This window comes from Leopardus geoffroyi, chromosome B4, assembly GCF_018350155.1.
Source record: "Leopardus geoffroyi isolate Oge1 chromosome B4, O.geoffroyi_Oge1_pat1.0, whole genome shotgun sequence".
Classification (NCBI taxonomy): domain Eukaryota; kingdom Metazoa; phylum Chordata; class Mammalia; order Carnivora; family Felidae; genus Leopardus; species Leopardus geoffroyi.
In genome coordinates this window covers 44,054,809-44,126,252 of record NC_059341.1, presented here as the reverse complement: position 1 = coordinate 44,126,252, position 71,444 = coordinate 44,054,809, and the positions used below count along the sequence as shown (strand labels likewise).

Here is a 71,444-nt window from a genome sequence, read left to right as displayed (position 1 = left end):
TCTGGGGCAACTTCTTGGGGAATAGAATTTTTTCTTCCCATCTTCCACCTGGTGGCGAGACTGAGACATGCACTTCTGACAGTCTTCTGTGCGGTATTTTAATTTTCATTGGCTTCTGCACCGAATGAGTCCTTTGTTTCCCAGTTTCTGCAGGGTTTTCTACTAAATTCCCATCTCGGATGGATTTATTTCACGGCATTAGGTCAATAAATGGCCTATCAACACTTGATGACCCTCTTGGACTCAGTAAAAAATATAGCCCTAACAAACAGTAGATTTATATAGTCATCTCCTCTAGATTTTTCCACATATTTATGGTTTGTAATGCTTTTTATTTTCTTCTGCCTCTCCTACCAACCATTTTTCTTACCCTGAAGAATACTCCCTGGTTCCTTTTAGAGTGGAAATTTGAGAGTTTAATTCTCTGTGTTTGTCTAAACCTGTTTCTATTTCAATTTTTCCAAAAAATATTTTCTTTGAGGGGCGCCTGGGTGGCGCAGTCGGTTAAGCGTCCGACTTCAGCCAGGTCATGATCTCGCGGTCCGTGAGTTCGAGCCCCGCGTCGGGCTCTGGGCTGATGGCTCAGGGCCTGGAGCCTGTTTCCGATTCTGTGTCTCCCTCTCTCTCTGCCCCTCCCCCATTCATGCTCTGTCTCTCTCTGTCCCAAAAATAAAAAAAAATAAAAAAAATAAAAAAAGTTGAGAAAAAAAAAATTTTAAAAAAAATTAAAAAAAAATTTTTTTTGAGTCATTTTTATGCGTTAATAATGAAGCCTATCATGTTACCATTTGAAAACTAATGCAATCTAAATTCAAATTTCCTTTTCCAATAACATGGACACTTCAGAAACTCTTTTCACAAGATCCTTGCCAATTTCTTTCAGCATTGTATAGACAGTAGACAGTATTTCTTATGTTCTTTCTGATCACCTCCTTGTATTTTAACAGGTTTCAGATCAGAAGCACAGAAATTCAAGAAAACTCATCTCACGATTGCGTGTGGATTCACCTATCAATAATTTATGACCAACTTTGTAGTTTGCCTTCATACAGTATTTGTGAGAAGAAGTTGTCAATAAAATGACGAGGCTGTTGATGTAAAGAACAGAGAGAAGTATGTAACAGCCAGAAGGGCAAAAAACAAAACGGGATAGAAAGATACTGGAGGTCAGAATAAATGCTAAAAATATCAAGAGAGCTTAGCCAACTTTAATCTTAGCTGAGAAACGGCTGGAGAGTCTGTGATGCCGTACTTATCAACTGTTTTGGCAGACCAGCCTTACGTTCTAGTTAACAGAGCCCTACATGTGGAGTAGGGACAGCTGAACTATCTCCATTCTACCATTGACTTAGCATTAACCTGGAGTTAGCCACATATCCGTGGTGTTTCAAAAGGCTCTTTATTTCTGGGCCGACCAGACTCATTTTTTTGTCCTTAAAAAGTGCCCCTGGAGTACATGTGGTGTGTTCCCATGATGCTTTCCTCCACTTCTAGCAGTTTACCAGACACAGGTGGAAGGCAAAATGTATTTCTGAACAGCTGAATGAAGAAATGAGAAAGAATGTCTTCACTACAATCGGAGCTATTCCATCATCTTGTTCAGCAATATGGTCACGGTTATGATCAAAAGCATCATGAGGGGCACCTGGGTGGATGAGTCAGTTGAGCGACCAACTGCAGCTCAGGTCATGATCTCACAGTTGGTGGGTTCAAGCCCCATGTCAGGCTCTGTGCTGACAGCTCAGAGCCTGAAGCCTGCTTTGGATCCTGTGTCTCCCTTTCTATCGGCGCCTCTCCTACTCGCGCTATGTCTCTCTCTCTCTCTCAAAAATAAATAAACATTTAAAAAAATCCTTTAAAAAATTTTTCTCTGTCCCTGGGGCACGTGGGTGGCTCAGTTGGTTAAGCATCCGACTTCGGCTCAGGTCATGATCTCACAGCTCATGAGTTCGAGCCCCACGTTGGGCTCTGTGCTGACAGCTCAGAGCCTGGAGCCTGCTTTGAATTCTGTGTCTCCTTCTCTTTCTGCTCCTCTCCCACTTGTGCTCTGTCTCCTCTCTCAAAAGTAAATAAAAATGCAACAAAAAAAAATTGTTTAAAAAAAGCATCATGAAAAAGCAGCAACTCCATCTTTTTATTTATTTATTTTTTCATATAAATAGCTCAGAGAGTACGTCTGCCACATTTCTGACTAATAAGATTTTGTATAATGTGAAGTTGTATGGGAATTGCTCTTACAAGAAAGGTTTCTCCTTTTTAAATACTATCAATCAAAAAGGATCTGGTAATGAATATAGAAAAAAACAATCCCATTGCTGAGGTATTAACATTCTGGAAGGCAAAACGTGTCGTACTATTTTTGACGATTAACATTTGGAAGTTTTTAGCACTTTCTCAATAATGCCTGTAAAAAGGTATTATTGGAACATGTTTCCTCATATGAGGATTTGTCTCTTTTTTTTTTTCTCTTACATTTTCCCACTGGTGCTATTTTTATTCCCAAAAGGGTCTTCCTTTTATTAGTGAAGAGGGAGTTACAACCTTCCCGTGGTCATTAACAAGCGAACAGAAATCATGCCAAGTTACTGGATTTTTCACTTTAAAATGTGTAATTGTATGTTATGTGAATCGCTGTAATCAAAAATGTTAAAGAAACTTCTGGCCTCCAAATGCTGTGTGTAATAAACACTATCGCAATATGCCCTCTCCCCATCGGAAAATGATAATGATTCTGGCACTGGGGAGAAGGTATTATAGTCATTTTAGATTGAAGAATAAATTTGGGTTCTCAAGTATTTAAAAATCTAAGAGAAGAGGCTAGAGATTTTTGGTGAAATTTCCCCATGCCTTTTATTTTATTTTATTTTTAATTTTTTTTCAATATTTATTTTTGAGACAGAGACAGAGTGTGAACAGGGGAGGGGCAGAGAGAGAGAGGGAGACACAGAATCCAAAGCAGGCTCCAGGCTCTGAGCCATCAGCACAGAGCCCGACGCGGGGTTGGAACCCACCAACCGCCAGATCATGACCTGAGCTGACGGTCGGACGCTTAAGGATTGAGCCACCCAGGTGCCCCCCCCCTCGTGCCTTTTAATATGCAAGCTTGTGTATTGTCACACATACCAAAAGAAATGTGACAAGGGCAAAGTTAATTCAGGTTGAGAGTTAAATTAAGGCAGAAGGTGAGATTTTGAAGACATACCATGTATTTTAGTTTTGCTTTTGGCTTGATCCGAGCCTCCTGAGTCCCAAGGACAGAGTGAATGATTTGAAGAAATCATAATCATCAAGAAAAATAATTCCGGATGCTGAATGTCCAGCTGTACTTAGAGCAGACAGGTTAGGCAATGATAAGCTGTGATTTAAAGATAAAAGTGTGACTGTGACACAATTATGGCATACAGTAAGATGGTTCTAGGTTTTCCAAAGCATACTATACCTGACTCGTTAATACATGGTTATACCACAGTTTACATGGACACGGACATTGGAATGAACAGAAAACATGCACCTGTTGCAAGAGACAGAAAAGGGAGGATGGCTGCTAACTGAACTTAGGTCCAAAGGGTAAATTCAAGGTGGGTAATGATCATACTAGAGGAGACACTTTCCTGTTCGACGACCACCATCTTCTCTGGCCTGAGCCACTGCAGTAATTTTCGGAGTAATCTCCCAGTGTCCACCCTTGCCCTTCTAAGGTCTTTTGCCAACATAGCAGAGTGATTCTTCTAAATTGAAAACAAATCATGCCAAGCCTCTGCTAAACTTCACCTCACTTCCCACGTATCTCAGAGTAAAAATAAATATAGGTAAATCAAAACAAAAAAGAAAAGACCTTTTCAATGGTCTGTGAGACAATTACCGTGGGCCACTTTACTTCTGTGACCTAATCTACTTTTCCCCCTCTTCATTTATTCCATCTAGGACACTGGTTTCTCTCTTGTTTCATAATAACTGGCGTGCTTCGAGCTTTCTGTTCCCTTAACCTGAAGGATTCTTACCCTAGATAATCTGCAGGATGCACTCTTTCACTTCTTTCAAGGCTCTGCACAAATATCACTTTCTTAATGAGGCTGACGTCACCTGCCTAATTTAAAATTACCAACCCTCCGGGAGCCTGGGTGACTCTGTCGGGTTAAGCATCTGACTCTTGATCTCAGCTCAGGTCATGATCTCGTGGTTTGGGAGATCGAGCCCCACATTGGGCTCTGCGCTGACAGGGCAGAGCCTGCTAGGGATTCTCTCTCCCTCTCTCTCTCAAATAAATAAGTATATAAATAAATAAATAAGTAAATAAATAAATAAATAAAATTATCAACCCTCCTTTTTGTATATTCTCAATCTCCCTTACCTTCCAACATATTTTCATAAGTCTTGTCCTAGTCTAATATGCTCTATTATTTGCTTACTGTCTTTCTTGTATATCCTCTGCCTTCCTCCTAGAACATAGGCTCCAAAGGGCAGAGCATTTTTTTTTCCAAGACTAGAATCTGAGACTAGCACCTGAATTAAAGTAGGTGTTCAAAAGATATTTTTGTCATTGTTGAAAAAAAAGTAAATGTTCAAGGACAGGTAGGAGAAATGGTAATGTAGGTTTTGTGGCGGAAAGTATCAAGAATCTACTGGAATCAGTGAATGGAGAAGAGTTTTAATTGATATTTCAGGAAAATCATAATTATTAACGCCTTCTAACTTTATTTTTTTCAGGCCCCAGCTGTTGGCAGTTTCTAATATTTGATCTTCCTGCTTCTTTCTACTGTGTGCTTCACGTACCTCTCCTTTCAAGTTTTATTTAAATTAAATTAAATTAAATTATTTAAAAAGTTTATCCATTTATTTATTTTGAGAGAGAGAGAACATGAGCAAGGAAGGGGCGGAGAGAGAGGGGGAGAGAGAGAGAGAGAGAGAGAGAGAGAGAGAGAATCCCAAATAGGATCTTCACTGTCAGCAGTGTCCAATGCAGGGCTCAAGCCCATGAACTGTGAGATCATGAGCTGAGCCAAAATCAAGAGTTGGATGTTTAACCTACTGAGCCACCCAGATGCCCCTCACTTCAAACTTTTTTACTGCCTTATCTCCTGTACCATTTTCTAATACATTAATCCAATGCAAATGACCAAATAATTTTGGCTTTACTACTTTTTACAAGGCATAATGCAAGAGAAAATGTCTTTACATTCGTTTTATCTAGAATAACTTGATGAACAATACACGGTTGGAGACACATGATAAATCTAGAATGTGTGTTTCCTAATCCTGCCCTCATAGGGCCTGCCCGACCCCAACCCAAGCATCTTCTCCACTTCTTTATATTTAGTATGCTTGATTTAGCCAAGATATCAACTAAAATATAGAAAAGTATTGGTAGAATAATATAATTATATTGTATTGGTTCAGAAAGGATTTTTGGACATTATCTAAAACAGTCTTCTCAGGTTAGGAAATTTAGGCAAAAATTATTACCCGGCTTCCTGGAGTCACATAAAAAATCACATGTGGTTAGCAATAATTGCAAAAGTCCTGACTTCCAGCTAAATGTGTGATTGTTCATGATCGTGGTGCACCAAATATGCTATAAAATGTTAAACTGAGTTCATATGCTGTAAGAAAAAAAGATGATTGAATTGACAACAGAAGAACACTTTTTTTTAATGTTTAATTATTTTGGGAGAGAAAGGAGAGAGAGAGCATGCACGTGTGCAAGGAAGGAGCAGAGAGGGAGAAAGAGAATCCCAAACAGGTTCTGCACTGACAGAGCCCACATGGAACCGATCCCACAAACCATGAGATCATGACCCGAGCCAAAATCAAGAGTTGAATGCTTGACTGACTGAGCCACCTAGTTACCCACCGAAAAACGCTTAAAACAATTCAGTGTGGTAACATACAGTGTTACATTAATTTCAGGTGTACAATACGGTGATTCGTCAATTCTATACATTACTCAGTGCTTATCAGATAAATTTACTGTTAATCCCCTTCACCTATCACCCATCCCCCTACCCACTTCCCGTCTGGTAACCATTTGTTCTCTGTAGTTAAGAGTCTTGTGGTTTGTCTCTTTCTTCCCCCTTTGTTCGTTTGTTGTGTTTCTTAAATTCCACATGTGAGTAAAATCATATGATATTTGCCTTTCTCTGACTGGCTTATCTCACTTAGCATTATACCTCTAGATCCATCCATGTTGTTGTAAATGGCAAGATTTCATTCTTTTTTTATGCTTGAATAATATTCCATTGTGTGTGTGTGTGTATGTATATATATATGTGTGTGTGTGTATATATTATATATACACACACACATATATATATACATATAATTCAATTCATTCAATACATATATATATACATATAATTCAATTCAATACATATAATTCAATATAATATTCCATTGTGTGTGTGTGTATGTATATATATATATATATGTGTGTGTATATATTATATATATACACACACACATATATATATACATATAATTCAATTCATTCAATACATATATATATACATATAATTCAATTCAATACATATAATTCAATATAATATTCCATTGTGTGTGTGTGTATGTGTATATATATGTGTGTGTGTGTATATTATATATATATATACACACACACACATATATATACACATATATATGTATGTACATATATACATACATATGTATGTACATATACGTATATACATATGTATATACATATATGTACATATATATGTATATGTACGTGTATATATATATATATTCTTTTCCATTTATCTACATTTATTCTAAATTTGACAGCTTCCATAATTTGGCTTTGTAAATAATGCTGCAGAAAACATAGGTGTGTATATGTCCCTTCAATTTAGTGTTTTCATATTCTTTGCGTAAATACCCAGTAGTGTGATTACTGGGTCCTAGATTAGTTCTGTTTTTAATATTTTGAGGAACCTCCAGACTCTCTCACAGTGGCTGCACCAATTCATTCCCCAACAGTGCACAAGGGTTCCTTTTTCTCCACATCCTCAACCACACTTGTTGTTTCTTGAGTTTTTGATTTTCGTTATTCTGACAGGTATGAAGTGTTATCTCAGTGTGGTTTTGATTTGCATTTCCCTAATGATGAATGATGTTGAGCATCTTTTCATGTGTCTCTTGGTCATCCGTATGTTTTCCTTGGAGGAATGTCTCTTCATGTCTTCTGCCAATTTTTTAATTGGTTTTTGGGTGTTGAGTTGTATAATTTCTTTCTATATTTTGGATACTAACCCTTTGTTGGATATGTCATTTGCAAATATCTTCTCCCATTCAGTAGGCTGTCTTTTAGTTTTGTTGGTTGTTTCCTTTGCTGGGCAGAAGCCTTTTAATTTGATGTAGTCCAAGTAGTTTAATTTTGCTTTTGTTTCCTTTGCCTCAAGAGACATATCTAGAAAAACATTGTTATGGCCAATGTCAGAGAAATTTCTGCCTATGATCTCTTCTAGGATTTTTACTGTTTCAAGTTTCACATTTAGGTCTTTAAACTATTCTGAGATTATTTATTTTTTTTGTAAAGTTTAAGAAAGTGGTCCAGTTTTGTTCTTTTTCATGTAGCTGTACAGTTTTTCCAAAACCATTTGTTGAAGAAACTGTCTTTTCCCCATTGCTTTTTCTTGCCTCCTTTGTCAAAGATTAATTGACCATATAATTATATGTTATTTTCTGGGCTTTCTATTCTGTTCCACTGATCTATGTGTCTATTTTTGTGTCAGTACCATATTGTTTTGATCTCTATAGCTTTGTAATATATCTTGAAGTCTAAAATTGTGATACCTCTAGTTTTTTCTTCTTTTTCAAGTTTGCATTGGCTAATTGAGTCTTTTGGGCTCCATAAAAATTTTAGGAACGTTTGTTCTAGTTCTATGAAAAAAACTGTTGGCATTTTGATAGGAATTGAATTAAATCTATACATTTCTTTGGGTAGTATAGACATGAGTATAGCTCATTCCATGAGCATGGAATGTCTTTCCATTTGTTATATTGTGTTTTATTTCTTTCATCAGGGTTTTATAATTTTCAGAGTACAGGTCTTTCACCTCTGGTTAAGTTTATTCCTAGGGATTTTATTATTTTTGGTGAAATTGTTAATGCAGTTGTTTTCTTAATTTCTCTTTCTGCTACTTCATTTAGTGTATAGAGATGCAACAGATATTTGAACATTGATTTTGTATCCTGCAATGACTGAATTCATTTATCATTTCTAGTAATTTTTGCTGGAGTCTTTAGGGTCATATATATATATATATATATATATACACACACACACACACACACACACATATATATATATATATATATATATGTTTTAGGCACCATATATATATATATATATATATATATATGTTTTAGGCACTATATATATATATATATATGTGTATATATAATGTGCAAATAGTAAACGTTTTATTTCTTCCTCACCAATTTGGATGCCTTTTATTTTTTTTTTGTTGTGTGATTGTTATGGCTAGGGCTTGCAGTAATATGTTGAATAAAAGTGGTGAGCATGAACATCCTTGTTTTGTTCCTGACCTTAGGGGAAAAATTCCCTTTTTCACCATTGAGTGTGATGTGTGTTGTGGCTTTTTCACATAAGGCCTTTATTAGGTTGAGGTATGTTCCCTCTCAACCTACTTTGTTGAGGGTTTTTATCATGAATGGATGTTGTACTTTATCAAATGTTTTTCTACATCTATCAAAATGCTTGAACTGTGAGATCATGACCTGAGCTGAAGATGGAGGCTTAACCAACTGAACCACCCACATGCCCCCATCTTCTTTGATTTCGGATTTTGTTTGAGTCCTCTCTCTAGAGGAGTATCAATTATATTGATCTTGTCAAAGAATCAGCTCCTGCTTTCATTGATCTGTTCTATTTTGTTTTGTTTTTAGTTACTATATCATTCATTTCTGCTCTAATCTTTATTGTTTCTTTCTGTCTGCTGGTTTTGGGTTTTGTGTAGTCTCCTTTCTCTAGTTCCTTTAGGTATAAGTTTGTGTTAGGTTGTTTATTTGAGATTTTTCTTGCTTCTTGATGTAGGCCTGTATTGCTCTAAACTTTCCTCTTAGGACCGATTTTGCTGCATCCCAAAGATTTTAGACTGTTTGTGTTTTCATTTTCATTTTGCTCCATGTAATTATTTTTTAATTTTTATTATATTTTTGAGAGAGAGAGAGAGAGAGAGACACAGAGCATGAGTGGGAGAGTAGCAGGGGGACAGAGAGGGAGACACAGAATCTAAAACAGGCTCTAGGCTCAAAGCTGTCAGCATGGAGCCCGACACAGAGCTTGAACTCACGAATCATGAGATCATGACCTGAGCCAAAGTAGGCACTTAACCAACTAAGCCACCTAGGCACCCCCTCTGCATGTAATTTTTAACTTCCTTTTTTGCTGTTGACCCCTTCATTGTTCAGTAGTATGTTATTTAATCTCCATGTATATGTGGTTTTTCCATATTTTTCTTTGATTGATTTCTAGTTTCATTACATTCTGGTCAGAAAAGATACATAGTATGATTTTGATCACTTGGAATTTGCTGAGACTTGTGTTATTGTCTAATATGTGATCTATTCTGGAGAAGGCTCTATGTGCATTTGTAAAGAATGTGTATTCTGTTGTTTTAGGATGGAATGTTCTCATATATCTGTTAAATCCATATGGCCCAGTGTGCCATTCAGAGCCACTGTTTCCTAGTTGACTTTCTGTTTAGATGATCTATTAATGTAAGTGGGGGGTCTTAAAGTCCCCTACAATTATTGTATTGCTATCGATTAGTTCTGCTTGTTAACTGTTTTATTTATTTATTTATTTATTTATTTATTTAGCATTATTAATATTTATTAACTTGTATTTTTTTTTTTTTTGAGAGAGAGAGAGAGAGAGAGAGAGAGCATGAGTGGGAGAGGAGCAGAAAAAGAGGGAGAGAGAATCTCAAGCAAGTTCCACGCCCAGTGTGGAGCCTGACACGGGGCTTCATCTCATGACCTGAGTGGAAATCAAGAGTCAGATTCTTAACTGACTGAGTCCCCCAGGAGCCCTGATTATTAACCATTTTATGTCTTTGGGTGCTCCCCTTTTGTATGCAAAACTATTTACAGTTGTTATATCTTCCTGTTGGATTGTCCCCTTAATAATCACATAGTGTCCTTCTTTGTTTCTTGTTAAAGCCTCTGTTTTAAAGTCTATTTTGTCTGATATAAATATTGCTACCTTGGCTTTCTTCCATGATACACTTCCATGATAAATATTTCTCCATCCTCTCACTTTCAATCTGTATGTTGTCTTTAGGTCTGAAATGAGTGTCTTGTAGGCAGCATATAGATGGGTCCTTTTTTTTTTTTTTTTTTTTTTTAATTCATTCTATCACCCTATGTCTCTTGATTGGAATGTTTGGTCCATTTACATTCAACGTAATTCTTTTTTTTTTTTTTAATTTTTAAATGCTTATTTATTTTTGATAGACAGAGTGCGAGCAGGGGAGTGGCACAGACAGAGGGAGACATAGAATCCAAAGCAGGCTCCAGGCTCTGAGCTGTCAGCACAGAGCCCGATGCGGGGTTCAAACTCATGAACCATGAGATGATGACCTAAGCTGAAGTCTGATGCTTAACAAACTGAGCCACCGAGGTGCCCCATTAATTCTTGATACGTATATATTTATTGCCATTTTGTTACTTGTTTTGTGGTTATTTTTGTAGCTCTCTGATTCTTTATCCTCTTGCTCTCTTCTCACACAGTTTGCTCATTTTCTTTGGTGGTATACTCAGATTCCTTTCTCTTTATTTTTTGCTTATCTATTACTGGGTTTTTATTTGTGCTTATCATTAGGCTTGTATATAACATCTTCTGTATATGGCAGTCTATGTTAAGTTGATGGTCACTTAAGTTTGAACCCATTCTTGGGGCGCCTGGGTGGCGCAGTCGGTTGGGCGTCCGACTTCAGCCAGGTCACGATCTCGCGGTCTGGGAGTTCGAGCCCCGCGTCAGGCTCTGGGCTGATGGCTCAGAGCCTGGAGCCTGTTTCCGATTCTGTGTCTCCCTCTCTCTCTGCCCCTCCCCCGTTCATGCTCTGTCTCTCTCTGTCCCAAAAATAAATAAACGTTGGAAAAAAAAAAAAATTTAAGTTTGAACCCATTCTTTACTCCTTTCCTCCCCACATTTAAGGTATATAGTGTCATACTTTATATCTTTACTTTGTGACTCCCTTGACTGCATTTTACAGATATACTTCTTTTTACTGTCTGTGCTTCCTATTTTCTAACTGTTACTTATGGCCTTTCCTTTCTATTCAAAGACTCTGCTTTAACATTTCCTGTAGGGTAGGTTTAGTGATCATGAACTCCTTTAGCCTTTGTTTGTGTGGGAAACTCGTTATCTCTCCTTATATTCTGAATAATATCCTTGCCGGATAGAGTATTCTTGGCTGCAGTTTTTTTTTCTTTCAGCACTTTGAATATATCATGCCACTCCTATCTGGTCTGCAAAGTTTCTGATGAAAAATCCTCTGATGGCCTCATAGGCTTCCCCTTTTTCTGCTCCTAAAATTCTTTTTCTCTACTCTTTGCCGTTTTAATTACTATGAATGTATATATGTATCTTGGTGTGGACCACCTTGGGTTGGTTTTGATGGGGTCTCTGCCTCCTGCATCTTGATATGTTTCCTTCCCCAGATTAGGGAAGTTTTCAGCTATCATTTTTACAAATAAATTTTCTGTAAAACCTTCTCTCTCTTCTTCTTCTGGGATCCCTACAATGGAAATGTTATTACACTTGATGGAGTTGCTGAGTTCCCTAAGTCTATTCTCATTTTGCGTGTTTTCCTTCCTCTCTCACCTGCTTAGCTCAACCGCTCTGCATTATTCTGTCCTCCAGATCTCTAGTTCTTCTGCTTCCTCTAGGCTGCTATTTATTCCGTCTAGTTTATTTTTAGTTTCATTGATTATGCTCTTCATCTCTGATATGTTATTTTTAAACTCTTTAAGGGTCTCACTGATACCCTCCACGTTTTTCTCAAGTCCTATGGGTGAAGTTATGATTATTACTTAAATTCTCTCTAAGGCATATTACTTATATCCATTTTGCTGAGATCTCTTGCTGTAGTTTTGTCCTGTTCTTTCGTTTTGGACATATTCCTGTCTCCTCACTTTGTCTAATTCTCTCTGTCTGTTTCTGCGTGTTAGGGAAGCCAGCTACATCTCCTGCTCTTGAACCTGGTGCTTCAGGGGTATCTCCTATGTGTGCTGTGTGGGCTTTGCTGTCGAGTCTTGACTGCTTTTCTTTCAGTCCAGTCATCTGCAGTGTTTTTCTTTCCATGTTTGGGGCAGTGTTTTGTCTCTGTGGTGTTAGTGGACCAGTCTGGGGCCACCTTGGGTTCGAGCTGAGTCTGACCAGGCATTTGCCAGAGATGCAGTAGTAGCAAATTGCAGGGCACTTTCCCTGTAGTGTCCCCTAAGAAGTGTTCTTTGGTGAATGGGGCCTACAATCTAACCCGCAGTGTGCCCCCAGCCCGCTGCTGGGGCACCCCTCTAACTGGCACGTGTGTTTATCTTCCTCTCATCCCAGGGCAGGAGTCACTTTGGAGGGATGCTGGCCCCTATTGGGGCTGCTTGCACACTGCCAGCCTTGGGACCCCGATTTGAATGGGCTATGCCCAAGAGTTTTTTGGAACAGGCATGCCACTGCCACAGACATGGGACTGGCCAGGGTAGGACCCACAGTTTTAGTAAGGCGCATGCTGGTCTGCTTGCAAAATGAGACCTGCCACCACCACCACCTTTACAAAGCCAGATCTGCAAAGCACGTATGGGCAGGGCACACAGTTTCACTAAGGTGCCTGCCAGTCCTCTGTGGGACCCACTGCCACCACTCTGCCAAAACTGGCCCGGGACCCTGCAAAACCTGTGGGGCGGAGGACTGGGCGTTGGCAAGGTTTGCACGGGTCTTCTGGGGGGAGGGGACCTGCAGTGCCAAGACTGAGGCAAGCATAATTGGAAAGGGCAGATCTTCTGAAGCAGCATGGGAAGATGGGGGTGGGGTGGGGGCTGGTGGTGTGTATTAGCAAGTTAGGTAGTGAATCAGCACGGCACTGGTTCCTGCAGGTGGTTGCTGTTTATGTTGAGGGGCGGGGGAGGGAAATGGCACCCGCCAGTTCCTTTGTTTCTGGAGAAGTCCAATAGCGGAACACTTGTAAAGCTAATACTGTCCCTAACTAGCTATGTGACTTTACAACAACCACTTCCTTCAGCTCACTGGACTTCAATCTCCTTTTTCTGTAAAATGGAAAAGCACGATCAATGAGATGTTCTCGAAATAGTTTCCGTGCTGACATTCCACGTATATGACATTTCATACTACACAATATGCCCTCGCGGAAGAGGGAGGCCCTGTGGTCTGTTCTCTTTTCGTAAAGGCACAGAAGTTAACCTTCATCTAAGTGACTCAGTGAGTGTATGGTAGATAAGAAACAGGTGATACGTATCTCTTCGGCCGATTATTACTCTGCAGAGCCTGAAGGAATCTGTGTGTGATTATAAGGTCTTGCCCCCCTCTCTTTTTTTTGCACTGTACTTACACAGGAATTATAAATAAATGAACAAAAGGGATGCAAGAAGTGCAACCCTTCGAAAATTGTTCAGACGGAGACCGCCCAGATGAAAAACACATGCTATTTCCCCTCTGCCTGAGCAATTTGGCATTCTGCGTACAAGTTCCCAGGAGAGGGGCTGGGCCTCTCCAGGCAGGAACTGGAGCCAGAGGCTTCCCCTGCTACTTGCTGGGATAGAAGAACATCAGGAATGACTTTCAGGGCAGTAGTTCCTGTGGTGCTCGCAGAAGCCACACGGCTTGGGTGCAATCAAACTGCGGCCCAGTCTCATCCCTGCGGGAATCCAGATGCAGGCCAAGTACAGTAGCACAAGGGACATGCTGGATGACGATGGGGACACCGTCGTGAGTGTGCCTTCTCGAGCCTCGTCTCCAAGCCAGCAGCCAGAGGCTGGACGCAAAGGTACTCTGCCTCCCGGAGTGCAAATTGGCAAGACCCTTGGGCGATGCATGGGATGAGCTCTCTCTCTGGGGAATGTGCCACATGAGGGAAAGAGAAAGCGTTTCCATGATTGATAATTACCTGTCACTGTGCACTTTCCACAACTTGTGTGCCTCGTATATGAACGTCTGAAAAACTAAGCTCAGTACGAACAAAGATGTTTATTTTTCTAAGATTCTATCGTGAGCACAGTGGTTTGCAGTTAAGGGTGTATTGTGTTTACCAAGTAGGTATAAGTATACAAAGGTGAGATTGTATGTAGAATTAAAGCAGCATTCCTTCTCTTTCCCGGCTTCCCATGAAGGCCAAATCCAATGCCGTTCTATTTACCATCTGCGATCCGATCTGGGAATTCGCTGGTTTGGGACTCGTGGCTTTAGAAGGAGTTTTCCCAGCAGACACAGCAACCTGGGTATTTTGTTATAATTCTGCATCTTGAAGTTGTGAGGCCTCGGGAGAGTCATGTCAACATCAGGTGTTGGTTTTTATCATCTGTGAGATGAGGTGGGGTTAAAGTAAATGCTTTCTAAGGTCCCCTTAGCTTAATTCGGTGATTCGATGATCTAAATAGCGGCCTCAGATACAATAACATCCCATTCTGTTCCCTTTTGTTCTACTTACTACCAGAATATTACTGAGATGGTTGAAGTGAATTATAAAAATATTTAATCTTAGTTACATTTCTACCTTAGTTAAGTTTCTACCTTATGCTTCTATTTCCAATAATTCGCTTTCTGACATAGCAATAAAAATATTTTTTTTCAGTCCATAGAATTCATACACAGAGAGAAGGATCTTATATCCTGGGCAACTCAGTCAATGTAAGGCGAAATGTGACTTGAGTTCTAGTGGAAAGACCTCACAGCGTAACACAGAAACAGGCTCTTTTTTTGTTTTTTGTTTTTTGTTTTAATATTTATTTATAGGAGACAGAGGGACAGAGTGCAAGCAGGGGAGGGGCAGAGAGAGAGAGAGAGGGAGAGAGGGAGAGAGATACAGAATCTGAAGCAGACTCCAGGCTCCGAGCTGTCAACACAGAGCCCGATGTGGGGCTCGAACCCACAAAGCGGCAGGATCATGACCTGGGCCGAAGTGGGACCCTTAACCGACGGAGTCACCCGGGCGCCCCAGAGCCAGGTTCCAATACCAGCTGTGCTGCTTACAGACTGGGGTATCGGACAAGTCGCTTAAGTATTCTGGGGCCTCAATTCCTTCATTTATAAAATGTTAGCGACAGTAAACACGTATACAGTGAGCGTTGTGTGCCTCAAAGTATTTTAAGCACTTGTATATATGAAACTTCTATTTTATAGAGTGGCTGGGGTTTAAGGTTGAGACGTTATGTAAAGTCCTTGGCATACCACAGACATACCTGTGTGTTTCTTTTCAGTATGCCATTCCTTGAGAATTCCTAAGTGTTCTGTTTAACATTTTTGTGTTAGTCTGCATCAGAGAGATTCTTTTTTTTTTTTTCTTTTTTTCATTTTTGAGACAGAGAGAGACAGAGCATGAACGGGGAGGGTCAGAGAGAGAGGGAGGCACAGAATCTGAAACAGGCTTCAGGCTCTGAGCTGTCAGCACAGAGCCCGACGCGGGGCTCGAACTCACGGAGGGCGAGATCATGACCTGAGCCAAAGTCAGAAGCTTAACCGACTGAGCCACCCAGGCGCCCCTGCATCAGAGAGATTCTTAATCAGTGAAGGGATCGTACTATGTCCTTCTCGTTTGGCCACACTCAGGTTTTCTTCACTTCTACAAATCTGGACACATACTTTTTCACCGTTGCCTTCCACTTCTCCTTTATCAAATAACTTTGAGGTTTTCTTCCTTTCCTCTATTAAACCTTTCCATCCAGTTTCTGTTCATTGAATGATCACCACCTGAGACTCACTAATGTGACTGTATCTTACTGTTTTCTTTCTACTACACTATCTACTAAGTTGTAAGAAGATACTGGGGACTTATAGCCTCCTTGATGTGAAGCAAAGTGACAACTTTGGGATGTCAGTTTCTGTAGTCACCGATTATGAGCCGCACGATCCGATGTGTTTTCCTCCAACAAATTCTGTGAAGAATCAGCTTTCACGGCTGTGGTTTTAAGTGGCTTGTGTATAACTTCAGTTTTCATCTTTAACTAGAGCCAGGAACTCACAAAGATTAGTGATCAGCATAATCAGGAACAGGGTGTACAAATAAGTTCTGCCGAGCTAGGGGGTGGAGAGGTAGGTGGGGCAGGATAAAACACTTAGTGAAACATCTGGCAACCTTTCCCTTAGAAGGGGAAACTGAAACAGTAGGAGTAAAGGTTACAAAGAAGTGTCTCGAAGGCAAACCTCTGAAAATAGTTATCTTGCCCTTGATGTATGATACTTCATTTTTACCTTATGTTAATGCAAATATTTAAAGGGATGTCACTGTTGAAGTTTAATTATTTCTTAGGAAAATGATCTGATGTAATTTTACTATTAAAAATAACAGAGCAAAGGAGGGGCATGTGGGTGGCTCAGTTGGTTAAACATCCGACTTCAGCTCAGGTCATGATCTCGTGGCTTGTGAATTCAAACCTGTGTTGGGCTCTGTGCTGACAGCTCAGAGCCTGGAGCCTGCTTTGGATTCTGTCTCCCTCTCTCTCTGCCCCTCCCCAGCTCATGCTCTGTTTCTCTTTCTCTCAAAAATAAACAAACATTAAAAAAAAGGAGAAGAAGGAGGAGGAGGAGGAGGAGAAGGGGAAAAATACCAGAGCAAAACTCACTCCGGGAATATTTTGGCAATGCAGAAGATTTAAATTCTTATGATTGGAAAATTAATTTTTTCTCTAAAATCAATAAAAATAAATTATGTCCACTCGTTTATTTCCTCGATTTTCATTTTTTCAGTATAAAAGTTATGTTCATCTTAAAAAATGCTAAACAATTTAGAAGATAAAAAGTAAAAGTGAAAGACAATGTCCTCATACCTTCTTTCTAAAAACTTATGTTCAAGGTTATGTTATGCCAGGCATATTGCAAGGTATGCCAAATACGATATTGCAAAGTAATAGCAAATATAATATGATCCCTGTTTATGAGGAAACTTAAAGTTTTGTGTCTTCTTCAATTTCTATCATACGCTTTCTATGGTTTTCAGTATACAGATCTTTTACCTCTTTGGTTAGGTTTATTCCTAGGTATTTTATGGTCTTTGATGCAATTGTGAAGGATGCAATAATGCTGACTTGAAGGAGAACATGCACCTCAATATTTATAGCAACTCTATCAACCACTATCAACCAATTTGTTGATATTGGCTATCGACCAAAAGCCAAATTATGAAAAGATCCCAAATGTCCATCAACTGTTGGATGGATAAAGAAGCTGTGGTGTATATACACAATGGAATACTACTTGGCAACAAAAAAGAATGAAGTCTTGCCATTTGCAACAACATGGATTAAACTGAAGGGTGTTACGTTAAGCAAAATAAATCACTCAGAGAAAGACAGAGGTATTTCCCTCGTATGTGGAATGTGAGAAAGCCAACAGACGAACATAGGGGAAGGGGAGGACAAATAAGATAAAAAGAGAGAGGGAGGCACACCATAAGACACTCTTTAAACACAGAGAACAAACTGAGGATTGCTGGAGGGGAGACAGGTGGGAGGATGGGCTAAATGGGTGATGGGCATTAAGGAGGGCACTTGTTGGGATGAGCACTGGGTGTCATATATGAGAGATGAATCACTGGGTTCAGTTCCTGAAGCCAAGACTGAGCTGTATGTTAACTAACTTGAGGAAAGAAAGAAAGAAAGAAAGAAAGAAAGAAAGAAAGAAAGAAAGAAAAGAAAGAAAGAAGAAAGAAAGAAAGAAAAAGGAAAGAAAGAAAGAAAGAAAGAAAGAAAGAAAAAGAAAGAAAAAGGAAGGAAGGAAGGAAGGAAGGAAGGAAGGAAGGAAGGAAGAAAGTTCCACATCATATGAAAACAAAGCTGGGAGGGTTTAAGGGGTTAGGGACATGATAGGCAGACAGACACATGACAGAAAAGCCACGGAGGGCATAACTTTGTGTTTTCAGAGATCTATAAGCACTGCGTTCTGGCTGACGGGTAGAGTTGGAGAGAGGGGAAGCTGACAAGAGCTAGTATGGAAAGGTTAAAAGGGCCTATTATGTCATATTGAGGTATTTTCATTCCAATTCAGTACAATAAGCTCACAGAAGGATTTAAACAGGGAGTAACGTAATCAGTTTTGTGTTTTTAGAAAACCATCTAGGCTGCAAAGAGGTAGATGCATTGCAGGAGTACGAAACTGCACGAGCTAATACCTAGGCAGTTAGCATTAGCTAAGTGTGAGATTAGAAGAACCTAAACCGAAGTAGTGTGAGAATGAGAAGGGGGAATCAGACACTGAGGAGATAGAGTTTAAAGAGTTGGTGACTGGGTACAAGTGGAAAGACAAGGAAAGAAAGAACACAGGCTGATTAGGTTCCACCGATGTTCTGTAGATGGTGTTGCCAACAATTGGGGTAGAAACTCCGGGCAGTTGGAGTTGCCCAGACACTTGGATGTGTTGCAAGTGGGTTGCAAGTAAGGATTTTGAGCTACATATGTATGTGAGAATTGTTGACATCTTGGTTAGAATTAAACTTTCTGAGGATGAGCAAGGTCACTGAGAAAGAGAATGGAAAATGAAAAGACAAAAAAACCCGAAGGAATAGAGTTCCGAGGAGAGAATCAGGGGCAGGATGGATGAGACGTTCCAATAAAAGCTACTGATAATGAATGGATGGTAAACAGTGGCAGAGGTGGACCAGGAGAGAGAGAGACATTAAGGAAGCCAAAAAACAATAACTTGAAGAGAAATGGAAAAGTCAATGGTGAATTTTAAAAATAATAAATAATAGGGGCGCCTGGGTGGCTCAGTCGGTTGAGCGACCAACTTTGGCTCAGGTCATGACCTCATGGTTTGTGAGTTCGAGCCCCACGTGGGGCTCTGTGCTGATGGCTCGGAGCCTGGAGACTGCTTCGGATTCTGTGTACTCCCCTCTCTCTGCCCCTCCCCACTCATGCTCTTTCTGTCTCTCTCTCTGTCTCAGAAATAAATAAACATGAAAAAAAATTTTAAATAATAAATATTGCAGAAAATGCAAGCAAAAGGAAGGCTAAAAACAATTTATTGTTTTAGCAATAAGAAGAAAAATAGATTATTGGTAATTTTTAATACCAGGACTTTGGAAGGAACCTAGTTAAATAGGAAAATAAACAATTTGTCATTTTCCTTTTTAAATATTTCTCTCTTTTTGAGGAGTTAGCTGTAAAGAGAAAAGATCTAGTGTCAGATCTGAGGTATTATGAGTTTGCACAAGTGCATTTGAAAATTATTTATTATTATTATTATTATTTTTAAGAGTCCAGTGAGGCATTTTATTTGCATAAACGTATTCCATCCCTAGGAGAAGAATCCCAGCATTTTCCCTCCTTTGTGTTTTCATCATGCTTCCTCTGATAGGCTAACGTTCCAACAGAAGACTATAAACCTATCAAAAGAAACTGAAGACATATTAGGGTTTAAGAAAAAAACATAAAAACACTTTAATGATACATTTATGTTCTACTTTACCGCTGCTTACGTTCATTACGATATTCTCAAATTTTTCTAGCTTTTTAGCTTCCCTTCCTCAACTAAAGTGTCACTTACATGCCATGGCATAAATCACATCTCACTGATCCAACAAATCTTTAAGGCATACCTATTTAACATCAAGCAAGATGGTAGGCATGGAAGGCTATTATTATTATTATTTAAGCGAAGTATCGTCGACCCAAAATGTTTCATCGGTTTCAGCTGTGCAACTTAGTGATTTGACAAGTTCACGCTCTGCTCCCCACAAGTGTAGCTGCCATCCATCGCACACGATGCTATTGCAATCGCACTGACTGTGTTTCCCATGCTGTCCCTTCCGTTCCTTGACTTAGTCATTCCATAACTAGACGCCTGTACCTCCCACTCTCTTTCACTCATTTTGTCCACCCTGTCACCTGCCTCCCGTCTGGCAACCGTTTGTTTTCCGTACATTGATGAGGAGAGCCGATTTTTAGGTGCTTGGAGAAGTGGAAGGAGTAATGGGAATCAATTACAAGAAAATGGCAGGTAACGCTGTTGAGGGTGTGTAGAAGGCCACAAGAGCAGATAGGGATGAACAAGTTCCTGACTGTGTTTACTCATGTGAATATCCTTGAACGAGGTGACGTATGCTCTTGGCAGAGCAAGATGGGCACTAGTAGTGAGGAAGACGTGGGCAGGGACAAAAGCAGATAGGTAAGAGCTAGCCTGGGGCAGTGTATTAGTGGGTAAAATTAAGAAAGGCAAGAACTCAGAAGGAAAAGATCAAGTATTACTTTTGGATGGGAATTTAGATCAGGATAAGATCATTGGGGGAATCACCCGCAGAGTCAAACGCAATGACAAGGTAGATTAATGGGCTGAGACGTAGCCTTCAAAGTGAAGGGGCATATGAGGAGGGACCTTTGGCAGATGAAGCTAAAACGTTGGATGGGATCCTGCTACGCAGGGTCTTTTATACCAAGAAGACTTGTTTTTCCTTTAGGAAGAACTTAAACTTGCATTTGGTGGCAGAGTGGGGAAGGTATGATTTAAGGTGGCTATTTCTGAGGTGTTTCACAATAAAGAAGTGAAAAGTAGTAAGCGGTAAAACACTAGAGTCTTTCCATAATTCCATACGGAACTGCCATATAAGGACAAATATTGACGTGGGATCTGTTGGGAGGCTAGGAAAATGATTTAAAAATTGCAGCCAAATTTCATTCGCTCCTTCACTTACTAGCTGTGCAAACTTAAGCAAAGTAAGCAACTCCTAGATACTGCAGTTTTTAAAAATCCAAAGGAAGGTTAAAAACCGTGCCCTCTTAGGTAGTTTTTGGACGAGTCAAATGAAATATGACCACATAATACACTCAGTAGTTGTCATTATCAAAAGCTGTGTGTCGTTGGGTAAGGGGACTCACCCCTCTAGGACTCAGTGACCTGCCTGTAAACTGGGGATCATGAGGAGTATCTACTCACAGGGGGTTGTAAGATACGAGATAATGCATAAGGCATTTATCTTGGTAACTCAAGGAGTGTTAGCAATCTTTATGAGTAGCGATGTTATTTTTGAATTGTGTTGCATAAGTGAAACTTCTTAATTAAGATATAAAATTGACTCACTTAAATTTTACTCAAAAACATATGTGTAATCGACTTTCTAATTGCAGTGAGTCAAAAACTCAATGATATTCTGCAAATAGGTTATACGTTTTTAGATGCATATTCTTTTGAAATGATAGGAAGAATAACATCCATTTACTTTTAGAGAGAATGAAAATATTAAATAGGATTTGAAATAAAATAATGAAAATAATGATGACAATCATTATTATAATAATGATTATAATTATAATAATGATTATAATTAATTATAATTATAATAATGAAAATCTGCATTTTCATGAACACTGAAAAATATTCTCAACTCACGGCCCCTCAAATATTCTCCCAGAGGAGATTTATTCTGTGCCCTATGGGAAGAGTAAGGAAACAAAAAGAAGTTGCTAAAAAGACAACATTGGAAATTTGAAAGTCAGATATCTAAGCGGCAATATCTCATGATTAAAAAACGTTAAAAGTAATTTCTGAAAGATGATGCACCTTGCCACCGGTCTAATTCGCCTCCATTATGTCTGTGAGTCCTGGTAAAGGACAAGTCTACAAAGTGTGCTGTTAAGCATGATAATGTAATCCTGTCTCTGGCCCTAGTTTGCCATGTGGCTTTGTGCAAATTATTTAGATTCTCTGTGTCTTTTCCAGCTTTTATTATGCTTTCTCTTTCAGAGGCATACTAAAAAACTACATCTGGTAATACAGGTGTCATTTCTTACAGGCCCTGGGAATGGAGCCTTTCTTTCAAGGGAAACTCCCCCTTTCTGATGCCTGATGAAGAAAGAGTAACTAACGGGTCAAGGATGCCAACTCTCTCCATCTACAACGTTCCTTATAATTACAAAGGAATTTGCCTTCCAAACTTGACCTCAGCACTGTAGCCTTTTATAATATAGTTATAGTAAAAAGATACAGGAAAGGGGTGTTTTTTTTTCTCTATATATCTCATTATTCCTAAGGATGTTTATACCATTCCTTGCCCTGTCCACACCTTTTTCTAAACATGCCTCAGGGGACAGCACAGGGGTTCTCTTCCAAAAAATAGAACCACGATAAAGCCAAGCCAAACTGAAGCACCTCCCAGGCAGTTTCGTGTTTTTTTTTTTTTTTTTTTCTTATTTCAGGGTGGAGGTGGCCCCTAGAGACAGACCTCATTTTATGATCAAGACACTTGGAATAAAACTCAGGAATATTAAACTTAGAAAAATAGAGGCAAATATAACATCAAAAATAAAAAAAAAAAAAAGAAAGAAAGAAAAAAAAAAGTGAAACTTTCAACTCCAAGGGCTTTCCATTATGGAAGCCCGGTTTCCTGGGAAATGAGCACACCTCCTGTAGAAACTCCCTAGGGTTGTGTTTTTCTGAGCCTTGAGATAAACAGGAAGAGATTGTGAATACTGAGAGAGGGAGGCAGGGAGAGAGAGGGAAGGAGGGAGGAAGGGAGAAAAGGAGGGAGAGAGAGGAGAGTCAGAGTAGAAAATTTTCCAAATGACCAGGGAAAGATGATTCTTTAGAAGCGAATTTTTATAACTTTGTTCCTTAGCAAAAGATATAGACTCCTGCTTTTGTCTTCTGTCCTAGAGACAATCTTAGGAAAGGTGATGTATTTATTCTTTACATGGATATAATTATTATTAAATAATATTCTAATTTGTTAAGTCCATGCCCTCGCTTTACAGTAAAGATTTAAGATTCTTCTTTTTTATTCTTTCAGTAGAAGATCAACACCTCTCTTGGGCCCCGGTTTTATACAAGGAAAAGCAGGTTTCTTAAGGGATAGTTTGGTTGATTTCTATAGTTTTTCTTTCCCTTTACCTTCTTATTATTTATAATTTGGACCAGGGAAATATTAGTCATAAAAAAGGAACAGCATTTAAGAAATAGTTTATGCCTTTCAGAGTGTATTAATATAAATAGGTTTCAGCAGGAGTAGATAGGTGTATGACAGATATTTATATATAATCTGCACCTTCCTTCCTTCCTTCCACATTAATTGAGCTTATTTCACCTGATGTTCTAGGTGCTAGAACTGATGTTTTTCTAGTGACTAAATAGACAATAATCTTCTTCAAAAAGGAGCTTACTTTCTATTGGGGTAAGACAGATATAAACCGACAGAAACGAGTAAGATATATAATATATTTGATAGTATTAAGATATATAGAGAAAAATAAAGCCATCATGGTGGTGGGTACACATATGGGCTAGTATGGAATCCAGAAATATCCACCTATTTAAGGTTTTTTTGGCCATAAGGAACTTTAAAAAGACTTAGGGTTTGGAGAGGATGCTTAACATCAGCTATATTCTGGCTTCTGATCTCATTCTTTTATGTTCTGTTGATCTGAGATACTCTTAAGTCAATGCCTTGACAGTCCAACAATTTCCAGGAAAATTTAGACCAAATCACATAGGCCAGTTAATCAAAGGAAATGGGGAAGAAAGCACATCTCTCCAATATCTGTTCGTGATTCAGAATCTCACACAAGTCAGTGAATAGAAACCAGTATGGCTAGAAGATGAATTTAGCTGAGTCCACCGTCTGCTGTCAGAAATATGGCTGAAAACGCAATAGATTTTTAAAAATCAACAATGTTTAGGGTGCCTGGGTGGCTCAATCGACTAAGCGTCTGACTCTTGATTTTGGCTTAGGTCATGATCTCCCTGTTGGTGAGTGTAAGCCCCCCCTCAGGCTCTGTGCTGACCTTGCAGAGCCTGCTTGGGATTATCTCTCTCTCTCTCTCTGCCCCTCCCCTGCTTACCCTCAGTCTCTCTCAAAATAAATACCTAAACTTAAAAAAGAAATGAACTCCTGGACCTCTTCCAAGGGTGCATCATTTAAATGGAAAGTTGAGGAGCAGGGAGTAGCCTGCCAATTAATTATGCAGGAGCAGAGGCGGAGCTAACACAGGTTAACACAAAGGACAAGTTTGTTTCAAGGTTAAACAGAGGCCACTGTGTGTAGAATCTTTGAATGAGGGGAGACTAGTTCAGAAAAGAATGAAAGAACTAGGTAGGGTCCGGAAGAACAAGACTCTTGCAGAATTTTATTTTAAGTGCAAAAAAGCTATTGGAAGCTTCTAGGTGGGGAAATAACATAATCCAATTTAATTTTTTTAATTTTTAATTTTTTAGTTTTTTAATTTTTTTATTATTTTTTTCTTAACGTTTATTTATTTTTGAGACAGAGAGAGACAGAGCATGAACTGGGGAGGGTCAGAGAGAGAGGGAGACACAGAATCTGAAACAGGCTCCAGGCTCTGAGCTGTCAGCCCGGAGCCCGACGTGGGGCTTGAACCCACAAACTGGGAGATCATGACCTGAGCCGAAGTCGGATGTTTAACTGACTGAGCCACCCAGGAGCCCCTACTTTTTTTTTTTTTTTTTAAAGAGCAATCTGAGTCTTCATGAAAAGTCATTTGGATTTTATTCTAACTGTAATGCAATCCAGTGGAAGTTTTCGTGGAGGTGATTGTTAGTAGAAAATAAGATTCACAGTTTAAAATATATCAATACCAATGTCAAAAAAATTATATCTTATTTTGAGAGAGAGAGAGAGAGAGAGAGACAGATAGAGAGAGAGAGAATCCTAAGCAGGCTCCGTCCTGTTAGTGCAGAGCCTGAAGCAGGGCTCACATTAGGACCTGAGCAGAAATCAAGAGTCAGATGCTTGACTGGATGAGCCACCCAGCGCCCCACACATTCGCTATTTCTACACCATCATTACTACTTATCATTCCCTACTTGGAAATAAGGTGTAACACAAATTACACCTAGAATACATGACCTAGAATACATGACGTGGAGGACTGTGTCAAAGAGGAGATGAATTCAGATGTCTTCAACCTTTTTGTTTTAGGACCTGACCTAACATTCCCAATGAAGGGAAACACAGTTTCAAGGAAGCGTCAGAGTTTTATTGAGGGTTTTGCTCTTTCTTTGTTTACTTTAATCACCATGCTAGATGCCACACGTTCGGGGGTGGGGGCAGCGACTTCCTTGTAGGATACCACACAGGTCATTCCGATCCATAGCTAGCCTCGGCAGGTGACGGGTTCCCTGTTGACGCAGTAGCTCCTCCGCAATTACCACAAAGCACGACTGTGGGGGTGCAACATTTATTATTTAACTGTTCTAAATTGAGATAGCTTAGATCCATCCTTGAGCCCCTGATGATCACGTTTCTTGACAGTCCATTTTGACGGAGATATAAATGAAGTGAACGAACAAAATCCTTACAGGAAAGCGGCTTTCAACAAAGAAATCCCCAAAAGCAAACAGTAAAATGATCACTTCTCATTAGTCATACGCAATTTGCTTTTCAGAAGAAACACGATGCGGAACGGGGGGGGGGGGGGGGGGGGGGGATGCCTCGCGAAAGTAACGGCACGCTAATTTCACCTCTCCTCTGCTGGTGTGAACAACAGTTCCTCGCTGAGGCAGTTCCATGGCTTTCATAACTCGGATTTTGGCAAAAAGAAGGTTACACAAACCAACTTATAAAGATACTGGCAATGCTTTGCTCGATGCAGCGCAAAGTAGAAGGGGGGGGGGGAGGGCGGCGGAACTCAGTGGGGCCGGTGAAGGATTCCCGCTGTGTAAGTGAGGCTTGGCTGTGAGCCTTTTAACAGCATTCCTGAGGATGGAGGGCATGTTATCTAGCCCCTGGTGACTGTTTTCCTGCAGAAGGGGTTCCTTCCCAGAACCAGCTCTTCTCACTTGCCCGCTGCTGGCAGAGATCCAGAGGAACAAAAAAGCGAAATCCTGCCTTTTCCTTTGTTCCCTGCAGGGCACCGGCCTCCCTCTTCAGTTTGGCGACCAGTGGCCCTGACCCTGCTGACTCTGTGTTTGGTGCTGCTGCTTGGCCTGTTGGCCCTGGGGCTTGTGTGTAAGTCTGCGCTCTGACTTGGGGGGAGGATCTTGGTTCTAAGGGTTGTCTGGGATGAGAAATACTTTTATGAATTTTTTTTTTTTTTACTTTAATTCTAACCCTAACCCTAACCCCATGGGTACTTCAGTGTACCTTATTCTAAAGCACCCATGTAAATGATGAGTAGTGAAACAAGCATTAAGATGCAGCAATCGCTTGCCAGCTAGACTTTCACATTCCGTGTGAGTTCGAGCAGGGTTTTGTCTGTTTCCATGCCGATATTTAAAATCAGCGATTTTTAATGCATGCATGGTTTAGCCCTCTTTTATCCTACAAAAGAGTAGAGGCAGTGGTTTTTGCTCTTAGTATGCATGACTCAGCAGGCTAATACAGAGGGAAGAGATTTCATTGATGTCTACCCCCTCAAAATAAGGAGGACAGACTAGGTCCTTAATGACCACAGTATTTTTCACAAAGCCCAGGAAGTTATAGAATCATTTTGCAAAATCTTGTGAAAACCAAACAAGGAAACATGCGTGTGGAAAAGTCTTGAAATTTCAAACCAGGAAGGACAAGTTCAAAAACTAAAAAAGCGAAGTGGGTGAATTTGCTTCATGAGATTGAGACCCTATAGTAAATGTTTCCTGAGCAGTTGAAGAAGGTGGTTCAAGGCATCGTAAGTTTTTAAAATTAAAAAAATATATATTTCTCTTTCTACCATGGCCTCCAAAGTTTTAATTCATTTGGATGTAATTTGTTTCATGACCGCCATGACTTTTAAGGGTATGAAGCAACTTTCATGATTCATGAAGGACTTTTCTACTTAGATTTAGAAATCTGAAATCTGGAGCTTAAGCCTAAGGGTTGGTTGAAATTTTCTAGACAAGAGATATTAAGGATGTTGCTTGTTCTCACTGAGCCCAGTGGGAATCCATAAAACTGTGGAAATGATAATAGGACTACTTTAATGACTGAATGAGATAACAATATATGCTGATTGTCCATAGTCAACATACTAATCATTAGATGAGTGGATTTGTGGTTTCAGGTTAAGCAGTGCTATAAGCGTAGGCACAAAATATTTATTGAGTAGTGAATATGGGTGAAGATTTTAGTCCTGAAGTGAGAAACCGTTATTATGATTCTACATTGTCAGATCAGAAGACGGAGTTTGAGAAATAAAACTGCTTGAGACCATGCCATTTATTGTGTACTGCAGTTCAAACTTGAATGCACGCGATATGAAAGCTCAAAGCCTGAGATCTTAAACGGCACAATGTTTTTTCTTCCCCGTATGTAAAAAGGGGAAGTAGAAGTGAAGAAACCAGCTGTCCAGTCTGACTTGGTAACTCGGGTTAGTTTTCCAGTTCTACCAGCTTTCCAACACTCAGCAAGACAGCATTTCTAACAAGGAAGAAAGATTGGCGAATCTCTCCCGACAGCTGCAGTCTCTCCAGACAAAGAACAGGAAGCTTGCAGAAATTCTGCAGCGCGTGGCTGAAAAACTGTGTCGTGAGCTCTATAACAAAACTGGAGGTGAGTTGTGTTCACTAAGCTCCCTCCGCCCTCAGGATATCTGTCATGGTAGAGCTGACTTTCCCATCCGCGTACCTGGGAGTCACGTAATATTCAGTTTGTTGTCTGGCAAACATAATAAAGAATTTGGGCGCCTCCCATCCCCAGTTACTGGATCATTTAGTTCAGGTACCTCTGTGTTATAATACTAAAAAGATTCTTCAAATTCAGACATTTAAAAAAATTTTTTTTAACGTTTATTTATTTTTGAGACAGAGAGAGACGGAACATGAACAGGGGAGGGGCAGAGAGAGAGAGGGAGGCACAGAATCTGAAACGGGCTCCAGGCTCTGAGCTGTCAGCACAGAGCCCAACGCAGGGCTCGAACTCACTGACCGCGAGATTGTGACCTGAGCGGAAGTCGGACGCTTAACCGACTGAGCCACCCAGGCGCCCCTCAAATTCAGACATTTTACACAATAAAAACAATTAACGTTGAATAACCAAGATAACAGTGCACGTAAATAAAATACAGAGTTATTTCTTAATTTACCTTGGCACATAAAGAGCTGAGAGTAGTATACGTTTCGTAATGAGTTTATAAATCTTTTCTCACTGAGAAGTTAAAGAGCTCGTAACTATAGTTCTCCCATTTTAAGAACCACACTGGCATCAGGTTAAAAATGCTGATAAACGGTATGGGGGCACCTGGGTGGCTCAGTCGGTTAAGCGTCCGACTTCGGCTCAGGTCATGATCTCATGGTTTGTGAGTTCGAGCCCCGCGTCGGGCTCTGTGCTGACGGCTCGCAGCCTGGAGCCCGCTTCAGATTCTGTGTCTCCCCTTCTCTCTGCCCCTCCCATGCTCATGCTCTGTCTCTATCTGTCTCTCAGTAATAAATAAACAGTAAAAAAAATTTTTAAAATGCTGATAGGCTGAATCAAATCACAGTCATTTAAATCCACTCTGCCTTGCCTGGGTACCAGAAATCTGCATTGTGGTGATGATGACAATGCCAGTGATAGATGAGCCACGCTTTGATGACCACAAGACCGGAAGCCTCATCTCATTCCCAGGCCTTTTTCTCCTGTCTTTTTTGGGTTTCATCATGCTTAACTCTATTCCAGTTAGTCTTCTGTTCTGCTCATTGTGTGAGCACAGGAAGCAACCCACATTTCGAGTCTACTTTTTATTTTTCTTTCAGGGACTTTAAATTGGGTTGAAGTCTTCCTCCGCCATACGGGTATCACTTCCCACGCTAACCAGACAGCCAGACTGCGTGGTTAGCCAGTAAAGGATACCCACGTGCACGCTTCCATTTCTCTAGGCGACTCTTTTCTGCATGACTCATGGCCTCACTGGTCACGATTTTCTTTCTTTTGTTTTTCTTTGTTAACTGTCCTGAGGAATAGTTGACAAATGTAGTTGTATGTATTTGAAGTAGATAACGTTACGGTTCGAGGTACACATACATTATGCAATCATACTCAAAGTCAAGATGATCAATGCATCTAACCACCTCATAGAGTCTTGATTTTTTCTTCTTGTGCTTCCGACAACCCGCTGTATGTTGTCTTCTATGGTGGGCGCTGTGCCTTCGAAAGGTAATCCAAGTTTCTCTGAAACCGGTGGTCTCTGGGATTTACCGCTAGCTGTATAAAAACAAACAGAAAGCTGAATATGCAAGTAAACCATGCCTCCCTTAAATATAAAATCTATATGCCATCTGTTAACGATATCCCTTATTCCCATGAAAATGTCCATATAGCTTTGGTTTGATGTTCGTTCTCAGTTTTATTCTGATGCTCTCCATTCCTTTCCCATTATCCATCCATCCATCCACTCTCCCATTCAGCTAAGATTTATTGAGCACTGACCGATGCATGCCATGCAACGTATACACAGATTTCTGCCTTCATAGACCTCTTGCTCTATTGGGGTGGTGGTAATAAATAGACTTAAAAACATAAAATAAGATGATCAACTTGTCCCAGTGTGCTGGAAACTTTTCCAGCTTTAGTACTGAAAGTCCCACATTTTGGGAAAGCTCAGGTTTCAGGCACACAGGAAAGGGTTGGTCAAACTAAACGTAATCTATAAGAAGGTAATCAATCCTATGGAAAATAAAGTAGATAAGGCATGAGGCATCAGGGATTTAGGGATGGTGGGTTGTTAATTAAAGTAGGGAGACCATAAATTCCTAATTAAGGTGAGGGTATCGGAGCAAAGATTTGAAGAGTTGGGGGAGTTAGCCATATAGATAATATGGGGAAAGAACCAGCCAAGGAGGTTCTGGAAAGAACCGGAACAGGAAGTGCAGGAGCCCTCAAGTGAATACAACTGCCTGTTCAGGGAATGATAAGGAGCCTGTGTGCCCAGGGCAGAGTGAGGGAGCGGAGAACTAATAGGAGATGTGGTAGTGATCATTTATGGCATTAGCTGACATGGTAAGGGATTTGGCTTCTATTTTGGGCAAAATAAGGATCCACTGCAGCATCTCCGGCCGAGGAAATATATATCTGATATGAGTTTTAAAGGCTAACTCTGCAAATATGTTGAAAGTAGACTGGAGGAAGGAAGAGTGAAAACAGAGAAATGACATCGGAAATGGCTTTTGCAATCATCCAGGAGAGCGATGATGGTTCCTCAAACTAGGATGTTATTAGTGGAGATGAATGAAGGATGGAATAAAATGGGAGGTGAGAGAAATAAAGGAGTCAAGGATACCTCCAGAGTTTTTGGACAATGCAATTAAGAGAAACGTGATCAAGTGAGATGGCGCAGAATTCTGTAGTTATGAGGGGGAAGGTTAGAAACCAAAAGAACACTGTTTTGGGCCTGTTGAATTTGAAGTATCATATAGATATCCAAGTGGAGAGCTGAGTGAGTAGTTTGCTATAAAGTCTGGGCCAGAAATATCAACTAACTTACGAAAAATCTCCCACATTATTTATTTATTTAAAACTTTGTTTTACCTTAAGAAATACTTCACACATACACACACAAAAAAATGCAAACAATAACATCATATTCATTAGCATATTGACCATCTACATTGTAACATGTTAACATTTTGACACTGGGTTGTTTTTAAAATAGATATATTTTTATGGAATGATTGAGTTCCCATACCTCCATAAGGATGGTGGTTACAAATATCTGTTCTCAAAAGCCCAAGGACATGTACCCTCACCAGTGTTAAAACCATGGCTTTCAGGGAGTAGTTCCTACACTTATAACCTCTACCCACATAGTCCTTCTCACCCTTGACCTGTGCACTTACCTTTTCCAACTGTGGGGCCCATCTTAATTTCTGACATGTGGAGATTTACCCTTTGAATTCATACTTTGCTTAGTACTTATGCTTTTTTTTTTTTCTTAAATTTTATTGACTTTTTTTTAGAATGAGAAAAGAGTCCATATCTTATTGGTATATAATGCATTTAAAAAAAAAAGCCTTTGGGTGCCTGTTTGGCTCAGTCGGTTAAGCATTGGACTCTTGATTTCAGCTCAGGTCATGATCTCATGGTCATGATCTCATGGTCATGAGGCTGAGCCCCTCGTGGGGCTCTGTGCAGGGCATGGAACCCGACTGGAATTGTCTCTCTCCCTCTGCCCCTTTCCTGCTCGAACACGTGCATATGCACACGCTCTCTCTATATAAAAAAAAAAAAAAAAAAAAAAAATTTTTTTTACAATTATTCAAGAGAATTTTGAGGAAGAAAAGTATGGAAGCTTCAGTTGTTTCTTAAATACCATGCATAATTAAACGCTCTTTATGAAACTGAATATTCTCTGTTACATATGGCAAGAAGCAATTCCAATCATTCATTGCTAGGTTCCAAACTCCATGAAAGCAGATAGTGTCTGTTTTCATTTTTTTTTTTTTTAGTTGTTTTTTTTTAACGTTTATTTATTTTTGAGAGCGAGAGAGGGAGACGGAGAGAGAGACAGAGAGAGCACAAGCAGGGGAGGGGCAGAGAGAGAGGGAGACAGAATCAGAGGCAGGCTTCAGGCTCTGAGCTGTCAGCCCGGAGCCCAACGCGGGGCTCGAACTCACGGCCCCGGGAGATCATGACCTGAGGCGAAGTTGGATGCTTAAGCGACTGAGCCACCCAGGCGCCCCTGTTTCAATTTTCACTGGATATTTTCAAATTCCACCGTATATTCAGTACCAGTAACAACTCGTGGCACATAGAGGGTGTTCGATAAACATTTGTAGTTATCATTACCCGGGCAACTAAATAAGAGAAAGGGCATCAATTCTCTCTTGAGTCATCACGTACTATATAACTTCAGGAAAGGAAAGAAGGTAGACCTGGATAGAAAAATAACGTATCAAAATTGGTTTCTTTCCAAGAACACAGATGCAGCCCTTGTCCAGAAAAATGGAAATGGCATGGGGACAAATGCTACCGATTCTGTAGAGACAGCAAGAGTTGGCAAGGCTGTGAATATTTCTGCATTGCAGAGAACGCCACCATGCTGAAGATAAACACGCAGGAAGTGCTGGTAAGATCCTGAGGCTTAGTCGGTGCGTGAATTGTTCTCAAAAGGAGGTCTTTCAAAGCGCCGTATAAGAAGAATCTAAGGAGTCAATGCTCACAGAGTCTCACACTTACTGCCATCAAGGCCTAAGTCTTACTCCTGTTGTGTCGAGTGACTCCCTGGGTTATGGAAGAAGGCATTTTCTGTTCTCCACAGAAACCCATGCCTTAGAACCACGAGAGGAGGCGCTTCAAAATCTCCACCAGTCAGGAATCAAATTAAAACCTGTTTTCGTGCCTCACCTCTTTGGATGTGGGCGGGAAGGGCACAAGATGGAGGCAGTGTCAGAAAGATGAACATAGTCCTTCCTGTCCTTCTGTTATAAAGGGACAAGGGCTTTCATTAAAAATATTTCAGGGGCGCCTGGGTGGCGCAGTCGGTTAAGGGTCCGACCTCAGCCAGGTCACGATCTCGCGGTCCGGGAGTTCGAGCCCCGCGTCAGGCTCTGGGCTGATGGCTCAGAGCCTGGAGCCTGTTTCCGATTCTGTGTCTCCCTCTCTCTCCGCCCCTCCCCCGTTCATGCTCTGTCTCTCTCTGTCTCAAAAATAAATAAATGTTAAAAAAAAATTAAAAAAAAAATATTTCATTAAGTAAATCATTACTAGAGTTTGCAGATAAATACCTTGCTTTCCAGAAGTTTATAAGCTAACATAGACTGGTCAAAGCAAATATGAAAATGAAATTATAAATTGACATATATTAAGTATATGCGGTTAAAATAAACTCTAAAAATCACGTAATCATCGCCACCTTAAAAAAATATTTATCGTTGCCTTTGGATTTAGTCCCTCAAGCAGTGTGGCCGTTATGTATTTATCATTGTTTTAGCGGAGGTGTCGGCCCAGAGTAAGTGGTTTATCCACAAAGGATTATTTAATTGAAATAAAAGGCCACCTCACTATGCAAACTCTTAACATCCCTCTGGTTACATCCGAATTCCTACCTACTTTCTGAAATCTGTGATGAATAGAACTCTGCACTGTCTCTTATCCACTAAAATAATATTTGTATCCTCTCTTGACAGCTCAATTTAAGCAGAAAGGGAGGTAACTTTATTTGACTAAGACAATGTGTCCTACCATAAGCCCATCTAATTTTTCTTATTCTCTTTGTTTCCCCCACCTCTCGTACATACTGAGGACTCGGGTATATAATTGAACTGCGTTATATATAATGGTAGGGAATATTGTGAAAGTTATACAGTGATTTTCTCTCATGCTTCATATCCTTGTGTATATTTAAATCATTTCCATGTGATTTATATTCAGAACTTTTAATTTGAGGGATCTACTCTTCAGTCAGAAGTATTTCAACTACACTTCTTTCGATAGGCCTACTCGATGACTATTACTTAGTGATAGTTTCACATACACTGCCAATAATCTTTTCTTGAACAAACATGTGCCATTAACTAACTGAAGGGTTGAAGACATAAAAAATGTATGTGTCCTTAAGGAACTCATGATATGGTGGAAAAGAAGGACATAAAAATGGATAATTATCACAAATTTATATAATTTCTATGTTATCAAGAGTGAGACTAGACAGAAGGAAGTAAATAACTTAAAAACATTTCAGTATAGGGGCACCTGGGTGGCTCAGTTGGTTGAGCGTCTGACTTCGGCTCAGGTCATGATCTTGCGGTTTGTGAGTTCAAGCCCCACATTGGGCTCTGTGCTGACAGCTCGGAGCCTGGAGCCTGCTTCAGATTCTGTGTCTCCCTCTCTGCCCCTTCCCATGCTCATGCTCTGTCTCTCTCTGTTTCTCAATAATAAATACATGTTAAAAAAATAAAAAAATTTCAATATAGATATTAGGGAAGAAATTATATATATGAGTATATATGCATATATAAATACTATACAAAAATATAAATAGACACACACATATGAAAAATTTCTCTGCCCTTCCTTGTCTGAGACATAGATCATCCTTCCAAATTTTCTCTTACATCTTTTTGGATTAAATTATATTCATTAGTCTTTTCTCCTTCTGGGTCAGTCCCTGTATAAAGGTTATTTTTCCCATGTTTACACTTGTCCTTCCATATTCTTCCATTTCCCAGAATTACTCCCATCTCTTTGTAAATCTGCCTCTCATTTTTTTATATAAACCTTAGTATTTGTGACTTGCAAATAATGGGTCATTTATAAATCTTGGTTGATGCGATTCATGGTTTCAGAATATCAGTATACATTCCATAATTATTAAGACAAGATCAATTCTTTAACTTGGCCAAATTGACTTCCCCGCAGACACTTTTTCTCTCAAGGGCACTATCACCTATGTGGGGCAGGACTCATGTGTTGTTCTTGTATTAAAAGTGTTGGCTGGCCCTACACATCTCTGTGTGTATAGGGTGTAACATCTCTAAAGCTAAAGATTTTCTTGTGTGCCTTTCACAGGAGTTTGCCATGCCTCAGAGCTACTCTGAGTTTTTCTACTCTTATTGGACAGGGCTATCTCGCAATGGCAGCAGACAGGCGTGGCTATGGACCGATGGAACCCCGTACTCCTCTGAACTGTAAGCCTTCAGAACATTTTGTGGGAAAAGCATTTAATAGAGAGGGTTTGCTTGCGTCACAGAGTCCAACAATTGGGTTCAATCAGCATTAGTCGAACATCTGCGTAGCACTGGGTGCGAAGTTTGTAAGAGGATGGACCAAGACGTTCAAAAATAAAACATAGTGCTTGCTTTTCAATGGCTTATAAAGCAGTGAAGGAGACCTACAAACTGTTAGTGAAACAGTGGGGGCAGTTCCCCATCTGGATGCTTTCAGAGTGTTTATCTCAGAGCCTGAAGTCCCTTGGAGTTATCAATACCCGGAGACAATATAAGACCTCAGATTTCTTGGCTTTCTGGGTAGTGTAATAGGGAGCGCATATTTATTTATTTATTTAATTTTATTTTTCATTTCATTAAATTAATTTATTTCTTTAATATGAAATTTATTGTCAAATGGGTTTCTATACAACACCCAGGGGAGCACATCTTTAAAAGTACAGTTTCTGAGACTAGATTTGCTGACATTGTAAGAGTAATATTATCAAAAATTACTTTTACTTATGTGAGCACTTAGATAAGATTGTCATGGTATCTTTTGAAACAGGTAAATGTAATACCTATCCCCAAATATATTACAGTTTAAAGCCACGTTCGGACAGATACCTTTCTTCTCTCTATATTGTACAGGATATCTTCTCCCAGGAGGTAGGACGTAATCAGTGTAATCATTTTTTTTTTTTTAATTTTACAGTTAATTAAACTGAGTCGCAGATGATTTCTCAGATGGTGGTAAAATCATATGATAAATTTGATGGATTGTAGCATGCATCCTAGTTTTAATTAGAAACAGCTTTTGTTGCTTTAGATGAACGGATGCTTCTAAGAATGAGTATGGAAATTGAGGGGCTGAAAGTAAGAGCTTGGTGACCCCGTCTTCACAGTAAACTCATTCTGCGTGTCTATTCTACAATTTTGTCAAGCGAAGAATACTCCCTATGTACTCTCTGGGTATTTAACATTTCACTTTAGAAGTAAACTATGATTCAATTAACCTTTTTTTTTTTTTTTCTTTCTTCAAGGTTTGAGATTATAATAGATTTCACCAGCCTAAGAAGCAGGGACTGTGTGACCATCCTCAATGGGAAGGCTTTCTCAAAGGACTGCAAAGAGTTGAGGCGGTGTGCGTGTGAAAGAAGGGCTACAGCAGTGAAGCTTGAGAGCCTCCATTAGCCTCTCTGAGCCATTACGTGGAGGTGATTGACTCTTCCGCCATAAAGGTGATGTCAAGCTCCCTTCAGGGAAATTGAAGATCAGAACAAAAGTCAGTTTCTTTATGGGCACCTGTAATAATTTGGTTTCAGTTCCTTTTTTTCTCCTATTGGAGCCATGTTTGTACAACAAAGCAGCAAAATGGTTTGAGCCAAGCAAGGTCATTGCAAAGGATATTCGAGACATTGGAAAATGGGAAAAAAGGAGGAAAGGCAGTTTCTCTGACAGGTACAAGAAGCACTTTCCTGTTTCCTGCTCAAGATCACCAGCATTTCTGAGCTTGGGTTCATGCAAGTGTTTATGAGTCACGAAGAAGTCCTATCTGCATACCACCCACCAGTCGCAGACTTTCGTAAAGTTGTAATCTACCTTCTTGACCTAGAGATGCTTTCCAGCGTTCTTCCTTCTCATCATCTAATATCATCTGCCTTTTTCCATGTCTTCCTTAATATTTGGAGAAGTGAGAAACTTTACTGAAGTAGAGGAAATAAAGATGTGTAACATTCTTTACTCCAAAGGTCAAGTAGACCATGAGAAATTAGCAGTCATTTTCTATACAACGTTCTTAAATACAGAACTAATTCTTTCTGTTTCTGTTTGCTTCAGTCCATACTTTTCCCTTCCTACTCTCTCAATAAAGCCCCCATCTGCCATGTCTAGGGCTTGCTTCCCACTGGGATAACTCTCTTTATTAGAATCTTTACTTCTTATGAACATACCTCCCCATGTTCACTTAAGACTCCAACAATTATCTCCTTTCCTGAGGAATTTCTTCCAAGAAAGAAATATTCTCAGCTCAGTTTTGTATCCCAGTTACTGCCCCAATCCTCCCTTCAGAGAGATTGAAGACCAGAGCAAATGTCAGTCTCTTTATGTGAATCTAATCATGTGAGTCTTTAATCAGTTCTGATTTTCTTCCATTTGATCCATGCTTATGCCTTTCAGGTACTGAAGATTTAATAATAATAAATGTAAATAATGTGAAATGTATGTGATTTGAGAATAGACTTGTGATTTGGGGAAATTTTCAGCGTGGAGATGTTCTTCAAACTATGATAGCAACCTGTGTTTTGGTTGTTTGTGCCTTACAGAGAGTTTGTAGGGACTGTACAAGAGTACGGATTATTTGATCACTGGAAGAAGATAAGTCTTTGAGAGGCACACTGATTTCAAGAAGGTGATTTTAGCACTTTCCTGAGATGAAATCTTTTGAGGCAAGCTGGTCATCAACACATGGCTAAAGATAAGTCAGGGAAATTTTAATAGGTTGAGTTATCCAATCAGGTCCTGGAAAGGGGAAGAGAGACTGTGACATTTGCACACATCGCTGGTTTGTTGTGTAAGCATTCCTTTCTCAGGAAGTCAATATGCACAATCATAACAGGGGTCATGGTAAATAACACCATCACAACCACTGACTGTTGGTTTATGGAAAAATCAATTTTAAGGGTTTAATGCTAGAAAGGATCATCTATTATAAATCTTTATTTGTCAGCAGTGGAAACTGGGGTGTTTTAGTTTTATTTTCAGTAAGCATCTATCTCATGGTAAAATGATATTAAATTAGCAATCATGATAAAGAGAATATGTCTGTATTCATTTTCACAAGACTGCATTACTTAGCAATCACTACGTGTGGATTTCTTACTTATGAGTTAATTTTCTTTTCAATTTTCTGTCGATTCATCAGGAAATGTCTTCAGCGTTGAACAAATTTCGTCTTGATTTATTGTGTTGTGCAAAAATAACTGCACTTGTGGCCATAAAATGAGATGTTTTAGATCCCCTATACTGACTCACTATTGGGCAAATCACTTTACCTCATGAAGTTTATTTCATTAAGTATGAAGTGGAAATGTTTGCAATTTTCTCGTGGTGCTGTTGTTAGCTGAACTGGGGTAAATATGAAATTAGTTTTACAATCTAAATTGCAATATGAAATGTAAACGACATTAACAACACGTAAAAAAAGGATTTAGTGTTTTCTTTTAAAGTTTATTTATCTATTTTGACAGGGACACTGTGAGCGGGAGTGATGCAGAGAGAGAGGAAGAGAGAGGATCCCAAGCAGGCTTTGTGCTCTCAGCAGGGCTGGATCCCATGAACCATGAGATCATGACCTGAGCAGAAACCAAGAGTCGGATGCTCAACTAACTGAGCCATCCAGGCACCCCTATTTTTTTTTTTACATAAGGGACCACAAAAAAGCATAAGCAACCCTTTTTGGATATCTGCATTCTTTAGTAAATTATCAAGAGGCACTTACATTAGGAAGATGTGGATATTACCAAATGTTTTTTATGATGAGTGCAGATATTTAATGAATGCGATTAATAAAATAGGCACATAACAAGAAATGTGGTTTAGGACTTTAGTTAAGCAATTAAGTGTTATTTAAGTTTTGTGACCACAGGAAGAAAACATGGTTAATATAAGAAAGTCAAATTATTTTGTGGACTAAGTTGTAAAACAGGGACATGGGACACATCGTTTTGGCCCCTGGCATCCTACATAACTGCAGTCTAGTTCAAGGTTGAATGACAAGTGTCTCTTTAAATGCCATTACTTTAAAGAGACTAGCTGCCTGGAAAGTGGGTGTTGAAAAGTGTTCTCCCTTCAAATCTGCAACCTTAGGGAAAGTGTCACTTTAGATAGTGAAGAGGGAAAAAATAGCATTTATTTGACATTCTGGCTATTCTTAACCCTATTTCTCTCCATATTTGCCCTCGGTCCCATCATCTGTATCACAAAACTTGCGACACTGATCACAATATGAGCAGATAGTTCAAAAGAACAGAAATATAGTAGGGCACAACATTTTCTCCCCATTTTTAAAAATATTTAAGAATAGGAAATAGGGGCTCTTGGGTGGCTTAGTTGGTTAAGCATCAGACTCTCGATTTCAGCTCAGGTCACTGTCTCATGGTTCATGAGATCGAGCCCCACATCGTGCTCGCCGCTGAGAGTGGAGCCTGCTTGGAATCCTCTTGCTCTCTTTTTCTCAAAAAAAAAAAAAAAAAAAAAAAAAAGAATAGGAAATAGTCATGACGTGAACTTGGAAGTGTGATTTGCTAAGACATGTTTCCATGGATAATCAGAAAAAGCAGCACCGCGTGAATTAATTTTTGGCTCGTGAAAACTTTTTCTCTTCCGGGCTTTTGTGTGGTTAGTTAATTCTGAAGAAATTTCAGGAACAGTCAAATGAGGAACATAGCCTTTCCTGGTAGATCTGAGTTCCCTAGGGTACACAATGAGTTATTTCTTTTCCTGAGGATATTGAACCGCTTTTAAAACTTATCAACAGGAAACAGATCATGAGCCCTGTAATAGCAGGAAGAGTGAGAAATGTAAGGGGAGCTTTTACATTGGAGACATAAGCGCTTATGAAATAAGGAGAAGACTCTAGTAGATTGCCTTGGGTTTGGCCTTAATATTTGTTATTTATTTATTTATTTATTTTTAATAGGAAATTTATTGTCACACTGGTTTCCACACGACACCCAGTGTTCATCCCAACAGGTGCCCTCCTCAATCAACTACTTTGTAAAGGGATTCTTGTCATTTTCGCAGAATGCAAAAGCCACCGTTATTTTATTTACAGTGTACATAACTTCTTTTACAAGGTGCGTTGTATGAATAAGTTTTTAGGATCTGGTAATATTATTATTCTATCAACGTTACTATTCTAATGTTTTCCTTTTTATACGCTTAATGTACTTTAACCATAGCTTGTAACAAAGCTTCTTTACATTTATAGGACAGGGTTTTCTGTTTCCTTTCCTCCTTTTTCTTAAAGCTAACTTGGATTTCAATGAGATGGATGAAAGATATCCAATTGAGTATTGGTGAGACCAACATATAAAACTCGTTATCTCTGCGCCAAGGCCCAATCCCTTACCAGTGCCTGGAAAAAGACCTTGATATTCTGGGCCAAAAGCAATCTGCAAGAAAAAAAAAAAAATTTCCACCCGTAATATCTGTGTATAAAGCAGTATGGCCACTGAGGAAATTTGTAGGGTCCTATGCAGCTGCACTGTAGATAAGATTCTGGCTTGTAAATTATGCATCACATATTGATGGAATGACATCAGCTGAAGGATGTTTGCCTTTGGCTTCATTGACTTTTTCTTAACAGAGTTATTAAATGCTTCCTATCCTTTCTGTAAACATAGTGCCATGACAATACTCTGGAGAATCTTGAGACAGTCAAATTGTTATTGTTTCTCGTTTATTCCAGGTTATTATATTCAACCGCCAGCTGTCAGCTGTGCAAACCAAACACAGGACTCAACTTATACTGTGTTTTCTGTGCTGTTTTCCTTTTCCAGGTTCAGCAGAAAATTAGAGAAAAATCCCTGTTATTGAAAAGCCCACCGTTTAAACTCCAGGTCAAGGGGAAATTAAAAAAACAAAATAGGGGCGCCTGCGTGGCTCAGTCCAACTCCGGCTCAGATATGATCTCACAGTTTGTGAGTTCAAGCCCCACGTCGTCTCTGTGATGACAGCTTAGAGCCTGGAGCTTGCTTCCCTCTCCCTGGAGAGGCTTAGAGCCTGGAGCTTGCTTCTTGTCTCCCTCTCTCTCTGTCCCTCCCCCCACCCAAAAAATAAATAAACATTAAAAAAGTCAAAACAAAACAAAACAAAACATGAAAACATGCTCTTCCCATCCTTAAAGGACCTTATCCTTCAGAGGTCACCTTTTACAATAGACTTCTAGGTTCATTTAAGTTATTTCCACTAGCCTCAGTGGATTTATTTTGTTTCACTTTATTTAAGCGGTATCTTTATTGTAAAGAGAGATGAGAATCTAATGTAGCTCAGCTGGTCCTTGTGCAAAATGAAAAATTAAATAAAATCATATTGAATTTAGCAGGTATTTGATGAGAATTTACTGAGTAGTAAGTTATACTAAGGATGGTAAACAGAAGTAATGTAGTAATAATTGGCAAATTTTTCTTTCTTGTAGATTACAAGATACTTTCATATCTTGTGTCTTGGCAACAAGCTGATCTATGTACAAGGAGCCTGCAGACCTAGGATTCAGATTGTCTATAGATTTATTTGAAGAGAGTCATTAACTTTAAAACAGATATTTTGTCTAGACAGTTGCTGACATTTATATATAAACTTTAGCTTCTCAATATTCCTGTAACCTGAGCAGGAAAAAGGGTCATGTTTATCTGGACTACATTAATAAAGTTGATGCCTACAGATGACTAGTAATTTACTCCAGGTAATAATAATGAGCACTGATATAGTGTCAAACTCTAGGAAAGGCAATAGTTTCAGCAATTAACATACATTAATAATTTAATTCTCAAATAATATTTTGAAATAAGTCCTATTGCTCTTTTACAATGAAGAAATTGAGGCACAGAGAGATGCAGTTACAGTGGAATGTTACTTGTCCAAAAAAGACATCCAGATGGCCAGCAGACATGAAAAGATGCTCAACATCACTCGTCATCATGGAAATGCAAATCAAAACTGCCATGAGATGTCACCTTACACCTATCAGAATGGCTTAAATCAAAAGCACAAGAAACAATAAATGTTGGCAAGGATATGGAACAAAAGGAACCTTCTTGCACTGTTGGTGGGAATGCACACTGGTGCAGCCACTTTGGAAAACAGTATGCAGGTTCCTCAAAAAGTTAAAAATAGAACTAGCCTATGATCCAGTAATCATGCTACTAGGTATCTACCCCCAAAATACAAAACACTAATTCAAAGGGTTACATGCACCCCTATGCTTATAGCAGCATTATTTATAATAGACAATATATGGAAGCAGCCCAAGTGTCCATCGATTAATGAATGGATAAAGATGTGGTACACACACACACACACACACACGCACACACACAATGGAATATTATTCAGCCATTAAAAGGAATGAAGTCTTGTCATTTGCAATGACATGGATGGAGCTAGAGAGTATAATGCTAAGTGAAATAAGAAAGTCAGAGCAAGACAAATACTATATAATTTCACTTATATATGGAATTTAAGAAACAAAGCATGTGAGCAAAGGGGGAAAAAAAGAGACAAGCCAAGAAACAGACTCTTAACTACTGACAGGAGACTGATGGTTACCAGAGGGGAAGTGGGGGGGGGGGGGGCGTTAAATAGATGACGCGGATTAAGGAATGCACTTATCATGATGAACACAGGGTGATGTATGGAATTGGTGAATCACGACATTGTACCCCAGAAATTAATACTACAGTGTATGTTAACTATACCGGAATTGAAATTTTAAAAATAAAAAAAAAAAATGCTGGAGTGTTAACCTTGAGAGTCCCAGCCTGAGTCCTTTGATTTGTGAGTACTAGAGACAGTCAGAGAGAGGAAAGAAGGAAGTTCACAGCTGTCCTTTACTGGAGATGCACTGGTACTGACGGCCTAACTACTCCTTCTACTTATATAAAGTGCTCGTAATGCAAATGTCCAGTAGAATTCTGCAATCCTAAAAGGGTATTGTCTTACAGGCAGCAGATAGCTGTCTGTCTTCTTTCTAATATGAAAATCCATATCTCTGTCCTACTCTCCTGCAGATTCAATAGTGGAATGCCTGGAAGCCTAGAAAACATGCAAAGAAAGATCTGGCAGGCAGAGATTTTAAAAGCCTACATTTATTTATTTATATATAAAAAAAAATCAGCCATCTAGAAATGTATCATCCCCCCAGGGGCTTATAGATTTTTGTGTGGAGTTTATAGTCACTCTAGATTAAGGGGAAACGAAAGCACAAGAACATGTTTTTTCTTCAGTTTGTTCTCAGCGTTTCGGGATTTTGTCCTCAGTAGCTCGAAGTCACTTTTATTCTTGGCAATTTACACAATATCAAATGAAGGTCTGGAAAGCATTGAAGGAAATTGCCAAGTGTAAATGCAGAGAGAGGTTTTGATACCTACCTCCCAGGTAGGTAGTTTCATAGCCCACACATAGGCATACTTCACTTGCCCTTTGGAATTTTGTGGCAGGTTTTCCAATGGCCTGATCAGCACACTCTTGCAATAGATCTCTTCAAGTGCAATTTTGTTCAGGTAGAGGATCATAATGCATACTTCTCACAGATAAAATATTTCCAAATGCTGCAGTTAGCGGAAGACAGGGACTTGTCCTTGAGATATCCGCAAAGCTGGTTAGTTGATTGGAGTGTCTTTACTGGTGACCTGGGGAGGCAAAGTCAGTGAATCCGACTTTAGGCATGGGGCTGACTGTGATGGTCTTGTGGGTACCTAACGAGAGGTGGGTAGCTCTTTGTTTTGTTTTAATATGGCATCCTCCTATGGCACCCTCTTTCTTCAGTAACAGAGCTGTTTTCCCTCAATAAAAATAGGCTACTACAATAGCAAAAAGCCTCACATTAAAAGAAATAGAGACAGAAAAGTTGGCTCTAACTTAAGATTTCTCTCCCGACTCTTAACTCTCAAAATACTAAGGCACCTAATCCTGTTCACCAATCTCCCTAGTTCTATCTAAAAATCTTAATATGGAAATCGCTTAATAATCACCATAATGTCTTTCCCTTAGTACTCTAGCCATTAAACGATCCACAGGATAAGTCATGATACTGATAAATGTTGTTCATGCAGTGTCTCCAATTTTGATGTGAATGTGCTACGGGTGATGGCAGCAGGACTGAGAAGGAGGAAAACTTGGAAGCCATGAAGCTACCCTTCAATGACCTCAGCTTTGGTTCCAATAAAAAGCCTGTGAAGCTATCATTGCTGGTTCTGTCTTCTGGAAAAACTCTGAGGTATAAAATAAAAGGAACGTCTGAATTCCCTCAGGTTTCTAATTTTTCTTGTAACAATTCCCTCAGACACTTACAGGTCAGGGGGAGGAGCGGAGCCATCTTGCCAAAGCCACGATCTGCTGAGACCATCCTGAGACAGTCCCACCCAGTAATCATAGCCACTTTTGATCTTCCTCAGGCTGCCAGTGATAAAGTCCTAGAAGCAACAAAACCTCAACAGTGAACTAGGGGGAAAACAGCAACAAACTATGATGAAATATAAAGTGTGACATTTTGCCTAGATGGAAATTGAGAAAGAATAAGACAGAGATGGTTTTAAAAGAAGGGATACATTTTGTAGATTTGTTTTTATTGTTGTACGATAGATGGGGTCTTAAGGACTATAAGGAAAATAAGCATCTGGCAATAAAATAATCTTAACAGATTCCGAGTTTGACAGTTAATACATGTCAAAACAAGGTGTGATACTAATCAGGAAAAGTAGAAATATCCTTGACATCATAGACCGCATAGATCATTCTTTCCCAGTATACTTCAATACGAGAAATAATTTAGAAGATTCCAGAGGCAGCTTAACTGTAGGGGTATTCTGTTAGAAAAAAACACGACTAGCTTTTGTCACCAAATTTGCACAGAAAAAATAGTGGAAGCCTATAATTGTAGTGAGTTCAAGTTGTCTTGGTTTACCGCGTGTCCTTAACATATTGTTAAATTGTTCTCTCATTATTCTTGGAAAATTGAACGTTAGCTAATTATTGAGTATAGCAAGCATACATTTTTAATAAGGTCAGAAATGTGTCAACTCTGTATTCTACTTCATACATATTTCCATAAATATGTAAAATGATTTCAGGGAAACACTGCTTGTTAAGATGGTAGTAAACCAGACTAAACATTTCATTTAGCAAATGCTTATTTTCATAGACCTCTCCATTTCATGACGTCACTTCCCTTTTTATACTTCCGCTTTTCCTTGGCAATTACAGAGTTGTGATCGGTTGTTTTACTTCCCTACAGCATTGAAAATGATGACTCTGAACCACACACAACTGTAATATACGTACATCTTGGAGTGGATCAACAAGACATAAAATAGTATTTCCTTTACCGCCTTGCCTTTTTGATTAACAAAGGACATACAGCTAACATATTCTCGTTGATTTCTGGATAGCTTCCTGCTTTTGTTTTGTTTGTCTAATTAAAGGGAAAACAAACTTTGGCGATTCCCACTTCGTCTCTTTGAAACCTTTGTTACGTACAACAAATATACTACTCTTGTAGAATATTAAGGAGTCCTGTCTTATTAGAATCAGTCCTTTCTTTTAACGTATCAGGGTATTTTCAGAATGATAGGAAACCACGAGATAGTGTTTACCATTTCCTCTTTGCTGTCTATTTGTAGAAGATTAGAGCCCTCCTTCAAACAGTCCTCTTTACTGGTGTGCCAGATTTTCCAGTTTTCAAAGACATGGTAGCAACTTCCACCATTCTGAATCCAGTTGTTTGGACAAGGGCTGCAGTTATGGGCTTTGAATATAAACATACTTTGTTAAATTTATCAGAAAAATATCAGTAGCACATCTCCCCAAAGGAACCCCTTGTCTCACCCCCAATGAAACTGAGCACTTTTAACCAAATGGTTCGAACGGGGCAGTACTTACCGTAGTGAGATTTATATAATTATTTCCAACTGCAATAGGTCTGTAAGAACTAGTTTAAGATAAAATTAACTTTGGGGGGCCTGGGTGGCTCAGCTGGTTAAGCGACCAACTCTTGGTTTCGGCTCAGGTCGTGATCTCATGTTCGTGGGTTTGAGCCCCACATCAAGCTTCAAGCTGACAGTGCTGAGCCTGCTTGGGGTTTTCTCTCTCTCTCTCTCTCTCTCCTTCCCTCTCAAAATAGATAAGTAAACTTTTTTTTTTTTAAAACTTAAAATTAGATTTGGGATGTCTTTCCCCAAATTGTTCCTCTTCTATAATAAGTGAGCTGATTGTTCTATTTTTATAAATATTTCCCTTCTTTAGGTTGACATCATTTATGTCTTCATTTGTTTGCTTATTGTTTCATGTCTGTTAACCTCACTGGTCCAATCTAATTGGAAATATACTGGACCATTAGGCAAGCTGAGTAATAAGTTTCAAGTTAGTGTTTAAATTCTGAGAGTTAAACATGAATGTGTTTCGTATGTAAGGGAGAGAACAAACAGTTCATTCTACTTTGAGGAATGATTTTAGAAAAACGTGAGTGAGGAAAATTGAAGAAAAACATAAGTGACCAATAAGCTTATTTCAGAACTTGGATATAACTAACAAGCAAGCCATATTGTTTAATCGGTTTTATGAACCCTGTCTTAAAGAATGTATTCACAAAAAAAGTGTGCTCAAGAGTATAAAAGGGGACTGAAAAGCAGGAATTTGACCGTTTCTTGCACAGTTTTATAGAGGGAAAGACACTGGCATTTCCAGAACTCTAGTTTCTAGACAGAGGACTTCTACTGAGGGTCACAAATAGTTCATTATCAGTTTCCATGGATCCAATGTTGAGTTATTTAAAGCTTTTCATTATCCTTCATTTAGAATCTATGCTGATCAGTGTCTTGTCTATTGTTAAAGTTATAGCCTGAGTGGCATTGACAATGGCAGCTGAAAGGTTGGAGGACATGTTAGATTTGTAGGTCTCCAAAATGGATATTGTCATTGTCTCAAGGTTGGTGGCTCAGATGTGGGCCCAACTCATGCTTGCAAAAGCTTGATGTATTTAAAAACACTGTGGGGGGGGGCGCCTGGGTGGCGCAGTCGGTTAAGCGTCCGACTTCAGCCAGGTCACGATCTCGCGGTCCGTGAGTTCGAGCCCCGCGTCGGGCTCTGGGCTGATGGCTCAGAGCCTGGAGCCTGTTTCCGATTCTGTGTCTCCCTCTCTCTCTGCCCCTCCCCCATTCATGCTCTGTCTCTCTCTGTCCCAAAAATAAATAAACGTTGAAAAAAAAAAAACAAAAACACTGTGGGGCACACAGTGATTCTGTAAACATTTATTTGACTACATTTTAGTCGGAAGGAGCTATAGTAGGTTTTTGATCTCTCTCATTGGTGATTCTTTAAATGGTATTCACTCCAAGGATAATTAATGCCAATTAGGTAACCATAGAATATTTGACAAACTACAAAACAAATAGACATAGGCTGTTTTAGGTTTAAATGCTTGTAAGAGGGGAGCAGCTTGGCTGGCTCAGTCGGTAGAGTGTGACTCTTGATTTCAGGGTTGTGAGTTCAAGCCTCATGTTAGGTATGGAGCCTACTTGAAAAGAAATGCTTGTAAGAGATGTAAAAGATAAAACTGAAATAACTTCATAGAATATTTAAAAAGAGCTGAACCCTGCATTGTTATAATTTTTGTGGTAAAGACTCTGATTTCTAACATGATTTTTCTTCCCAAAGGGATATCTAAATTTGAATCTAAGCAATGTCTCAACTAAATATATTGAAGAATTTAGAACTATAATTAAAGATGCACTTACAGGGGTGCCTGGGTGGCTCAGTCGGTTAAGCGTCCGACTTCAGCTCAGGTCATGATCTCACGGACTGTGAGTTCAAGCCTCGCGTCGGGCTCTGGGCTGATGGCTCAGAGCCTGGAGCCTGCTTCCGGTTCTGTGTCTCCCTCTCTCTCTGCCCCTCCCCCATTCATGCTCTGTCTTTCTCTGTCTCAAAATAAGTAAATGTTAAAAAAAAAAAAATTAAAAAAAAAAAGATGCACTTACAAATTTGAGTGATTGGGTAAAACATCAAATGCTGCTTAAAAAAAAAAAAATCTGATCTAATCCTACACATTTCCCTTTGAAATTTGACTATATGCTTTTTAAATCTGCATTTCGTGGGACCTCAGTATTTTCCACGTTCTATGGAAATATATAAATAAGATTGAACTGAAGTGTGGATCAAAATTACATCCCTCCTAATTTAAAGCTCTGACTGTAGTTCTGCAGAGAGTAAAATGTATGTCACTGTTTCTTTTAAGGGATTGGTGCCTGCATTTGTATCTGCACAGTGGAAACTAATTTGATGTCAATTACCTGAAATGAAGGAGTTTTGCATCAAGGTTTGACAGTATTTCACCTGAAGGTTATGGTTTTTCTGCCATCGTGTGAAATTCCACATTGTTCTCTCCTGATGGATGAGTTTCTCTTGCTGCTTCATTGCAATAGTGGACACCTGGAACACTTCAAACCAATAACAATCATTCTTAATAAAAAATACTAACAAATTATTGCAAAGTAGTTTTTCCATACAGACTAAGTACAGCTGCAAATTACTAATGATCTTTGGGACTTTAATTCGCATTAAGTTTTTGTGTACAATTTACACTGTTCAAGAATCAAAAACTTCAAAGGAGACAGAGCAAAAAGCCACTTTATCACCCAGTCTCCTCATGCACCTGACTTCATTCCCCAAGAGCAGTCAGCTTTACCAATTTCTTTTTTACTCTTCCATATATATTTGCTTGAATTTTACAAGCAAATGCATATAAAATGCCCTCTCTTCCCTTTGTATGGACGGTAGCAATCTGTTTATATGGTTTTTCACCTTTTATTTTACCACTTAAAATATATTTGGGGGGCACCTGAGTGGCTCAGTCAGTTGAGTGTCTGACTATTTGTTTCAGCTCAGGTCATGATCTCCTGGTTCATGAGACTGAGCCTTGCATCGGGCTCTGTGTTGGCAGTAAGAAGCCTGCTTGGGATTCTCTCTCTCTCTCTCTCTCTCTCTCTCTCTCTCTCTGCCACTCCTTCAATCACGCTGTCTCTGTCTCAAAATAAATAAGTAAACTTTAAAAAAAGGTAATTATAAAGTACATTTTGAACCTAATTCCATATCAGTATATAAATAGCTTTCTCATCCTTTCATTATAACTGTATCGAATTCCATTGTCTGGATATATCATGATTCATGTTAGACATTTTCTATTGACTTTTAGACTGTTTGTAATCTTTTGGCATTCCAGAAATAAATACTGTGATAAAGAACCTTAGTCATCCATAATTTCACACCTATGCAAGCATATTTTTAAGATAAGTTGCTTGGTCAAAGTTTATGTACATTTAAGTTGCATTACATATCTCCAAATTACCCTCCATATATGCTGTTGCACATGGTATCTCAATATCATTTGACTTTGCATTTCCCTTTTTACATTGGTGTTGAAACATTTTCTCGTGCATATAAATGTCATTTGTATTTCCTTTTCTATGAAGTGTATAATTATATATAATATATAATATATAATTACATACATAATTATAATTTTTCTCATTGAGTTTCTACTCTTTCCTTGACTGTTTTATATCAGGTGCTTATTGTGCTGAGAATTCATTCAAACAGGCTTGGGATCAGCCTGACAGTGTCTGTAAAGTTTCTGCCTGGTACCGACCTCTGGACGAGGTATGAGACATACTGATTAATAGTGTCGCTTTGCAATCATCAGTCTGAGGATGTTGGGGCCAGATTATACTAGCTTGTCGGCATTCTTTACTGATGCCACATGACCGATGATTTGCCCCTGGTTACAAGGAGGTCCTGAGCAGGGTCTGCTGTTGAAGCCGGTTACCTTACAGAAGTATGCCTGTGCCGTCAGCAAAATATAAAAATTCCCAAGCAAGACTCTATTTGGGGGTGCCCTGGTACCAAAGTATTCTGTGTATACATTGGTGGTTCCTGACTGAAGAGAAGAACTGTGTTCCGAAAGGGTAGTCACAGAGGGAGGACGAGACACCTGTTCGTACCTGGCCTGTCCGGATCCTTCATTGTAATACATATCCTTACTTTAATGTGGTCGTTGAATTGTACCCTTTTCTTATGGCAAACTGTACATTTGTCAGCCCTGGCTTTTGGGGTCGTGTGACTCTTCTTCAGCAAATCAATCTCATGTAACGGGTTCTGTTAGTGCACTTGTACTTAGGTAAACTGAGCTTTTCCCTGATACGAGCTGCTGTTACACTGTCCCAGTGTGTCTTTTGACCTTGCGTGTGGTAGTTTGCCCCACGTACGTCATATGCTTTTTAAAATTTTCGATTTTGTTTAAATCCAAGGTAGTTAACATATACGGTAACAACGGCGTCAGGAGTGGAATCTGGCGATTCATCATCTACCTTTGGTAGTCAGTGCCTATTCCAACAAGTGCCCTCCTTAATGCCCAGCACCCATTTAGCCCATCCCCCCACCCAACACCCGCTCAGCAATTCTTAGTTTTGTCCCCTGTGTTTGAGGGTCTCTTGTGGTTTGTCTCCCTCTCTGTTTTTACCTTATTGTTTCCTTCTATTCCCCTATGTTCATCTGTTTTGTTTCTTGAGTCATTTTTAGTAAAAAAATTGCACTTCAGATTATACTTTTATAAGTATAGTTCATTTTTCCGTATTTGGTAGCTGGAATTTATTTCATTGGAATTTATAAGGTATGACTTCAGCCTTTCTCCCCCAGATGGCTACATTGTGTGTGGTCTCATATCCTTTACTGAATGAAACCCCTCCCCATTGTCTTGTTTGTTTGTTTTTTTTTTAAGTTTATTTATTTAGAGAGAGAGAGAGAGTGCCGCATGCATAAGTGGGGGAGGGACTAAGAGAGAGAGAGAGAGAAAGAGAGGATCCCAAGCAGGCTCTGCACCATCAGTACGGAGTTCCTTGTGGGTCCCCGAACTCACAAACCATGAAATCATGATCTTAGCGAAGTCCGATGCTTAACCGATTGAGCCTCCCACGTGCCTGTCCTCCCCATCCTCTTTTACTTGCCATCTGTAGCTGAAGGGATAGAATAATAGGAATAATATATTTCTATTATTTTAGTTACATTCGATCTGCCTGCTTCTCGGTGGAATGAACCACACAGCTTTCATTGTTTTAGATTTATAATTTTATTTCAATATTCGGCAGGGCCTGCCTTTCTCCCATTTTCACATTACTTTTATATTATTTTTTGTTGCCGTTCTTTCCTTCTAAGTCTGACTCGCTTTTTAGGTCGATTCTTTTTAAAAATCATATTATAAAGTACCCATCTATTCCTAGTCTATGAAATAGTTTTCTTCACATGGATATTGCTTTTCTTTGTGCCATTTGGTTTTTATAGAATTTCTTGAAACCCGCGGCTTAATGTTTTTGATCAGTTTGCGAAAACATTCATCCAATAGGTCTTAAAATAATACTACTTTTATCGAACTATCTTTTCTACTTTAGGGTCTATTATTACGCATATGCTAATCTTTCTCAATATGGTCTAGGACTCTTGCCCTCTTTTCTATATTTTGCTCAAGAGCTAGGGAGATATGCAATGGATGATTTATACCTTGTCCATTGGTGGTTCAAGTAACCTAGGCTGCTAGTGGCTTGGATTATGTTCCTTCTTAGCAAAAGGCTAGATTTAACCAGAGTGGGGAGTAGGACGGTGATGTTATTTATTTTATTCTATCTATAATTTGGCATGTTTAGAGATTGAAAAATAATATTTTTTTAGGAATTTGAAGTATTATCCCAGAAGTTTAAATTTCGATGAACTCTTTCTAGATTAACCATATTCTTGAGGTTATTGCTGCTGTGTTTATTTCCATCTGAAAAGGTTGTACTGTATAAAACTAATAAAACTGGAGAAGGGGAAATGAGACTTCTCTTTTGTTCCCCCCCAAATGGGAAGCAAAATACAGTGTTGGGCTTGTAATCAATTTGCAACAAGTGAGGAATAAAGATTAAACAATATATTTATTTGGGGGAATATAAGACAAATGTTTTTAAAGCCCCCCAAATAAAAGTATCTTGTAATTATATGATGTTGTATGATATACTTAATGGATGAATTAAGAAAATGAAAAAGAAGAGTAAAAACAAATGAAAAAATTTGATGTTTTAGAAAACATTTTGCACTACAGAGCTTTCAAAATAGAAATTAGCATAAATCATTTGGTAGAAAAAAATAGAAAATACAAAATAGTAGGAAGAAAGCAAGAAACTGCTTCTCCTTACATTTAAACCCGCCATGCAAATAGCAGTTGTTAGCATTTAGTTTATATCTACTAAAACTTTTTTCCACATATGCATGTAAAACACCATCTATGTTACATATAATTTTTATAAAACTGTATTTTTCCATAAGTGACTTTTAAATCTGCTTATTTCATGGGAACTATTGTGTAACCATATCTCCATATTAATAGCAACAGTTCTAGAAGACCTCTTTAAGTTACTGCAGTGTATCCTTTTATATCAACGTACATGATTAATTTTACCAGTCATTTTTACTGTCAGATATATTTGGATGCATTTTTAATGGTATACAAGAAAAATTTGTAATTAACCCATGCATTACTTTCATATTTAAACAGGATATAGGGGCGCCTGGATGGCGCAGTCGGTTAAGCGTCCGACTTCAGCCAGGTCACGATCTCGCGGTCCGTGAGTTCGAGCCCCACGTCGGGCTCTGGGCTGATGGCTCAGAGCCTGGAGCCTGTTTCTGATTCTGTGTCTCCCTCTCTCTCTGCCCCTCCCCCGTTCATGCTCTGTCTCTCTCTGTTCCAAAAATAAATAAACGTTGAAAAAAAAATTTTAAACAGGATATAGATTTCATTCATTACTCTTTGTCAGAAACATGTCCCTGTTTCTAATATGTATATTAAATTATATATTATATAATAATTTAAATATTAATATTGGCCTTTTTCCTACAGTGAAAATTTTCACGGAGAGAATATTTAACACTCTTTATTAAGTGGAACATGATTAAGGTGAGATAATTGTTAGACATTAAACATGATTTTTACAACTCAAAATATACTGGCTATAAAATAATCTATAACTAGAAGGACAGCAATAAGTTAAGAAAGTCTGAAGGAAACAAACCACTTCTTGTTTAGCACAACTCTTGTTTCTGTAACTGGCTTTTACTTAATAAAAGCCCTAAGAATGTTTTGAGAGTGTAAAAGATGATCTTGGCCAATGGCAATATTGGTAGCAAAAAACTAAGAGCCACTATACATGAAGAAAAGCCACTAGTAAAAATATTTTACATTTGTATAGTGCTATTTATAAGTTTTAAAAGTAGGTATTTGTAGCTATTAATGCAAAAACAGCCAAAACTTGTATTTGTAAGCATTTTCCAGAAATTACTGAAAGTTTTATTTTTTTTATCTTATTTTTTTTTTCAATGTTTATTTATTTTTGGGACAGAGAGAGACAGAGCATGAACGGGGGAGGGGCAGAGAGAGAGGGAGACACAGAATCGGAAACAGGCTCCAGGCTCTGAGCCATCAGCCCAGAGCCTGACGCGGGGCTCGAACTCACGGACCGCGAGATCGTGACCTGGCTGAAGTCGGACGCTTAACCGACTGCGCCACCCAGGCGCCCCGCAGAAATTACTGAAAGTTTTAAATACTTTATTTTCTAGCTAGCTTTCCTTTATCCTCATGGAAGTATTTTCTTCCCATATTTTTTGTTTTGGGAGTTAAAAAAAATTGTTTCATACAGACTACATCCATGGGATTACGGCATTAAAAAAACAACAAACAGCAATCCCTGATGTTGTCACCGTCTATCTTACTTTCCTGACCCCGTTTTTAGTTACTTATGTATCCTTCCAGTGTCACTCTGTGCATGAATTCTTGTACTGTCGTTAGAATGGAGCTAGACAATATTCGATTCAAAGTGCCCAGGTTTTACAGAAGAAACTGAATTATTCGAGGTTAATTTACTTCTCTGTTAGTTCTCTTTCAACTCCTCAATCTATTTCCAGTGTGTCTGTTTGAGAAATATACATTTAAGTGTGAGTTTCCTAAAAAAAATAGACTTGCGTTTGATTTAAATAACGTTTTTATATGATACCCAGAGAGAGTAGACGGTGAGATAAGGAAGCCTTTCGCAGTGCTAACATTTGTTGTGAAATTTCTTTTGAGGCGATAGGCAAGGCAACAATCACTTACTGAACTTCTAGTAATTCTTAAAACAATTTTCTAAGAACAATCAGGAAAATAAGTTCATGACTAACATGAACAAGATCAAGTTTCTTGTACTTTGTGGAAGCAAATCTGAACCCGTCTCTTCTTCATTCTAGAACTCATAATTCTCACCAGCTAATGTCTGCTAGAGAGAGAAATGTTTTTCCGGAGCATATGAAAAGGAGGAATTATCTGGACAATAAACTTTATCTCTGTCTTTCTATATATACTTCCTAGTGCTAGCATGAGTGATAATCCAAGTTGTTGGTTGTTTTTTTGTTTGTTTTTTGTAATCTGCAGCTCTGTAATTATTATATTTTATAAAAATTTCACTAGCCAGATACAAAAACATGTCTTAAAATTTGGACTAAAGAAATGTGATTAAATATGGCCCAAATAAAGTGTTCAGATTGCATTAAGCTTACTATCTTGTACTTTGCCTCATATAAAGTGAAAAGCTCTTACTAAAATAATCTGCATAAAGTTAAATTTAGAATACATGCATATTTAGAAAAGAAAGAGCATTATACTGAAATCTTTCAAATTGCATCCTTTGGCATACTAATAAAAGTCACAAATTGAATCATAATACAAGTCATTATTTGCATTATTTTCCCCAAAGAGACGGTGGCATTAGAATTGAGTTAAACAATTAACTCGTGCAGATGAGCGTTAAAAGTTATCAGTAGCATCCCAGTGCTTAGAGAGTTACATAAATGCCCCATAACTTAAATTAAGTAAGCCATTATTTTACATCACTTATATGCATTTACAGGTTTCTCATTGATTGGTTTATCTATTTATAAATTATGATATTTATTTCTAATGATATATAGAATTGTCTATAAAGCTACATGCAGCGTATATGTACATATGTATTTTTATAATGTATAATTATATGTAAAGTATATGTAGTATGTATACAGAGAGATTATTTAGAAGATACCCTTTTGTACTTACACTTGATGCCCAGGAAAACAGAGGTTGTTACTGAGCCCACGCAGAAAATACATGAAATCACCACCAGAAGACACCATGTTCCTGAGCAAGGAATAGGGCCAATGATACTGAGTTAGAGAAAGTAGACGAAAGACATGGGCTAAGAGCAGACTGAGTGAAAGAAAGAATTTGCATTCTTACTAGAGAATCCCTAAAGCCCTGGGGACTGTGGTAACAGGAAAAAAGCACTCTGAACTTTTGGAAATGCAAGTTAGATTTGGAAAAATGTCAAATCCAATAGGTTAAACAACATACTTCTCTTAACGGTATATGATGCCACAATCTTACTACCTAGTTTTCTAGTTTTCTCTTCCAGCAATCTTTTAGAGCAAACCAGGTAGTAAGCCTTCATTTTTGAAAGCAAACATCCTCATCTCTCTCTAGTGCCACTTGAACAAGATTGGTTCAAAGATATTTCTTTTATTAAAAAAAATTGGACGGGGGGGGGGGGGCGCCTGGGTGGCTCAGTCGGTTAAGCGTCTGACTTTGGCTCAGGTCATGATCTCACGGTTTGTGAGTTCGAGCCCCACGTCGGGCTCTGTGCTCACAGCTCGGAGCCTGGAGCCTGTTCAGATTCTGTGTCTCCTTCTCTCTCTCTGCCCCTCCTCCGCTTGTGCTCTCTCTCTCTCTCTCTCTCTCAAATATAAATAAATGTAAAAAAATTTTTAAATAAAAAATAATTCTTTTTAATGTGTGTTTATTTTCGAGAGAGAGAGAGAGACAGAAATGAAGCATGAATCGCGAAGGGGCGGAGAGAGAGGGAGACACAGAATCCCAAGCAGGCTCCAGGGTCTGAGCCATCAGCACAGAGCCTGGCATGGGGCTCCAACTCATGGACCGGGAGATCGTGACCTGAGCTGAAATGAAGAGTCAGACACTTAACTAACTGAACCACCCAGGCACCCCCACAGATATTTCTTTTAAAATATACAATTTTGGATGAGGGACATTTTGTTTTCCAGGTAATTTTGCATCTATTCAGGAAGGAAAAATGAAGAATGTATGATTTGCTATATTCTCAACACTAGCCAGAAAGAATTAAAAGTTATCTTTGTTTGGATTATGTGGTAGGCTGAATAATGCCACTGCCCCAAATGCCCATGTCCTACTCCCTGGAACCTGTAAATATTACCTTTTGTGGTAAAGGAGACATTAAATTAAGTGAAGGATCTTGGGATGGGGACTTTATCCTGTTTAATCTGGGCCTTTATAAGTGGGAGGTCGGGAGTCGGGGTGCTATATGACAATGGAGGCGGAAAGACACTTGAAAACATAATGCTACTGGCTTTGAAAATGGAGGAAAAGGCCATGAGCCAAGAAAAGCAAGAAATGCCACTCTAGAAACTAGAAGACACAATGAGATGTATTCTCCCCCAGAGCCCCTTAAAGGAACGCACCCTTGCCAACGCCTCGCCCAACGAAACCAATTTTGGACTTCTGACCTTCAGAACTGTAAGACAACAAATTTGTCTTGTATTAAACCCCTCGGTCCATGTTAATCTATTATCAAAATAATAAGAAGCTAATACAAATGTTAAATACTAATACCGGCACTGATCACTGGAGCAGACAGCTCCAGACTGATAAGATTTTGCCAGGTTTTCAACCCATGTTTTCTCTTTATTTCCTAGTATTTGTCAGGTGATTTTCAGGGTATTTTATGCAGGAACCAAACTAATAAAAAATATATATGATTTCCTGGAGCCTGTTTCCGATTCTGTGTCTCCCTCTCTCTCTGCCCCTCCCCCGTTCATGCTCTGTCTCTCTCTGTCCCAAAAATAAAATAAACATTGAAAAAAAAAATTAAAAAAAAAAAAAAAGGGGCGCCTGGGTGGCGCAGTCGGTTAAGCGTCTGACTTCAGCCAGGTCACGATCTCACGGTCCGTGAGTTCGAGCCCCGCGTCGGGCTCTGGGCTGATGGCTCAGAGCCTGGAGCCTGTTTCCGATTCTGTGTCTCCCTCTCTCTCTGCCCCTCCCCCGTTCATGCTCTGTCTCTCTCTGTCCCAAAAATAAAATAAACATTGAAAAAAAAAATTAAAAAAAAATATATGATTTCTTTCATGTATCTTCCAAATTTGGGAATTCGTTGTCTTTCCAGCAAGAGAGAGGGAAAAGGGTTACTTTTTTGTCATAGGTTACGTATTTGTCATAGCCATTGCTCTTTTCCTTTTGCACCTTTACTTACTCTCCCATATCACTTCATTTTTAACGTTAGCGTATCATGTACATGATCAGATGCATACGTGAGTAATCTCATTAGAAAAATCACCTTGGGCTCATCGTAGGCCAGGAAACAAAATGTAAACTGCAAAGTCTTGGACTAAATAAACAGAACTGGTGGGGCGCCTGGGTGGCGCAGTCGGTTAAGCGTCCGACTTCAGCCAGGTCACGATCTCGCGGTCCGTGAGTTCGAGCCCCGCGTCAGGCTCTGGGCTGATGGCTCAGAGCCTGGAGCCTGTTTCTGATTCTGTGTCTCCTTCTCTCTCTGCCCCTCCCCTGTTCATGCTCTGTCTCTCTCTGTCCCAAAAAAAATAAATAAACATTGAAAAAAAAAATTTATAAATAAACAGAACTGGTTACCTGAACATTTGGTGGAAGACAGATGTTTCTGGTAAGGGCTTGGTGTTGGATTATCCCACTGGAGTGAGTTGTATGTCCCTTCTTCCTGCATGTCTGAGATGTTTCGATAGGTAAGGCAGTCTCCAGGAGAAGGCAAGGAAAATATCTCCTCTTGTGGCAGAGCAGGCTGGTGAAAGAATTGAAATTGACTACTTCTCACACCAGTGGGAAACTACGTTTGGGTTTAAGGAATAGAATCGATGCATCTTCATCTAGAAAGTAGAAGTTTGTGAAGTTGAAGCCAAAGTAGAACTTGTTAAAGAAGGAAATGAGAAAGAACCTGAACTTGAAAAGGCCGATGGTAGAATAGATTATTGCTCTGGTTTTGAAAGCACAGCAGATGTTGAAGGTGACAGCACTAGGTTATTGTCAAGATGAAAAGAATACAAGTCCAAACAGCACCCTTGTATTTGGTGTAGGAAGCATTTGGATGACCTAGGGAGCAAAGAGCCAGGGTTCGCTCACCTGGGACAAACCAGGATGTAAGGAGCTGTGGATCACTGTGTATCCTTAAAACCAAAACGCTAGGGAGGGATTTCATCTCTAAAATCAATTTACCTGCTGTAGTAGTTAGGGTAATGTAGTGACAAGTGAGTTTCAGAAAGCACACTAAAGATTATTTCTTGCTCACATAACAATTTAGCTTGAGTAACCCTGGTTAGTGGGTCAATTTCTTCCAAGGGGGACCCAGGCTCCTTCTATCTCGTGAGACACCGGAGTCCCTTGGAAAGGGAAAGAGAAGATGGCAAACCCACATCCGCTCGAAAAGCCGTAACCTACATGTAGCACATCCACATCCACTAATGTAATGCTTGTGTTTGGATCTAAAAGGCTGGGCCCGATAAATGTGATTTTTGCCTGGCCAGGGAAATTTTTATGACAATGTTACTCTAAATGGGAAACATGAGTTATTTAGTGGATAGGTGGCCATTTCTGTCACATCCTGTGACTATAGCATTGGTATTAAGAAACTTGATACTTTAATCACCATTCCCATATTGGCCATTTGTCCTTATGGCCAAAGGTCATGTCTTAGTAATGTATAGTTTGCAAATCTCGACAATCTGCAAAATTGCAAGGTTCCCTTCTGTTTCAGTGTCTCCCTGCATCAATCATTGGTATCTGTAACAGAAGAAAACAAATGGCATATTCAAAGAGTAATCTAAGGGCATTGAATAAGGGCACTGTTGGGGGAAGGATTAATGGACCCAAAAAAGGTGGTGAGATATACATTGGGATACTGTTATCACCCCTAGGCCTGAGGAGTTAAGGGGAGGGTGTTTGAACTCTATGACTTGTTTGAGAGGGGTCATGGCCTAAGATACCGAACTTACAGCCTTTCCTTTGCCAAACCATGTCATGGTAGGGAAGACCCAGGGACTGAATACCTTGACCACTGTCTCATTTCAACCTTTGATCACAGCTAGGACCTCCCAATAGCTAAATTAACTGGAAGCCAGGGGCAAGTTTCCCCAAATAATGCTGGTTATTTGAGTTCTGCCTCCCAAGACACAGGGTGGGGCCGAGAGGATCTCAAGAGGTAAAGGGAGACTATCCAGCAAATTCTCTGAATACTTCTAATGGTTTTCATGTGACTTGAGATTCTGATCTGAAAAACAATGTCACTTAACTCTGTAGCCTTTTTAATGTAGTGATTTCTATCTTGAAGAGAAGAAGAAGAAGCCATAAGCATACCAAACGTGCATTAAGACTAATGTCAGGAGCACAGGAACAGGAAGTTCAATGAGTTGTCATTAATTTCCAGGTGCGCTCACATTTTATCAGGACTAAATATCAAGCTTAGAAAGATCTAGTTTTCTGTAACACAGTATACGCTCTGATAAATTTCTTTAGGGGAAACATTGGGCTCTACCAATAAAGAATTAATAGGTTACTTGTATCGCTTTTGATGTTTTTAATCATACCACCTTTTACTGATTGTTCATGAGTTTCCAAGTAGTGTTTCAAAAGGCTTTTATGTGAATTATTTTGATTCTCAGAACAGCTCTATGAAACAGGCACTGTCATTAGCACAGTGCAACTTCGTTGTAAATTGAAGCACAGAGAAATCAAACTATTTACCAAAGTTCACTTGGGTAGTAAGTGGAAGTCAGTATTTGAAATTAGGTGCTCTGATCACAGAGCCTGTGCTATTAAAATCTGTGCTATTCTGATTTCATGTATAAGATTATTTTGATTTGAGGACCAGAAAAAAGAATCTTTGTAGGCACAGTTTGATTGGTTTACATTTTTTAATTGCATTTTTTCCGGGACCTAAGATATCATATTATTCTTTGAAATTTACTTGTACCATAGTGATGTATAAATATATGTGTTTGTTTTTTGTTTTTTTTTTTGTTTTTCCATTTGCGGGTGATAAAACACTAAAGTCCAGAGATATGGTTGATTTCTGGATGATTTTCTCAAATATTAGTTCCTATTCCATTTCTCTAAATCAACAAATAAAACAGTAACATAATGATACTCTGCCCCCAAGACCATAATTTCAAGACACTTGAAGTAGAAGCGAAACCTGAGGTATTTGTGTGATTTTTCCTGTCTCTCCAAAATCTGCTTGTTTATCGATAGTCTAAGAGAAGATAAAGATCCAAGGGTCTTTGGGTATTAGAGCACGAAGGTATAAAATAATACCTATTTGTTGAGTATTTATTACATGTTTGGTACTCTGCTCAATGTTGTATATATCATGTCAGATGATCCCATTACCTGTGAGTAAAGTAATAATATTAAAACCATTTCACACATGAGGAAACTGAGAGTAACTTACCAAAAGCCACACAGGGAGGAAGTTCTAATGTAGTTTTTCTCACAATGTATTAAAACCTACTTGTAGCAGAATCGAGCCGGAGTGCTTCTTGAAAGCACAGGACTCAGCGTCTTCTCAGCCTTCCAACTGAGAACCTTGAGTATTTGTGTTTGCACATCTGCGTGGTTTACCAAACCTCTCAGTTGAGATGTTTGAGAATCCCATTCACAAATTTTATTACCACCAATGTGAGAAGAAAGAGTGGCTTCAAGGAAGCTGTGGGAAAGAAATGCAATGTTTGCCTGTTATCCCGTGAAAGGGTGCCTCCCCACATATCTATAAATACTTCAGGAGTTATTCGGCAAAAACCAAGCATAGAACTGTCAGGAAGAGATAAAACATTTTTACTTGCCGTTTTGTCTACTTGCCTTGTTAAGGAAGCATTTTCTTATTTTTAAACCCCATCAGGCTTCTTGCCCAGAAACTTTTATTTTCCTTGCACAGAAAATTACAGAGGTTGAGTCTGACCAAAGCAGACTCAGAATCCAAATTGTAATTCTGTGATGTTTTACAGATTGTGGTGCTTTTCACGCGATGACAAGTGACTATTTTTTTGCTTCCCGTGAGCCACAAGGAGCCGTGCTTAATGCTGGGCATATAGGAAAGTCATGGTGTTTGCCTTCATGGAGTTATCGATACAGTTAGTACCCTGACCTTTTCTTAGGTTGTGCGAGCGTGAGATAATGGGTGCGATTCTATTTGAAGTGTATGAGAAAATGAACGTTAAAGGGGCCACACTACTATTTGGTCCATGGTTGTACTTTAGTTAAGGCATCATCTACATTGTTCTACGGAGTCCAAGTTCAATTTTCTTTCCACTACCTTATGTTGTCTTTCAAACGTAGATATCTTGCACAGCTTCGGTTGATGAAAGCCTAGCCGTTCTCATTCCAATTTAAAGTGTTTTTTTGTTTGCGTCTGAAGATGCAGTGAATCATACTGCGTTGACATAATTATGAGGAGAAGACAAGAAGAAAGAAAACCCATGGAAACAGAACAACTGAGAACAAATGATCAACTCACAGACTGGTTTCCGGATGTATAAAGAAGGGACTAAGTATCCCTTAGTATGAAGGGATAGATAAAGGAGGAATGAAGCGGGGTTGGTAGAAAAGATAATGTAAAGATGACTCCAAGGGGGATGAAGGGAAAAAATAAACAATTTTATGTCCAGGAAGTCCTTCATCCAGATCTGTCACTGTACAATCAAGCACCTGTCTGTGACATCCTTCCCATCTCTTTGCATTACAGGAGTGTGTCCACCTTTGTCATGCCTGCCTTCCTCTCACACATTAAGTAATGTTTGTCATTACAGAAGGTGGGGTAAATTTTCCCATTATAAAAATAGGCACAATTCATATTGTCTCCTCCATTTCCAGAAAGCTCAAACCTGTGAATGGAAAAGGGAGAATGAGTTCCCGTGAAAAACGATGTCAACAATCAACGATCAAACCCTGCGTGCAAGTATTTTGTGGCACAAAGTGGAAAAAAAAAGGAAACACACATTCAGATCATTGAGAAATTTTCACTCTGCTCGGGAGTCTAAAGTATGCACAGCTGAGGAGCTCCGTAGCGATTTCAAACAGCATCGATTAAGTAGTAAGTGAGCAGTAGGCACCATTAGAGTCCAGAGAAAGAGACAGATATGGATGGGATCTAAAACTATGGAGAAGGCTTTATCTTTTCATCTTTTCATAGAATAGCATGCTTTAGCTCTGTCTTGAAGGGAGGATAGGATTTAGATAAACAGAGAGGAGTTAGAAGAACCCCATAGGACAAGTAGCTGCACAAAATGGGAAGGAGCTCAAGAAAAAGTAAGTTGATCAGACATTTTTTTAAAATGAGGATTTATGTTACAAGCTAGCAGATATAAGGCTAAGCACACTCTACTGTGATTGCCTTACCTTGTCTTTATTCCCTGCCACACTGCTCGTGACAAGAGAACAAAGAATATATACATCTAATTGGTTTGCCAAACATCTGTAGGATACCTACCATGTGCCAAAGCTGTTTTATGTGCCGATGATAGAGTCAACAAGGACACGGTCCTTTCTATCAGGGAACTTACATTAAATATAAGAGGATATTGGTAAGGAGCCAACAAATAAAACATTTCAGAGAGTGGTAAGAGTTATGAAGAAATGAAACGATGTGATAACAGACTCGAGTGGATGTGGGGCTAATTTAGTTTCAGTAATTGAAGTTGACCTCATTGAGGAAGTGAGGTTTAAACAGACACGTGAGTCACAAGGGGGAGCCCACCATGGAGTTCCGGAGGTGGAACATTCCAGAAGAAAACAGTAAATCCAAAAGCCCTGAGACAACAAAACAGGTTGAGCTTGTTGAAAGCCCAGAGGGTTCACCCGTTTGCCTAGAGTATTGGGAATGAGGCAGAAAATGACAGGAGCTAAAGCTCAAGACCTATGAAGAAGTTTGCTTGTAACTGCAGTATCCTTTGCTCCTCCCCATAGTAAATACTTAGTATCTGTTGAATTAATTAATTGCAAATTTTAGTAACGATCAGACTGTACAAGTTTTAGTTATATGGTTTACACTTTAACTGGAAAGACAGAGTTTTGACATACAAAATGGGCAAAAATCTTGAGGTTGGAAACTGGAAAGCCATAGTAACTATTAATGCAATTGGCTCCTTTGCCCGGCTGGTCTGTAGAAGGATAGAGCCTTATGATATGAACATTGGAACCACCTTGTAAATGATGTGCCTGATTCTTGGAGAACCCTGGCGTGAAAGAGTAGGTAAAATGATGCTGAAAAGTCCAAATGAATCCTCAAAGTAATCACTTCCAACCACAAAACAACAAGAATGATAATTTTGTTCGAAAAATATGTGAAGAGAATCGGATCACGTTAAATACATTCGTACGCACACACACACATGCAAATATCACAACGGTAAATTTGAGGGTAGAAATGAATGGGGAAAAATATTGGAAGTAGAGGTTGGTTGTGACACAGATAAAGAGCAGAGGCATGGGAAAGTAAGGAAGGTAGAACTGTCTTATTACCCGTGGTCACTTATTAGGACTCAGGTGTCAGTGACTCAGCTACTGCTTATGTAGCACACAGAAGGGTACAGAGCCACCTCCCAACTTTCTTTTTTCATTTTTTTAATATTTATTTATTTTTGAGAGAGAGAGAGAGAGAGAGAGAAGGCACAAGTGGGGCAGGGGAAGAGAGAGACAGAGTCACGGATTCCGAAGCAGGCTCCAGGCTCTGAGCTGTCAGCACAGAGCCCGATGCGGGGCTCGAACTCGCAGACCGCGAGATCGTGACCTGAGCCCAAGTCCGACGCTCAAGCGATTGAGCCACCCAGGCGCCCCAAGCCACCTCCCAACTTTTAAGTAACTTGTCATCAAGAGAGCAAAGGTTCTCAGGAGTAAAATTTGCCAGTTGTATTCCAAAAGTCCAGTGACTTACACATCTTTGGAGGGCACTGAACCATCTTCCCACCTCCAGACCTCATTAGTGTTCTTGCGGGACAATCCAACCCAACGAATGAATCCAGTCCTAGACTTCATGTAGTCCTATTGCAAACACAAATAAATAGAACGGTCAGCACGCTTTCACAGGTCTTGTAATGACGTAAAGACAAAGCTTCTTGATAAGACCCTGAACAACAACAAATTAGATTACACGTCAATATTAATATTAATTATATTTGGTGTTTAGAATTGTGCCAAGTTCGCTTGTTCCAGAATGAAAAATTGCTTGTAGAATACAGGGAAAAAATGTTCACAAAAAGCAGATATTCTAACCTCCTCTGTGTTTATCTTTCACTGACAGAAGACTAGAGTCTATTATTACCACTTCAAATAGAGTACCAAATATGGCACTTAAATAAGATAATGGAAAACAACTGGAGAAGAAACATAAAAAAGAAATATATTGCTGGCGAAACTATTATTCCCTAGGTTTAACCTCTACTTGCTTTGGTTTCATCGCTTAGCTTAGTTTTGTAGTAGCCTACAAAATTTACATATGGAAGTATTAATTTGTTTCAGTTGATTGAGTAAAAGGGAGTTATATGAGGTCTTTCTCAGAGGGATTACAAACAGCATCTGCTTTAACTAATTTGCCTTCTTTTTTTTTTTTTAATGTTTATTTATTTATTTTGTGAGAGCGCACAAGCAGGGGAGGGGCAGAGAGAGGGAGACAGAGAATCTGAAGCAGGCTTCGAGCTGTCAGTGCAGAGCCTAACACGGGGCTCGAACCCATGAACTGAGCCGAAACCAGATGTTTAACCAACTGATCCATCCAGGCGCCCTCTAATTTACCTTTCTCTGCCTAGGAATGAACACTACCCACTATACGTTATGGGTCATTGCCTATTGCCCCGATTAGAATATAAGCTCCCCAAGGTTAGGGGCTTCTGGAAGTTTTGTTAACTGCGTAGGTTCAGATTCTGGACTAGTTTCAGTGCATATTTGTGGAATTGATGGATCAATCAATCAATCAATCAATCTACGGGTAACAAAATTAAAAGGAGTCAAATGTTCGTATACGCTCATACCTCTCAGAAAAAACAGGCGAGAATGCCTTCTTGACAAATAAAAAGTGACTTGAGCTTCTTGACAGATGTGAGACACAGACTGGCATTCCGTAAGAGATAGTGTCTGAAAGTCACCTTTAACCGCTTATTTTTTAAAGCTTCAGCCATAACTCACCTTTCTGTTAACCCCCTGTTCTTTTCGTTAAAATACACCCACATTGTATACTTCACTGTACAAAGTATAGTCCACCTGCCGTTCAACTATTCTTTGTTTCCCAAAAATGACATTGCTGGGGCGCCTGGGTGGCTCAGTCGGTTAAGTGGCCGACTTCGGCCCAGGTCATGATCTCGCGGTCCGTGAGTTTGAGCCCCGCGTCGGGCTCTGTGCTGACAGCTCAGAGCCTGGAGCCTGTTTCAGATTCTGTGTCTCCCTCTCTCTGACCCTCCCCTGTTCATGCTTTGTCTCTCTCTGTCTCAAAAATAAATAAACGCTAAAAAAAAAAAAAAAAATTAAAAAAAAAATGACATTGCTTCCTCTTTCATTCGTAAATCTCCAATCTGGCATCAGCTTAGGGTAGCAAGATTCAAGACATGTTTCCATGTCTCCCATTCATCTCTGGCTGTTGAAGTCGAGGTTTTCGGGCACTCTCTTCTTTTGCCAGATTGGAAAGAAAATTAATGTATTTATCCGAATGCCGTCTCTGAGTTTCAGTCCACAACACGAGTTAGTAGATGAAGCAGCAAGTTAGTAGATGAAACAGCACACACAAAGGAGCATGCGTGTCAGTGGAATGTTCTCCTCATGTCTGGTCCACTTCTGTGGACTCCAGCTCAGGAAAGTAGAAGTCAGTTTTACTGATCAACTATGGCAGTTTTGTAGACTATGACTGGCTTGAGCATTTGCATTTGGTTTGATCTCTGCACACAACCCAAGTCCTGATCTTGTATTCGAACTTATACTTGCGTTCATGTTTAATATACAGAATATGATACTTAACATAATAGAAGGTGTAGGATGAATACCATAAATACTTTATGCCTTTAAAAAAACGTTTCAGGGGCGCCTGGGTGACTCAGCCAGTGAAGCGCCTGACTCTTGGTTTTAACTCAGGTCATGATCATGTGTTCAAGCCCCACATCAGGCTCTGCATTGACAGAGTGGAGCCTGCTGGTGACGCTCTCTCTCCCTCTCTCACTGCCCCTCCCCTGCTAGCTCTCTCTCTTTCAATCTCTCTCTCTCTCTCAAAATATTTTTAAAAAATTAAAAAATGTTTTAATAAACGTATTGCTTAAAAAAATAAAAAAATAACCTATTATTTGGTGGAAGGGAGACTCTAAGGCGTGGTTTCTGGTTTGCTTCCAGGATTCACGAAGAAGAGAAAAGCTATACTAAATAATAAAGAGAGAGTGCATGAGTGGATGTGAACATAATTAGCTTGAAAATAGAGCCTTTGGGGAGCCTGGGTGGCTCAGTCGGTTGAGCGTCCGACTTTGGCTCAGGTCATGATCTCGCGATCTGTGAGTTCGAGCCCCGCCTCGGGCTCTGTGCTGACAGCTCAGAGCCTGGAGCCTGCTTCGGATTCTGTGTCTCCCTCTCTCTGCCCCTCCCCCACTCATGCTCTGTCTCTCTCTGTCAAAAATAAACATTAAAAAAAAAAAAAAAAGAAAATAGAGCCTTTGTTAGAAGCTGTCAAAGAGGAAAATGTGGAAGAGGCAAGGCGTTTTGCAGAAAAATTTCAACTGAAATCCTGTGTGTTTCGCAAATGAGATTGTTCCCACCCAACGGAAGAGCCTGTGAAAAGGTGGAGTTTGTATCACAGTTTGTTCAAGTTCAACTGTTCAGCAACTTAGCAGGACCCGGGGAGCCATGTACTACTGAGACGACATTGTTATTTATATTTTACAGTGATATTGAACTGCTGAGTTTCTTTATACTTTCAGATGCTTTTGTGAGTTAGTAAATGGAGTTAAGAAAGCTGAGAAAGCTTAAATGACTTGTCACAGGAGTAAGACCAAAATTCGAAGTCTCATTAGTTCATTTTCACACTTTTTACTCTCAGCTGTGGTCATTTCTACTGGGCTTGATAAGGTTCTCAGACTAGTACAAACTGTAAGACTCGAGAAACGTGTGTGTGTGTGCGCGCGTGTGTGTGTGCGCGCGCGTTGTGTGCATAAAATCAAATGCTTCACTTACAATTTTGCTCCGCATGACTCCAAAATATTTGACAGAAGAATCTCCTTACCAGGACTTTCTGGTTGGTGATCTTCAGCAAAGCGGCGTTCACGTTAACACAGTACTGCTTACTCTCTTCCCACGTCAAGTTGTGCCTGAAAAATCCATAGCAACTATCGCCGTAGTATCTCCAGTTTCGGTCACATGGGCTGCATTTATGGCCTTAAGGAGAAACCCAGCATAGGAATCTTTACTTTCTACTTTTCCTTTTTCCCTATATTCAATGCTTCTTGCAGATCTCCAGATTCCCTACGGATAACATCACAGAAATACTCAGGGGGGCGGGGGGGGGGGGAGGGGGAGAGGAAGAGGTTACAAAACCATACTTACTGACGCCGCTCTTTTGTTCGGATTGTTTTATTAAATACTGGCAGAACTGCTGTGCCAACCGGTGCAGAGTGCCTGAGAAATTTTTGTTCTCCACTTGTAGGTAGTTTCGCTCTGTGGCAGCTGGATGTAAACATTGGGTAATAATTTGTCATCAGGATAATAACGGTGATGCAGAGACCTTTCAATGAACTCTACTTTCAGTAGAATTGTCAAACTGAGTGGTTACTGGATACACATGAATAAGCGAGGACTGCAAAGGGTCTGGGAAAAAGGGGGGGGGGGGAAGGGGACCCAGAACAAATTAAGAACTGCGCAAAACTGACACCTGGTGGTCATCCAAAAGAAGTTGAGTTATATGAAGGAGATCATCGCAAAGAAAGAAAATGCCCTGATCAAATGAGGCGCATGTTTTGAGATTTCCTTGAATGCAGGTTGCTAAGCAGATTTCAAAAGTGGATGGCACGTTACTTTGTTTTTCACGTCATACCAAAATCTCTTTTGATTTAAAAAATACATTATTGATTTCTGGTTGTGCTCAAAATATTGTGATATTCGGGTGAATAAAAGATGGCACAGGAGGGGCGCCTGAGGGGCTCCATCGGTTGAGCTTCAGGCTTTGGCTCCGGTCATGATCTCATGGTCTGTGAGTTCGAGCCCCTTGCGTGGGACTCTGCTGTCAGTAGAGAGCCTGCTTCAGATCCTCTGTCCCCCTCTCTCTCCGCTCCTCCCCCACGCATTGTCTCTCTTTCTCAAAAATAAATAAAACATTTCAAAATACTTTTAACACTACTACTCACATTTTCCAAAAAAAAAAAAAAAAAAAAGATGACAAATGAAAGATTCTACAATATCTTATGAAAAATAAACAGGTACACAAACCAGCAACAGCTACATCATGGGCTTTTAGATTTATAAAAAGAAGGGCTTTTAGACTTATAAAAAGAAAAAAAATGATAATTTTTTGTGTGTGGGACACAAATTGTTTCTGACTGAAAATAAACACATTCATTAAACACAATGGGAAGGAGGGCTTTTAGGAAGAGGGACTAGAGGGAGCAAACTCTCAGGCAGGGAAACTGAGAAAGCCCCATGTTGGTCGGGGCGTGGGATATGCGAGACAGGGAGAAAAAAAACTTGGAAAGATCGTGGGGATCTAAACCGAGCGGGATCTCCAAGACCAGTTTAAAATTCTTGAAAAGGGGGCGCCTGGGTGGCTCAGTCGGTTGAGCGGCCGACTTCGGCTCAGGTCATGATCTTGCGGTCCGTGAGTTCGAGCCCCGCGTCGGGCTCTGTGCTGACAGCTCAGAGCCTGGAGCCTGTTTCAGATTCTGTGTCTCCCTCTCTCTCTGCCCCTCCCCAGTTCATGCTCTGTCTCTCCCTGTCTCAAAAATAAATAAAAACGTTAAAAAAATTTTTTTTAAATTCTTGAAAAGGATTGTAATTAATAAATCAGCAAAGTGATCGTAAACAGAAGGAAAACGTCGGAAGTCGAAATTGAGAATTTCTTGGCAGCCATGTAGAAGATGATTGAAATAGTAACAAGTAGACCCACGGTGACAATTTGGTTCAGGGGCATCCACCCGGACCCTCAGGTGTTGCTTTCGCCAGGTCAACTCTTTCCCAATGAGTCAATACTTACACATCATCCACAAAGCCACCAGCCCAATAACTAACCCCATGCACAAGGTCAGCAGAATCAAAGCCATCACACGCCACAAAGGTGAGGAAGCAGAGTCAACTGTGGGCACACAATAAAGATGTTAGGGGCGGGCTATGTGGCAGTGTCACCTCTGCCCTTGCTCTCTCAAGGTTATCTGAGTGATATAAACAGATTCATTGCCAAATGTTGCTAGTGTTCTTTTGGTGATCATCAATAGCGAGCATAACCCATTCCCCATGCCACGCACCCATCTTTTTCCAATGGATTTCGACTCTGAGTCAAAAACGACGATTAAAGGTTTTGTTTCTTGGTCTTCGTTGTGTTTTGTACCCACCCCCCTAAATGATGGCTTTTATAAGCCACAGCTGGAGAATCATACCCATTGGCTGACATCTTCGAAAATGAGGTTAGAAAACATTCTTTCCCTTTATCCGCTTGATTTTGATTCCTCCCAGCAAGAAACTGTGTAAACCTTAGGGTAACGTTCCCTGCTTTTATCTTCTATCGCTGATATTCTAAATAAGTCTGTCTGAGCCTATGTACGTATTAGTCAAATTCTGAAGAAAAGAAGGTCATCAGGAAAATGAAACTACACGTGCTACCCCTAGCAGAGAAGGGAAACTCCGACTGACCGATTTCAACAATTAATTTCCAAGTTGCTGGCTCCGGGCACTCTTACCTGAGGTGCGAGCCGGTTTTCGACCTTTAATATTTAAAGTGACATATCCGTCTTCATCCTGCATGGCTTCCCTTGGACTACGAGTGAGCTTAGGGTCCAATGACTTTGCAAACTTGTAATGTCCACTCTTAACGATTTCAGTGTTGGCGAGTCGATGATCCTCCTCTCTCTGGTAAGGAGGAGCCATAGGAGTTGGGGGACATGGTTGTTTTGTTTTGGTTGGGTTTGGGTTTGGGTTTTTTTTTTTTTTTTTTTTTTGGATATTTTTTCTTCCAGGAAGCCCTTTCCTAGCTGTTCAGAGATACAAGGACCTTGAATGTAAAAACACAAAAATAATAACTTGCCATGAAGGAGGAGATATGGCATTTGCTTCCTGTTTTCTTTATCTTCAGCCCTGAATGAAGGAACATCTCCTTACGTGTATCCTTTCAAAGAACAAAAGTTCATGCCTCATCTTTGCCTTAGTGGAGCCTAAATCATGTTGTTGAAATGAACCGCTTTGTGATGAAAATTTCCTGGGTAAAACACGAGCAGATACGTAGCCTCTTCCATGGTGAAGAGAAAGTCTAACATAATTTGATCTAATATGAGCTCTGTGAGATGTTTCAGGGTCTTGTGTTAGAGGGCAGCATTTCTAACTATAGCCTACAATTCATCCAAATGCGTGCATCTTCCGCAAATTATATTTTTCAAAACTTTGAGGACTCTGCAAGAAGCAGCCTTCATACTGCTTGGGTTTGGGCATCAGAGAAAACCCACCAAATAAAGTGAAATAAAGCCGAGTCGGGGATGTAGGCACTGTCTTTCAAAGGTTTTCACTTTAAAATGAATTTCCAGCAAGGGGCAAATCATCATGACGCGAAATTGTGTAATTACAGGTATGGTGGTACTTCGATGAAGAGCTGTTTGTGGAAGGGACAGGTTCCTAGTGCCCTGCACATCGGAGTGTGATATGTGTTTCCACGCATTTAACTGTATAAAATGGGTTTTCAGGTTGTTATTGTGGCTCACACTGAAAGGAGTTGTAAGAACAGCCAGAGAGAGCTAGTTGCTGTGCTAATGTAAGAATATTAGTGAGGATGCTATTTTGTCATTAGGGTAGCTTTTATATAGTTTTATAGCAGACATATATAAGTATATATATAAATAATAATAATATAAATTTATATAAATATACTATACAAACATACATATAATATAAATAATACTTATATATAAATATAATATAAATAATACTTATATCTAAATATAATATAATTATATAAAAATATAATATAAATAATAATTATTTATATATATAATAATAATATATGTACAGTTAAAACTTCATGGCCAGAAAAGCTTCCCTTCTTCTAAGTAACTTCTAAGCATTAATCTTATAAATAATCTTATTTTTATTTTTTCTCTAGTTAGCTGAGTGTCAGACTTTACTTTTCAATACAGTAAGTACATAAGATCTCATGGCAGGTATTTTGTTTACTAATTTTCCTTTGGGGACATCTTGTACCTATTTCTTTTTCCCTTTCTGTTATCTCCTTCCCTCCGAATTCTTTGTTAAATTCACTTAAAATAATCTTTCATTTTGGGGCACCTGGGTGGCTCAGTCGGTTGAGCGTCCGACCAGCTCAGGTCACGATCTCATGGTTCGTGAGTTCGAACCCCGCGTCGGGCTCTGGGCTGAGGGCTCAGAGCCTGGAGCCTGCTTCCGATTCTGTGTCTCCCTCTCTCTCTGCCCCTCCCCCATTCATGCTCTGTCTCTCTCTGTCTCAAAAATAAATAAACATTAAAAAAATTAAAAAAAAAATAATCTTTCATTTTAAAATTTCTTTCCTTACACACCTCACCTAATTTTAAAAGTGAGGTAAAGAATAACCAAAACAACATGGGAGGCATTGCCCAGGAATTA

General features: G+C 39.4%; 4 protein-coding genes across 10 annotated transcripts in view; 2 read left to right on the top strand and 2 right to left on the bottom strand.

Annotated features, from left to right (window-relative positions):
- CLEC7A (C-type lectin domain containing 7A) overlaps positions 1–1,902 on the top strand; it is a 12,573-nt gene extending 10,671 nt beyond the window's left edge. For all 3 annotated transcript variants that reach the window (XM_045464196.1, XM_045464194.1, XM_045464193.1), the window contains one exon: positions 948–1,902. In XM_045464196.1, the coding sequence (XP_045320152.1) occupies positions 948–1,025 (78 nt within the window). In that variant the 3' untranslated portion in view covers positions 1,026–1,902. The remainder of the gene's footprint in view (positions 1–947) is intronic.
- An 11,774-nt stretch (positions 1,903–13,676) lies between these two features.
- Positions 13,677–41,167, top strand: CLEC1A (C-type lectin domain family 1 member A). 5 transcript variants are annotated; one of them, XM_045462934.1, is made up of 7 exons: positions 13,677–14,021; positions 26,040–26,138; positions 27,480–27,656; positions 31,994–32,145; positions 34,587–34,705; positions 35,767–35,964; positions 40,923–41,167. In XM_045462934.1, exons 1-6 carry the CDS (start codon positions 13,907–13,909, stop codon positions 35,915–35,917), a joined length of 813 nt encoding a protein of 270 aa, XP_045318890.1. In that variant the 5' UTR covers positions 13,677–13,906; the 3' UTR covers positions 35,918–35,964; positions 40,923–41,167. The 5 variants fall into 5 exon arrangements, with proteins under 5 accessions (XP_045318890.1, XP_045318889.1, XP_045318888.1 ...); XM_045462933.1 differs by lacking the exon at positions 40,923–41,167 and adding an exon at positions 40,285–40,319; XM_045462936.1 differs by lacking the exons at positions 13,677–14,021; positions 40,923–41,167 and adding exons at positions 25,608–25,732; positions 26,584–26,796 and having other exon boundaries at positions 27,488–27,656; positions 35,767–37,729.
- Positions 41,168–43,001: 1,834 nt separating this feature from the next.
- CLEC9A (C-type lectin domain containing 9A) lies at positions 43,002–57,351 on the bottom strand. The gene is given in 6 exon segments (XM_045466453.1): positions 43,002–43,134; positions 43,796–43,917; positions 45,097–45,248; positions 47,788–47,934; positions 54,642–54,722; positions 57,261–57,351. Coding segments are annotated over 6 exon segments (726 nt in total).
- Positions 57,352–59,532: 2,181 nt separating this feature from the next.
- CLEC1B (C-type lectin domain family 1 member B) lies at positions 59,533–69,837 on the bottom strand. Its single transcript, XM_045463891.1, has 6 exons — positions 69,539–69,837; positions 68,839–68,937; positions 67,200–67,319; positions 66,880–67,031; positions 63,565–63,671; positions 59,533–61,516 (listed from the first exon to the last, which is right to left on the bottom strand). Exons 1-6 carry the CDS (start codon positions 69,723–69,725, stop codon positions 61,372–61,374), a joined length of 810 nt encoding a protein of 269 aa, XP_045319847.1. The 5' UTR covers positions 69,726–69,837; the 3' UTR covers positions 59,533–61,371.
- Positions 69,838–71,444: the final 1,607 nt, after the last annotated feature.

What these genes read in the sequence shown, in the direction of transcription:
- CLEC1A (XM_045462934.1), top strand. Translation starts at nt 13,907, where the DNA reads ATGCAGGCCAAGTACAGTAGCACAAGGGACATGCTGGATGACGATGGG. An exon ending in GCTCTATAACAAAACTGGAG is followed by an intron (nt 27,657 to 31,993) that starts GTGAGTTGTGTT and finishes TTTCTTTCCAAG; the next exon opens with AACACAGATGCAGCCCTTGT. An exon ending in TAAACACGCAGGAAGTGCTG is followed by an intron (nt 32,146 to 34,586) that starts GTAAGATCCTGA and finishes TGCCTTTCACAG; the next exon opens with GAGTTTGCCATGCCTCAGAG.
- CLEC1B (XM_045463891.1), bottom strand. Translation starts at nt 69,725, where the DNA reads ATGGCTCCTCCTTACCAGAGAGAGGAGGATCATCGACTCGCCAACACT. An exon ending in CGAACAAAAGAGCGGCGTCA is followed by an intron (nt 67,032 to 67,199) that starts GTAAGTATGGTT and finishes TTTCTCCTTAAG; the next exon opens with GCCATAAATGCAGCCCATGT. An exon ending in TCAGTGCCCTCCAAAGATGT is followed by an intron (nt 61,517 to 63,564) that starts GTAAGTCACTGG and finishes TTCCATTCACAG; the next exon opens with GTTTGAGCTTTCTGGAAATG.